Source organism: Salarias fasciatus, unplaced genomic scaffold (assembly GCF_902148845.1).
Source record: "Salarias fasciatus unplaced genomic scaffold, fSalaFa1.1, whole genome shotgun sequence".
Lineage (NCBI taxonomy): Eukaryota > Metazoa > Chordata > Actinopteri > Blenniiformes > Blenniidae > Salarias > Salarias fasciatus.
In genome coordinates this window covers 627,803-699,295 of record NW_021941382.1, presented here as the reverse complement: position 1 = coordinate 699,295, position 71,493 = coordinate 627,803, and the positions used below count along the sequence as shown (strand labels likewise).

Below are 71,493 nucleotides of genomic sequence, written 5' to 3'. Positions count from 1 at the left end.
AGTCTGTCGCTGTTTGCTTCATGTCTCCGTACTTCCCCGCACTCCCAGCACCGCCACACCATTTGTTCCTCTTAACTGGCTCCTTCTTTCCATTTATAACCCATCTATCTGTTCTCGGCTGTGATTTCTCCTCCTGTCTGAAGAACATCCATCTCCCACTCCTCCAACACATTTATTTTTTCCTCCCTCTGCCTCTGCCTCTGCCTCACCCACTCCACTTCATTTTCCAGGACTTTCTCGTCTTCCTCCCTCCTCCTCGTCACGCTCCGACACTCGTGGGAAATGTGGTATTCTGCCTGTGGTGAAGTGGCCTTGGCCTGGGGGGTCAGTTCTTGGGCCCGGAGGGGTGCTGGTCCTTTTGCCTCTGCAAAGTGGAAGTAGCGGAAAAGAGGGAGGGGGGAACAGCTGGAGGGTTGGAGGCCAGTGGGGGGCGGGGGGGCGGAGGAGGCCACGGAGGTCACAGCCATTGAAAACCGGGGCTCTCTGCTCAAAGGTAGTGGCTGAAAGAGGATCACGCTTTTGAGGGAGTAAAGGAGCTCTGGTTTCTCTGGGCTTCACAAAGGAAGCGGCTCTGCAGCCGGCCGAGCAGCGCCGGCCTCCTCTGGTCACCTGACTGCGTTTTCTGTTTCAATGCACAGCTACAGGAATTATTACATTTGTGTTGCGGCGTGGCGATAATATATGGTGTTTATTTTTAATAAACCAGCTGCGTCCGTACGCATATCTGCTGTGGAGCTAGTGATATATAATACTTGGCTGTGGAGTGTTCATCTTTCACATTTATGATGCTCATATTGGTAGGGGAAGAAGTCAATAACTTTCAGGGTCTAGCGCAGAGCCGCTAAGCCATTCCCGGGTCTGCCAGTATCGAGAAAGCAACTTTTTTTGATTAGTAAACAGTGGAGCATGCCCTTCAGGGTACTTCCCAGGACTGGGAGGGACGTAAAGGTTAATCTTCAGTTTATTGCCACCAGCAGTCAGACAGATAGTATCTTTTAAAATTCCTTGTCAGGGGCTATTGATCCACTGACGTCAGAAGCCCCCAGACATGACATTTCTTGTTTCCCATCTAGCCTAGACCATTACATGACTATCAATGGTCAAGCTGTTCACAAAGATCTGCTTCATTTTGTGGAACCTGGATAAATAGCCCACAACACTGCTGATAAAGTCGCCCGGTTCAGGTCTGAATGCTAATGTTGATGTCAGCTTAAATCCTCTGCTTGCATTTAACTTTGCCCGGCATAATTCACCTTCATAGGAAACAAAGGCAGCCGAGTCAGTGATGGAGGTGATAAGGCATCCTTTCCCCGCTGCAATGAGCCATCACTCTGCATTATTGGGCCTATTAATCTAAGTATGTATTTTATTTGAGGAAGACAATAGGGTGAGTGATCAGACTGGCCGATGCTCTGCCTCGCCTCCTCTGCTGCTCGGCTCTCTGTGTCTTCTTTAGATGCTGGTCTGTGATGGGAAATCTATATGGTGCGAGAGGCCAATTTAGGTGGCTCCAGCAGTGTGGGTTTGAGGAGCAGGCAGCCAGGGTAAACACGGTGAATAACGCCTCCACCCTCTAAATGAATTAGGGTGCAAGGAGATGTGAGGGGATGGTATTTTTCATCAGCCATTTTCTCAGGATGTGTGTGATGCAGGAGCCAGAAGAGCTCTCTGCTGTGTCCTGAAGCCTCTCCAGTGGATGGTGCACCTCCGCCTGAACGTCAGGCGGTGTGGAGGCCTTTGCATTCGGGATGCACGATATCGGATATGTGTTGATATCCCGCCTGCAGATCTTTTAAAAACAAAATATGCCCATCCCAAAGCCAGTACCAGAGGCGACAGACACGTCAGTGCATCAAACTAACATGACGGATTTATTAAGATGATGTAGCAGCAAAACATTCATTCTCTCTGTGAAACGCACCGTGGTGCATGATGGGAGCATTGTGCTGCATTTGGAGCTGTGTTGCATCGCCAAGGAGCTGCTCTCAGCTCATTTGCATAAAGTGGAATCCAGTCAACTCTATGCAAATGAGGCGCAGACAGCAGAAATCTGACTCATCAAGAACCTTTGGTTAAAGGTCTCAAGCAGCTGCTGTGGAACCAGAACCAGGACAGGTCCAGCACCTGCAGCTGCTTCCTCTCCTCACGTTTCCAGAAACACTCTTCACCAAACTGTTTTAGGAATAAAACAGAAAGTTGTGGAAGTTAGTGTAGCTCCAAATCATGCTACACGCTACATGCTACATGCGAAAGAGCATCAGGGCTCACACACCGGTGATGCTACATGCTAACCATGATGAAAGTCCAGCTGATCCTGTCATTAGCAGCGAGCTGCAGAGTGTGTCGGCTCACAGCCACCTGGGTTCCTGGATAGACGCTCCGTTCCGCCCTGTCCTGGAATAAAGTGTTGTGGTTGAAGGAAAGCCTCTTTTTATCTGCGCACCACCTAGTGGCAGGAAGTGACACAACCACCAGTCATGTGAAGAAATCGATAATTGGTAAATTTGTTCATACTTTTGGCAATATTGAGTTGTTTTTTTTTACTGTTTATCATTAGATGCTGATGTTGTGCTGATGTCGTGTAGCCTACATGTAACCTAAGTTCAGGGTTTGTCCAACATGTCAAACATCCCTAGATTGTTTGTTTTTGTTTACGACTGGAGCATAGCTCCCCTTTTAGAGCCTTTCTATTCCAGGCTGCAGCACTTATGAGCCTGCAGTTCATTCCTGTCGGAGATATGGTGTATCAGGCTTAGCCGGCTGCAATTAATTCACTGCCTCCAGGGCCTCTCTGGCTTTGTATGAGGGGTCAGACTGGGTCAGGGCAGATTTTTTTTCTGAGAGTAAGCAGCACTAGGTTTGTGTTGGATCAGATGAGACTGGGCTAATTCTCTCCAGCAGCTGGTCCTTTTCACTCACTGTTTACCCTCTAATGCAGAATCTGCTGCTTTGCTCTGTCTGCCCATAAAGAAATCTCTTTACACTTCAGCTGACCAAATTTAACAATCCTCTTAATTAAAAGCAGAGCCGAAGCCTTCTTTTTCCAGCGTGTATTGATTCAGTCGGGGCAGAAGCTGGAGATCAGACCGTTGTGGATGTAAATTGAGTCGTGTCATGTATCTTCGACCGCTCCGTTGCTTTGGAAGCCCATCATTTTCTCTGCTGTCCCTTGTTTCTGCCTCCCCTTCCAGCAGCTCCACTGGTTATTGGGTTACTTGCCTGGTGGGTCAGCCGGTTCTCTGGGCTCTCTGTGGCCTCCACCTCTGCATTTGGGAGTTGTTTGCTGAATGCTGTGTCATCAGAGCTTTGCTCTCTTGCCCCAAAGCGAGCTAAGTCTAAACACTGCACTTTGTGGCTGAAAGGCCATCTGTCATGGGGAGGGAATCCGGCTTCTCCTCCAAAAAGCATAAACAGGGGCGGGCTGTTAAGCCGTGGCGCAGCTCACTGTCATGGAAATGCCCCATCTGAGTGAGGCTCAGGCCCTAATCCCGCACCCTCCCAACCTCGCAGCTGCTTTTTAGGGCTCCTGGCCGCCTGTGCATACTTGCTGCTTGTTTAGCCAAGTGAGAGAAGCCTTCTGACTGGCTTTCAGTCAGATTGCTGGCTGATGGGTTACAGCATGTGAGTGGAAGCCATCAGCTCCCAGTGTGTCGTGTCCAGTGTGGTGTTCACAGGCAGCATCGCGGTCTTCACGCCGGAACACAAAGTAGTGCAGATTATTGGAAGTTGTGGGATTTCATGATGTTTTTTCTTTTGTTTGGTTTCTTGTTTTTCACTCCTGCTGCATTGGGCCAAGCAGGGAAGTTTCCGTCTTTGTCTTGACTTTGTCTGTGTGACCGGTCTTAATCGACAGACGAGTTTCCTGTTTTTCTGGATCGGATTTTGTAAATTTACTTTCTCTTGCGTCACCAACCACGGTGAGGCACATCTATAAACCAATCAGCAGCCGAGGAAGGAAGAGGGCCGCTTGACTGACAGCTTGAACGCCGCCAGTTAGCATTAGCATAAATCATAGTGATGATAATAGCAGCAACGCATTTTATTTATGGGCGTCTTTCAAAGTTCTTAAGGTCACCTTACATAAAAAACAATCCATCAAATCAACAAAGACAAGAGTGCAATCAAGATAAAATATGGTGAAATCTCACTGTGATGTATTCTGAGTGAGTGTGGACACTGTTTGGATGTGATCTGAAGGTGGCAGAGGAGTCTGGAGGTCGTGTGGAGGTCGTCTCGGTGTGATTTGGAGACGGCTTGCTGCCGGTTATGACCAGTCTGGAATATTAAACACAGAATATCCTGTTTGCACTGCAGGTGACAGAGCTTTCACTGTTTTGTGTGTCCGTTTGCATGATGACTGAAAACATTCCAATGCCATCGCTGTGTAAACGGGCGAAAACGGCACTTTCTGAAAACGCTTGGCTCTGTCTCTGAGTCGGTGACGAAATCACTGTTCCTGGTCCCGCAGCTCCCGGTTCCACATCCGCAGTGAACAGCAGCTCTGCACAAGCTCAGTCGACGGCAGTAAGAACTGTTCCAGAGTGTCGTGACTCCCAGTCCAGATTCTCCCGGTCCCGGTCCTGGTCCCGGTCCCAGTCCAGGATTCTTCTGAGAATTGGCACCAGCTGGTGGCCAACATGGAAACTACTCTGTTTTCAGTGTTTCTGCTATCTCCATGGAAACAGACATCGTGTTTGAAAGCTGCTGCGCTAACATGAAACTTTTCCGAAACAAAAACACAAACGTGTGTTTTGACAGGAAACATTGTAGAGCAGAAACCTTAATGGACGTATTAACTCTCTCTGAACCGAGAGGGCAGATCAAGAGGAAGGGAATAGAACTACAGACCAGCATGCCTCATGTCCCAAGAAAGGCTGGATGTCCAAAAACACTGTGATCGATATCAAAATGGAAAACAATAAGACTGCAGACATATTCATTCAATACTCCGATAGTTTTTTAGTTTACTATGAAATGTCCTGATGTCAAATGTATTTTTGTAGTTTGTCAGAATTCTACTTTTACACTTGCTGTTCCATGTCTCTGTGATCTGCTTTTCTCTCTTCCCATCCTCTAACCCCCATCCACAACTGAAGAAAGTCTCCTCTGGGTCTGGGTCTGCAGGAAGTCTCCTCTGGGTCTGGTTCTACAGGAAGTCTCCTCTGGGTCTGGTTCTGCAGGAAGTCTCCTCTGGGTCTGGTTCTACAGAAAGTATCCTCTGGGTCTGGTTCTGCAGGAAGTCTCCTCTGGGTCTGGTTCTACAGAAAGTCTCCTCTGGGTCTGGTTCTGCAGGAAGTCTCCTCTGGGTCTGGTTCTGCAGGAGGTCTCCTCTGGGTCTGGTTCTACAGGAAGTCTCCTCTGGGTCTGGTTCTGCAGGAAGTCTCCTCTGGGTCTGGTTCTACAGAAAGTCTCCTCTGGGTCTGGTTCTGCAGGAAGTCTCCTCTGGGTCTGGTTCTGCAGGAGGTCTCCTCTGGGTCTGGTTCTACAGGAAGTCTCCTCTGGGTCTGGTTCTGCAGGAAGTCTCCTCTGGGTCTGGTTCTACAGAAAGTCTCCTCTGGGTCTGGTTCTGCAGGAGGTCTCCTCTGGGTCTGGTTCTACAGGAAGTCTCCTCTGGGTCTGGTTCTACAGAAAGTCTCCTCTGGGTCTGGTTCTGCAGGAGGTCTCCTCTGGGTCTGGTTCTGCAGGAGGTCTCCTCTGGGTCTGGTTCTGCAGGAGGTCTCCTCTGGGTCTGGTTCTACAGGAAGTCTCCTCTGGGTCTGGTTCTGCAGGAAGTCTCCTCTGGGTCTGGTTCTGCAGGAGGTCTCCTCTGGGTCTGGTTCTACAGGAGGTCTCCTCTGGGTCTGGTTCTACAGGAAGTCTCCTCTGAGTCTGGTTCTGCAGGAGGTCTCCTCTGGGTCTGGGTCTCCAGGAAGTCTCCTCTGGGTCTGGGTCTGCAGGAGGTCTCCTCTGGGTCTGGGTCTCCAGGAAGTCTCCTCTGGGTCTGGGTCTGCAGGAGGTCTCCTCTGGGTCTGGGTCTCCAGGAAGTCTCCTCTGGGTCTGGTTCTACAGGAGGTCTCCTCTGGGTCTGGTTCTACAGGAAGTCTCCTCTGAGTCTGGTTCTGCAGGAGGTCTCCTCTGGGTCTGGGTCTCCAGGAAGTCTCCTCTGGGTCTGGGTCTGCAGGAGGTTCCTCTGGGTCTGGGTCTCCAGGAAGTCTCCTCCTCTATTGGTCCAGTATAGGAGCAGGAAGTGAGGAGGAACAGGAAATCCTGACATTTGGTTCTTGATTGCAGAGATTTACGTGGGGTAATTATTAGAGCTGTGTCTGCCAACCCAGAGAGGATCAATTCTTTCAATCAATTCCACTTTTTAGAGGATCGGCCAGATTAGCAGGGCTGAGGCCTGATGTGGACCAGGGACCCATAATGCCTCTAATAGGCCACTAAAACGTGTTTTCGACCCTCTGCTCGTCGTCACCGGAGGACTCCTGGGAGAGTCCACACTTTAGTCCTCCTGCTTCCTCTTCTTCGTCTGCCTCCTCTTCTTCCCCTTCGTTTCAAACCTCCATCTTTTCGGCGTCCGTCCCGCTCAGGGAAACACCCGCTGTGTGTGTCAGTGGAAGGTGAGGCTGACGACACTTCCAGCTATAAAACCCAAAGGAAAGACGATGAAAGCCTTCGGTGTGGCCGCTCTCCCTCCTCCGGAGCCTCTGTGGCGAGGAGGGAGTTTCCACTTCGCTGTGGACGGCGAACACAAACATTGCAATGTTTCGCTTGAATCTTCTGCAGTGAAACCAGCAGATGGACCAACAGACGGAGGAATCCATCTCCCCACTCAGTTCAGCCTGATTTCATCAGGAATCACTATTTCCTTATCAACACAGTAACCAGAGTGTGTGTGTGTGTGTGTGTGTGTGTGTGTGTGTGTGTGTGTGTGTGTGTGTGTGTGTGTGTGTGTGTGTCTTGCATCAGATAAGCGTGAGGAATGGTGACAGGGTGGACGCGGAGCGGCCTGAGCCCAGCCGGTGTTTATTTAGACGCAGCAGCAGTCTGGAAAGTCAACAGCAGGGAAACCCGAGCCGGAGCCCGGCCGGTGTCACGCCGCCCCGAGAGGCAGCCCGGGCCGCAGATCAGGTTTGTTTGCCTCCTCGCAGGATTGGAAATGATTACTGCTGCGAGGCCCCGGCCCCGCCCCGCCCCGCCCCGAGAACGCCAAGGTACACCATGAAGCGCGCTGGCAGCGCTGCAGCCGGTTTCATCGCTGCCGGCTGTTCATTTCAGCGTTTCCAGTGTTTGTGTGTAAACTCATTAAGCAGCACTGCTTTGAATGCAGAAAAGACTGACAGATAATTATGTGTGGGAAGTTTGCGTGAAACGCCAAACGAGCATTTCATTCATCTCACAACAGCGTTTCGTGCCTGTAGGCCGCCGCCGCGCCGCCGTACAATTAACCGGCCCAGGATTTAGTGCCGGGCCCGAGCGCTGCCCAGAGCACTTCCTCCAGCAGTGATTCTGCTCTCAGACACGTTAATCACAGATCCTGATGACTCCACCATACTTTTGGTAACGGACTTCAGGCTGCCGGCTGTAAATAGCTGGTGGAGGAATTCACTTGGTTTCCCTGGAAAGATCCAGCCGGGTCCAGACCCCCTCCCACCCTCATCCTGAACCGGTTCAACAGGCTTTTCCTTTTGTATTTTCCAGCTCGTTCATTCTGTGTTGGATGAGTGATGCCAGCCAGCTCTCAGTACATTCGATTCCTTATTTATTCCTTTTTATTTTTACCCCCTCTGCCACGCCGCCGTTACCGGCACATACCTCTGAGACTCCGGCGGAAAGGTTGGCATTAGCATGAGAAAGGGTTCATGCAGACAATGCTATGCATTATGTATTCACAGCATTTGTATGAAATGCAGCCGCTGTCATTCCTGCCAGGCCTGTAATCTAGCGGCAGTATTTCAGGCGGCGCGGCGAGAACAATCTGAAGAAGACACATCCGCCGCCGCTACATCCACCACGGCTTCCACCGCGCCCCGCGCCCCGGCGGAGATCAAATACCAGGAAGTGTCACATCTGTCAGAAGTGGCTGAGCCAACTGTCTGGCAGGGAGACTCCGAACCAAGTGGCCTGTGTTAATGAGGGGGGGTCGTTCCCGCTCCGCTGTAAACACCCCGCTGATCCTCCTCGCTTCTTGTCTGGTTGTCTTTTAGAAAAAAGAAAAAAAATCAGTCCTGCTTCTCTTTCAGCAGCATCCTCCAGATAATATCTCCACACACACACACACACACACACACACACACACACACACACACACACACACACACACACACACACACACACACAGACACACAGTGGAGACTTACGACAACATAACATCTACAACATTTAATACACCTTCATGTGGATCATTCAGTACAGAATCTTAAACATTTCCTACACCTTCATGTAGAACATGCTCTACACCATCAGCTGTAGCGTTAACTCCACCTTCATGTAAAACATTTACTTCATCATCTAAACCATTTCCTCCGCCTTCATCTATTTCCTCCGCCTTCGTCTGTGTGGAACCAAACTCTCATTAGTGGAGAAGTTACCTCGTCTTTTCTTATCGTGACGTTGCTGTTCCGTTCAAACGTTCCGTTCAAACGTTCCGTTTGGGGGTGGAGCTTCTTATGAGGTGGAGTTCTGTCAGGAACACCATCACTGCTCCTTCTTTTGGCCTCACTCCAGACCCAGGCCCAGGCCCAGGCCCAGGTCCAGGTCCAGGTCCAGGTCCAGGTCCAGGTCCAGGCCCAGACCCAGGCCCAGACCCAGGCCCGGTCTCTCACCCAGGCCCAGGCCCAGACCCAGGCCCGGTCTCTCACCCAGGTCCAGGTCCAGGTCCAGGTCCAGGTCCAGGCCCAGGCCCAGGCCCAGGCCCGGTCTCTCGCCCAGGTCCAGATCTAGACCCAGGCCCAGGTCCAGACCCAGACCCAGGCCCAGGTCCAGACCCAGGTCCAGACCCAGGCCCGGTCTCTCGCCCCCTCCCTCGCCCCTCTGACTGACGCTCGGCCGGTTTCTCTGTCCAGCAGCTGTAGCGCTCGGATAGACCCGTCAGCCCCGGCTTCACGTCTTCCATTGTGTCTTTCTTTCTTTGCCTTTTCAGTTTGGGGCTTTTTCTTGTGGGACGCGTGATGAACGGGTTTGCGCCCCTGGATTTGTGTGTCACAGCTAAATGTGTGTTTGCATGGCTATTAGTGAGGCCCACTGAGGGGGGGGGGCTGCTCCCCCCTGACCCCTGCACAGCCGGTGACAGGGCAGTTTCTCTCGTCACTGCTGAGCACTTAAAACCTTCCAGACCTTCCAACCACTCTGGCACTGACAGCTTTCCATTTTTGCATGCAGTTTGTTCTTAGAAACAGAGCAGGACTCCTGTTTTGCTCATAGTTCCGAGGCGGGAGGTGACTGTACTTGAAAAAGTGAGAAAGTTTGTGAAGTGCCAAACAAGAAGAGCACTAGTTTTATTGTGGATGCTTAGTGGACTGAACATGCATGCAAGACGCATGGCTTGTAGGTCTAATGTCTCTCCCAGGACACCCTTCCCCACCCTCATTACCAGAGAGCTGCTTAATGACAACGTCAATATTGATCACAGCTCAGCGAAGCGCTGGAGTACTCTGTGGTTAGTGGGGCTAGCAGGGGGAGGACGGCAATGATTTCCCTTTTTTTAAACTTCCCTTATTCATTCCATTTTGCATCCTGGAGAAAAGTTCCCACTCAGCAGTATCCGGGTCTTACCTTCCTGTGCTTCCATCTCTTTTACATCCCTTTCAATTTTTGTGCGATTGTTTCCGCGCTGCCGCCCCGCGCCGTCCTTCTGCCATATTTACTGCTGGAGATGGTTCACGCAGGGTGTGAACACGTCCTCTTCTGTCTGTCAGCCCGGGCCTGATGCAGCCTACAGTCAGCAGATAATTGCACAGTTATGTAGACTAAGCATGGGTTAGAGGAGTGAGGAGAGAGCAGGGCTCAATAAGTAATCTGTTGTCAGGGAAGTGTCCCTTATAGAAGCGAGTCCAATTGATCGCATCACCTTGGATGAGGCTCTGCAGTAAACAGCCTCCCTTCTTCAGCTAAGTCCACAAATATACTGGCCATCACACCAAAGATAATGCACCTGTGTGTTGATCAACAATTATTGATTATCTCTCTCGCTAATTGGGCCCAAGTTAATTACTAGCAATTAAAATCATGAATGATGCATTAGCCCAGATGCAGTAGGCACCGCAGCGTGGCGCCGAGGCACTCACATATGTAAACATGTATACATTCCAATAACACTTACACTACTCAGCTCATTAAAACATGCTCACACATCCAGAAATAATTACATTTTAAGTCCCTGACATGGCAACACTTAGCGGCGTGAAACCCCACAGCTCGTCGGATAATTTGATCTGCGTCACTTTTAGCATGAGCTGCTTCAGCTGAGGTTAACAGACAATGACAAAGAGAAGAAGAAGAAGAAGAAGAAGAAGAAGGGAACGGCAGCCTGGCCTCCTTCCAGCGCAGGCCTGGTTTTACCTGAAGCCTCCTGGTGCCTGGGATCGTCTCCTCCAAAGCCTGGCTGCTGTGTGGATAAGCTCTGCTGCTTCTCCAAACCCAGGTCGCATTCCTTTTGATCAGGCCTGAGGTTCAGCCGAGCGTGGCGTTCACCTTTTAGCCCCGCTGTCCTTAAGCTGGTTGGTGGCTACCTCTGCTCCCACACTGCAACAACAACAGGAAATGAAGGAAGTTTCGTCGACTGGCACCTTATCTGGTCAGGGTCAGCGCAGTGATCCTCGCAAATTAGCCCTGGTCCTGACTGGGTGTGTGTGTGTGTGTGTGTGTGTGTGTGTGTGTGTGTGTGTGTGTGTGTGTGTGTGTGTGTGTGTGTGTGTGTGTGTGTGTGCAGCCCTGCTGCTCCACAGCTTCTGACAGTTGACAAAACGCTCAGCAATTTGTGTTCAAACATCAAAGCTGTTGGATGAAGAGCGATTCCTTCTTTTTTCCCTCCATATGCTCGCTGTTGATCATATAACTGCATTTTCTGCAGAGGAAAAGTAGAAAAACGTTGAAGTTCATGAACTCAGCGGATTGTTGAGTCGGGTGGTTTCATGTGTCAGGCTCCAGGTTTACCTTTTGACAACACAGAGGATCGTTCTGACTGTTTACACCACAAGTCTCTGAAAAAAGCAGTTTTTAAGAAGAGATCCAGAGTGCAACATTTCCCAAACACATCCGCTCTCGCGTCATGCCAGACAGGAAAACACAAGTCTTCTGCTGCTGACTCTTCACAACATTCACCACATTATTATGACCATTTACTACACCATCATCTGCATATATGCAGACACTGACCAGAAGGACACCAGCTGACAGGTTTACTCTTCTCTGCATGCCTCCATACTTGGTTATTTTAAGAATAACAGACAGCAGCAACTCCTGACAGGCAAACTTCAGCAGATTTCAGCAGATTTCAGTATTTCCTCAGCCTGTGTACGACGATCGTTCTGAAAACGTTGCTGTCTGAACGACAGGCTTCTGAAAAGAAGATGCTGTTTCCAGTCATTCTGGTGTTGACAGAGCCTAAAGCTGAAACTTTGATGAGGATTTGAGGAATTGGTTGTGAACGCGACCAAATATTTGCTCTCAGTTTCCTGATTGCTTTTAAAAAATATTTATTGAGCTTTGTTCTGGCTGTTTGATCCGAGTGCTGAAAGCCGAGTGAAGACCTGTATTTTATTTCCTTACCGTGATCGTGTCTCTAATGCAGCAGTTTTTTATGTACAGTTTGGAAATGTTCCTCATTATCCGTCTGCTTTGATGGGTGATGTGTGAAGACGGCGGGATGACAGCAGAAGCCACCGCTCCCCTCTTTGTGGGGATTTCTCCTCTAATGAAAGATTCATGCAAAGCGATGTGGTAACTTTGACAGATCAGTTGCAGACGCTGTGTGTAACGCTGTAATGCCTCTCAAAGCTCCTCCCGCTGAGGATTTTCAAGCAGGTCCTTCAAAGAAGGGGCAGCGCCGACCCCAACAAACACAACCCAGTTAAGGATGATTGATGTGTCTCGAGAAAATCCATCCCATAATTTCACCTTTTCACCTTGAGGACGCTTCTTCCTAGGACCCATATTAAAGATTAATTCTGCCAATGAGAAGCAGGCGGTGTTTTAAAGAGAGGAACACATGTCTGAGAGGCCTGTTTCTCCTTATCTAGCAGCTTCAGTCTCGGCCTAAGATAGATGTCCACCATGCCAGCATGTTTATTTTCCTAGCCGATTAGCTTCGATTAAAAGCAGACCATGTTGTCTCTCTCCTCCTATTTGTACCTTTGTGTGTGTGTGTGTGTGTGTGTGTGTGTGTGTGTGTGTGTGTGTGTGTGTGTGTGTAAGCAGTCCTCCAAGCCTCCCTGTGTGGGTGTGCGGGTTTTCGTGTGAGAGTCTCCGTTATTTCATCTCCACTAGGCTGCACATGATAATTAAGCCGTGGGGGGCTGGGAGAGGGACGGTGGGCTACAGCTTTGAGTAATTCTGTGTGCCCCCCCTCCCACCTCTCTTCTTGACACCATTGCCTGCCCCCCAACCCTTCCTGTGTCTCCTGCCCCCCCTCCCCTCCACCTCAGCCTCAATCCCACCTCAGGCTGTGGGAATTTACTTTAGTCACACTCGGCTTGCCAGGTAAACAAGCCCGGATGGGAGACGCGAGCCGAGTCCGTGAGAGCAAACAGGACCGGGAGGATGTAAATGGATTCATCACAGAGTCCCTTCAGGGGCCGGCGACGCTCACACCACCCCCCTGAGGTGGGACACCCGCTCCACCCGCAGAACCGGCAGTTCCGAGCCGTGCGCTCCCGTCCACGTACCGTCTTCTGTCTGTCTCGCTGTCTCTAGAGGTAACGGTCCCAGACAGCTGTGTGGACTCCGTCTCCAGCAGACTGATAACAGCCGCTACCTGTAAACCCTTCAGCTCCACAAGACGTGCACTCCCTGCCCCATCCTCCCAAATGATCCGCCGCTAATCCAGATCAGAAAGTTAAAAAGCAGGTCAACCGTGAAAGACTGATGCTGAGTAATGAGAGAGAGCCAGTGTGTGTGTGTGTGTGTGTGTGTGTGTGTGTGTGTGTGTGTGTGTGTGTGGGAGCATATGCTGGATAGGATCCCACCAAAACCATCCGAGGCCTGGTTTTCAAAGGAGTCTTTCAATCCAAAGGCAGAGAGTCGACCTAAACCCAGACCACCATAAACAGGCTGTTTCATAACAAGCCTGTCTGCCAGAAACAGCTGCTGAGGTTTCTCTGAGCGCGTTGGGAGGAAATATGGAGGGAATACAGTGCATCGCACAAGAAGCAAAGAGACGGAGAACCAAATTTAATTCCTCCTGTTGACAGCATTCAGGTGTGTGCAAAAGCAGAAAATCTATGGGGATCGATCCGGAGGAGCAGGGCTGAGGCAGAGAGATTGGGTCGTCCACGGCCCCTGGTCCTCCGGGGAGCCTTGATCACACTTATAGCCCTCTGTGTTAATTAACGTGCTTTGACATTTCAGCATTAGCCCAGTCTCTCATCTTGGCACTCTGGCAAATTTTTTTCCAGACTCCTAAGAGATTGTGTTGAGCGGGATGAAAGGGTGTTATGGTGCAGTCGTCAGGAGGAGGGATGGGGTGGATGTGCAGACCCTGATGGCGCTCTGTACCGCTGGGAGTGTTTCATCCAGCCCTCTCCGGCTGATCCCGCTTGTACGTGTGCACCTCTGAAATGCACTGCGGCAGAGACTGCCACCAATCGATCTGTCTTTGGAGGCAGCATTATCCGTCCTAATCCCGGCCTGCCATTAACACCCGCGCTGTCATTTGTTATGCATCGATCTATTGACCGATTGATCGGATGGTGTACAAATGATAACAAACACATTGAAAAGTGCAGAATGAAAGTCAAGGACAGCTACAGGAATGAATGAGGTTTGACTTTTCCTTCCTTTCCCTCCCTGAAAATGTGTGTTCTTCCCTGAACTCCCCAGACCTGGAGTCCTGCTCTGGCTCAGCCCGGCCAAGCCCTGTGGAGGGGGGTCTGAAGCCCACTCCTCAGCACAGAGCTGGTGTTCGTTATGCTAAAGCTGCTCAGAGTGCCTGATGCATCAAGGCGCCGTGCAGCAGGGGGAAACACTGTTTCAGACGTAGCTGGGAGCTCTGGGTTCCTCTGCTTCACTGCTCCAAACAGCCACATGCAGGGTGAGGAGCTGAACCTCCAGACGTTTGGACTTAATCACGCTCTGAACGACTGGTCTCATTCAAGTTCTCGTTTTCTAACTTTCGTTCTTTATGAGGGCCTTCACAGCAGCCATGTTTGATCCAGACCTCAGTCCACCTCTGGGAAATTCTGTTTCGTTTGGTCACATGAAGGCCTTCCTGAACTCAGATCCAGACATAGATAGATAGATTAATGAATGCCTCAAGATAAAACCTTTTTTCACCTTAACATTTAAAAGATGAGACTGACTCTGTCATTTCATGATGCTGAGGTTTAAATTTGTGCTTTTGTTTTATCAAGATTAGATAATTGGAACGTCGTTTACTCAGGTTTGCCAGAGAACAGTCTTGGTGGTCTGCAGACTTTCCTGACCGCTGCAGCTGGTGTTCTGATCAGGTCCAGTAGACACGAGCTGATCAGTCCAAGGCTGCTGTTATTGTGCTGAGAGACATCTCCTCAGCTGGCTCCCCGGGACTTTCATATGTGGATTTTATCACCAGGTATTTTCTGTCTTGCTCCCCCTCTTAGACCCTGAATCTGTTACGCTGCTCTTTTCCCCTACAGCCTTGACATGTACTTTTATTTCTTCATTTCGTTTCTATTTTTGTTTCCTAATTCAAATCCAACACGACTTCTTCAGCTCCGGTGTGTCACATTTCATTCTGGTTGTGGGAGCTCCATCCAGTCGTTCAGTGGTGAACACGAGCCACAGTGCAGGACGATCCCGGTGTGAAAACTCCTGCCTCGTCAGCCATGCTGGTGCTGTTGGACACAAACTGAATGCATGATCTTTGCATGAGGTTTGGCAGGCTTCATAACGGATGTTAGTGGATCAGGCCCCATGTCCTGTCAGGACTCTGCTCTGTGTTCTCGACCTCACTAACCTTTCAAACCATGTAAATTCTGTAAATTAAAACTTGACTGGGCCTAAAGTGACTTTGTTTTAAAAATAAACAAGATGTAATCATTTATAGGGACAGAAAACAGACCAGTCAGGCTCTCTCGGTGGAGACGAAGGCCCCGGATCCGCAGCGAGTGTTTCCGACTTCTTAGAGCAAAATCTAATCTGACAGTCTGGGTTCTTGAAGATATTCAGTCAACAGTTATTCAAAAGGACCACAGAGGGTAATGGATGGGTGTCAGCTGCCATGTGGCGTCTGAGCGATGATCCTCATGCAGGAAACAGTCACTCAGAGATTAAACATCCACTTTTTCTTTAAAGGTTTGTGAGTTGTTTAGGAGAAATGACCCCACATGACCCCATGACTCCACTCTCCGTCTCAGAGCTCCTCCGGTCTGCTCCTGCCTCCCAGCCGCTTGACTTTGTCTTCATTGTTTTTGAGGTCGTCTCTGTGAATGAACATCTCGCGGCAGCGAGCGCAGCCTCATATGGAATAACTGACCTTCGTCCAAGCTCCGCCCCCCGTAGAGACTGTTGCTAACTGGGCCAAGCCGTCACAGCTGACTGCACGTTTACATGGTGTCAGTGTAGAAACCGGACTGGAACGGGACCTGGACGGCGCTTAGCGCTTAGCCACCTAGCTTACTGGATCAGCGAGTGCGCTCCAGGAACATGTTTAACCTTAAATGACTTAAATAAACCAGAAAACAGCAGAAGTGTGTCCAGCTCCAGCGCTTCACTACCAAGTTTTACACACTACAGTCCACTTCTCCCAGCAGTTGGCAGTTGAATTCTATTGGTTCGTTTGCATTTGGGGGCGGTGTGGACGGCGTGGAGTCTATGAAGCGCGGTTTAAGAGAAAACCCCGGCATGCGGAGCGGTTTACGGGCTGTCAGAGTGTCGGCGTCCTCCTGGTCGACCACAGCAGTGCCCCGCCTCGCCGCCGTCCCCGGTATCCTCAGCTGAACGGCGTTCAGGCCGCCTCAGGCACAACCCGCAATGAAATGATGGGAAAACATGGATCAGCTCGGCGCGTTGTAAATCTCTGGTGGGCTTTGGCCGGCAGTTCGGCGAGCTGGATGTTTGTTCCTGTGCGCCCCGCGGCGCTCCGGTGGAGCGGCGCTCCGTCGCTCCGGAGGTCGACCCAAGTGTTATGAGTTGACACAGGTGGAGGTCCGGCGCTGCAGTCCCACTTCCTGCACTGTCTAATATTTACGGCAGGTTGGACTCTGCAGCCGGTAAACCCAGGCCGGACATTTAGACGGTCCAAACGGCCTCCAGTCTGCTGTTTGCTTCCAGTTTGGCGGCGGCGTGAAAAACCGGTATGATCTTCATCTTCTGGTCAATTTGTGCAGAACGCCGGCTCTCTGTGAGGACTCCGGCTCAGACGCCGTCCTCCCTGCACTGGCATTGGAGCCCTGACGTGCATTCTCATGGTAATGACGGCTGTGTGTGCTCTTCACGTGGACGGCCGTCCTTCAAGGCTTCATTTAGAGCTGGCCGCCATTCAGCCTGAATGAGGGGGAGAGGGAGCGGCGGTGGCGGCCGCGGCGCTCGGCTTCCTCGTCAGCTCGGCGTGGCTGTTGGCCCGATAATTACACACATTATCAGTCATTAACGCGGCCTGTCACAGCGCTTCAGACGGGCTGGTGGCGGCGGGAGGCGGGTGACGGAGGGGGTGACGGAGGGGGTGACGGAGGGAGTAGGGGGGCGACACTGGAGTTAGGGACACATATGAAGACCCTGGCGTTGTCAGCAGTCATTAAAGCTGAAGTCCAGCCAGCTCGGTTGTGTCTCTACGGCTGCTTTCTGTTTTCGTCCGACCCTTTTTTGTTTCCCCCTCTCTTCGTTCCCGTTTGACGGCGCTGTCCCTTCGCCGTCCTCCTCCTGTTTTCCCCGGCTCTCTCTGTGTTGTCGGGCCTGTTTCTCTCCCCCCATCCCTCCCTGCCTCTCTCGCTCGCTCTCGCTCTCTGTATATCTTCTGGGCTTGCTGGAGATGCAAATGACACAAGAAAGTGATAAAAGTTGCATGTTGGCACCACCGTAATTAAATATTAAAGACTCTCATTTTTTCCCTTCTTTTTTTTTTCTTAACGAGAAGGGAAGCCCGTGGATATTGCTTTCACATTACAGCAGAAAGAGAGAGGGGGAGGGAGAGAGACATTTATGAAGGCCTTTATTTAGATCCCCAAGTCTCTATATTGTGGTTTTTCTCCTATATTGTTCCATGAGGAAGGATAACCCCGCCCCCGCCCCCCAGCTGGTGTTTTAACTGTAAAGAGCTGATAAAGTGGACGGGAGGAGCTGAATCACCTCTGGAAGCCACAGCAGGTCCAAGCTGAGCGCTGCCGCCTCTCTTTCCCCTGTTCAGCAGCGTGGGGCTGGGTTCGGGTGGGTTTGGGTTGTTGTGGGACTGTTACATCATCATTACAGGCGTTATTCTAATGTGACCCACTTTCCTCAGCTGTATTGTTCCCGGGCTTAGCCCCTCCAACCTGCTCTCTATTCTGTTTCCATTCAAAATGAGGAGAGAGAGAGAAAAAAAAAAGAAAAGAAATGATTGTGTGCGTGAGTGTGTTGGTCTCTCTCGCTGTGTCGTGCACGCCGTGTATTTATGTGTCATTGTGTGTTTGCGTCATCGGGGAGCCTGGTGTTGCTTCGCAGGGCCCCAGTAAGTGTGTGTCGTGGCTGCTTCACTCCATGGGGTGGAGGCCTTTCTGCTGTACCCACCAGGCTCGGCTAACAGAGGGATGAAGAGGAGGAGGAGGAGGAGGAGGAGGAGGAGGAGGAAGGGCTTGTTGCTTTTAATTGAATTGTAAATGCGAGTGGAGGGGGACGGGGCAGCTCCTGGCTGGGACAGACAACAGATGGAAGGCAGGGCCTGCCCTGCAGGGTGAGAGGGGTGAGAGGGGTGAGAGGGGAGATGGGTGGGTGGAGGGCAGAGAGATGGATGGATGGGGGAAGGGAAAGGCTGTGGAGGACCCGGTGCTTGGAAATGACCAGGGAAGTCTCAGATTGCTCTCCTGGTTCTCTCAGTCTCTCTGATTTTCCCTGGATTCCTTGTTTTTGCGTCCAGACGCCTCAGAACGTTTAGGATCCAGCTCCTGATCAGTAACGGCAGGACCACAGCCGTTCAGACGCTCAGAGCAGCAGATTTCACGACCAGATGAAGAAACGGCGTCCGCCTCACAGTGTCTGGGTGTTGAGGCGTTATATCTGAACCAGAAGCCTCAGCGGCAACATTAAAGAGCAACGACGGCTTTGATTGGAGGTGAAAATGCAGGTTTTCTCTGGATGTTGAAGAGAAGCTCAGATCCCTGCCCCCCCCCCCCCCCCCCCCCCCCCCCCCTCCTCAAAGGCAGTAAACTGACCCCAGCCTGCCCTCCTCAGGTGATCCTGTCGCAGCACGCTGCAGACGGCGGCCATCACTGGGTCAATGCAGGCTTTGCCCCCTTCTCTAGATTAAGGGTATTTGGGTTGTTTGTGCATTTGCCATGATAATAACTCCACATGGGGCGCTTCCTCATTTTACTGAAGCGATCGGCGCCGCCGGCTGGCTCACTTTGACGTCTCCACTCACCAATTTATGAGTTCCAGAAAAGATTAGAAAAGTGCAGTGTAACTTTTCTTCCAGAAGTAACATCACCATCCCACGCTCAGCTGGAAACGGTGATTTGCACGCCGCCGGATGCATTTGGAAGGAGGCGGCGTCCCGAACGACAACGTGTGTATTTAATATTAAGAAGCAGCCTCTGTTCAGACCTGTTATCTGCCTGCATATTTAATTCTGTGTATATCACGGTGAGGTATAATTCTGTTTTTGCACAGTGCGCCGGGTTCCGGCGGGCGCAGCCGGTGATGGATACTGCTCATAACTGTCTCTGCAGGCATGATGTCACCCGGCTGCCTCCGTTAATCTCTCTCCTCCCAGACAGCATATTCACAGCCTTGGGGCTAGACCCCGCTCCGACATCTATCTGAAGCCAGCACATGCACTGTTGCTCTCCAATAACTCCACTCAATTGCCCATCATTCCTCCTCCTCCTCCTCTGCAGCCCCCCACCCACACACACACACACACACACACACACACACCTCTCACAGCACCACAGTCCACTGCTGCATTTTTATTCCGTTATTAATCTGCAGACGCGTCTGCCAAATAATTAACCTGGCTGAGTTATTTATTCCCTGGCTGATATTTTCCTACCTGTGTTTGGGAGGACAATGCCATTGAAACGTCCTGCTGCAGCTGAAGGAGACTGGCGTGTGTGTGTGTGTGTGTGTGTGTGTGTGTGTGTGTGTGTGTGTGTGTGTGTGTGTGTGTGTGTGTGTGTGTGCGGAGAGTCTGCGGCCTTACCTCCACCACAGACGGCCGGGGTGGAGTCCACCGGTGGAGATATGACAAATGCAGCAGTAACCTTTCCAGTTAATGAAAAAGAGGAGGTGCTGAGAGAAGAAATGGAGAGAATAAACTGGAGAAGGACTCTTAAGAGGGCCCGAGTGTAATTCCCATTGAATTGGTAATTCTGCCGCTAATCACATTCAGCACACACACACACACACACACACACACACACACACACACACACCAACTGCCCACATGCCCAAACAAACGGGCAGATAGGGTGATGCATGCAGGGTGATAGGGCTCCTCGCTGGGTGTGATTACCTCCAGGAGGGGGGCCGATGTGCTGCTCCTGGGGAGGGGGGGGCGATGTGCTGCTCCTGGGGAGGGGGGGCGATGTGCTGCTCCTGGGGAGGGGGGGCGATGTGCTGCTCCTGGGGAGGGGGGGGCGGCGCTGCACCAGCCAGACATGAGTGCCTCGGCCTTGAATTTCGCCCGGGATTGCCTCCCCATCTCCCCGTGCCCATTCCTCACTGTGGGGGGGGGGGGGGGGGGGGGGGGGGGGGGGGGTGGGCGATGGCGAGTGCCTCCTCGCCCTGAACCCTCCTGGAACAGGCTGACTGGCCAGGGCCACACCTCCAGCAGCAGCTTCCAATCAGCTTCAGCACGGCGGGAAAGAGTCCGCTGAACAGGGACGGTTTAAACCTCTGAAACCTGCTCTGCAAAAACACACTTATCTTTATCATTTCAGCCCTTCAGCAAATATCAATTATTACAAATTCATAAAGATGAACAAATAAAAAAACTTTGAAGTTTTCTAGTGCTGTCAATTTTAATCGCGATTAATCCATTGAGGTCTGCCAATTGCGTCAAAGAAAAGAACTAGAGGATAATAGTGTTTCTTCCTGACATTGGGACTGATTTATGAGGATTAGAGTCTTCATTGCAATTAATCTCAACTTTAAAAAAGTTAATTGTTGACAGTTCTCCATGAATTAATCACGATGAATTGCGATCAATGCGATTAAAACTGACAGCACTAAAGTTTTCATTTCAAATCTTGTGAGCTTTTATTTACACTTTTGATTTTCTTTAACCAAATTATCGTATTTTATTATTTTTTCTTATAAACATTCTTAATTTATTTAATCACACATCTAATTCTGTTCTGAAAATGTATATTTTAATCAAATACTTCCAATCTGTCCTCAAAGACATCGTGTCTTCCACTGGCTCCTCAGGGTGCCGCTATGGTGTGTTATGAATTAGTGCTGTTGTGTGTCGTTTACTCCCACTGCAGCTAGCGGGTCGACCCGTGTTTTCTAACAACCGGCTTTAGACTCCTTTCCCACCGCCTGCAGACCCGGGTCTAGCCGCCTGCTGGCGAGCCGCGTCGCTGCGTTTTCCCACGCTGATGGTGTCCCACATTGATGACATCATCAACGCGACGGAGCAAAACGAAAGTAAACAATGCAGCAGAACACCATCCCCGTTTCCTGTAGACCAATCTCCTCTTCCCCACGGATCAGGGGAAGCTCTCTGGTCTCCTGTCCTGCAGTGCTGGGTCATGTTGACGAAGGAAATCTCACGCTGTGTCCAGAAACAGCAACTAGCGCGCTAACGTAGCCGCGCTGCGTCGACGTCATCATGTAAGTTACCGGATGTGTCCCTCCCACTAAAAGCCGGTAGAAAGCCGATTCGCTAAAAACCCGGGTTGATTGCAGAGTTTAAAGACCCGGGTCGAAATGCCGATTAAACCCTTTCCCATTGTTAGCGGGTTTAAACGGGTTCTCTGGTCGGTGGGAAAGGGGCTACAGTGTTACGTATCACTGTTGTGTTGTGTTTCAGTGTAGTGTTGTGTTTTGTGAGACTGTTGTGTTGTGTGGGGATCCATATCAACAGGTGTTTTGGACAGTGTGGGGAAAAAGATAAAAGCTGCGTACGCTCAGGGAGAACATGAAGCCGGGTTCATTCTCTTCTCACCATGCAGCCTCCTGCCGCTGTCTGGAAACAGACGTGAAAGAAAGACCCTCGCTGTTCTCACTCCCGGCCGTCCTGCATCCGAGTCGGTCCCAGCGGGTGGCGTCGCCCCTTCCTCTGGTCGGGTTTGTTTTCACGCTGAACTTTTGACCTCCTGGACAGCTGGGGGCGCTGTGAGGAGTTTTCACTCCTGGCCAAACCGCCGGCCTCAGCGAGCCTCAGCGCTCACTCTGGACACCAAATGATCACATGACAGCATGAAAAACACCGCCTGCTGTGTTTTCGAGGCGCTGCCGGCTCCAGACGGGAGGAGGAGCCGCGGCGCTCGCCGTCAGCTGCTGCAGCGCGTCGACCTTGGATGTCAGCCGAAGTGTAATTATTTTTCACGCATGCCACGCCGGCCAGATATACGCCACTCGTGCTCTATTTATCAGCGAGCGTCTTGAGCGCGCCTAGTCGCAGTGACCTGGAGGGGAGGGTGGAGGGAGGGGGGGTGACGGCGGCGAGCCGGCCCCTCCGTCAGGGAAGGTTCAGTCCGCCTCTGGTTTGGGTTTGAAGGAGATCGGTGATTGATTAATTGAGATATCCGTACAGGGAACAACTCCCATAATTCAGCTCAGAACTTGGTTAGCTGGGTGCCGTCGTGTTAGTGCCGCCGCCGCCGCCGCCGCCGCCGCCGTCAGTCTGCCTCTCAGACGTTTACTGTCTTCATGCCTGTCAGCCGCCGCTGTGCTTCTTACCCAGAGTGTCTAAACGCCGGCCCGGCGGACGGGAGCAATATTAAAACGAGCACAATTAAAATGGAAAGCAGCAGGTCATGTTGGGTAAGACCTTCACACGGCGCCTCCACCCTGAACGGGCGGGGGGGGGGGCTGACATTCAGCCGAGGACGCCGCGGCTAACACAAGTGGAATTAATGTGAGAGTTGAGGCGGGGGTCTGGGGGTCTGGGGGTCTGGGGGTCGGAGAGTGACTGACACAGTTTTTGATGAAGTGCAGACATGGCTGACTCACCCTCTGCTCCTCGTCCTCCTCCTCCTCCTCTCCCGCTATCTCTCTATCTTGTGCCTGCTCTCCAGGGTCGCCCCCCCCCCCCCCCCCCCCTCCTGGCGACCCCCCCGTCCTCCTCCCCTCCCTTCCTCTCTGGCCTTATTGTTTTACATCTCTTCATTGGGGCGTTTATGGCTGCTTCGTCCTCGCGCAGACCCATCTCCCCGCCGGATGATGGCTTCCTCCCCCGGTTATCGCCGCTATTTATTATCGCCGTCGATCCACATCACATTTCTCTGACTTTGGGAAGATGGTTTTCACATTGGACCGCTTTACTGACTCGCCATATAACAAATCCACACACACACACACACACACACACACACACACACACACACACACACACACACACACACTACATTACCCTGCAGAATTAGCGGCTGCTCGCAGCTCTCAGGCTCCTCCAGATTCTTCCTGAAGCAAAGGGGGATTTTTCACGTGGCGTTGGGGAGAGGGCTGCGGCGGCGTGGAGCCTCTCACTGCCGGCTGCTGATTATCGGAGTGTGTTGGAGGCTGAGCCCTGCTGAAGCTGCTGAGGCATGACTGTGTGGCTGCGGGAATCGTATTTCAGGCGCTGGATAAAGACGACTTCACAGGAAGTGGTGGAGCTGGAGGGATCCTGAGGTGAACGAGCTGTTCTCACCTGCACTCATTAACCGTTCGCTCAAACGCTGCTTCCTGCAGAGGCAGCCGGCGGAACCCGCTCGGGTTTTCCTTCCATTAGTCAGCGTTCAGCCTGCGGTGGGAGCGTCGCCTCCTCTCCGTTGCCCTCTGATGAACTCCTGAGCACAGCCCTGAAACCAGGAAATCTATTGGCTCTCCGGCTCTGCGAGCCCGGTCGGAGGGGGGAACATGTTTTAGCACTTAACCTCCACCGCCGGAGCAGCTGCGGGGCCCAGAGGGACGGTTTTCAGCAGGGAAGGCGGACTGGATGCCTAATTAACTAGGCTGGCCTGATGATACAATGGCATCTTTTGAAATGGCCAATCCATTTCTGGAGCACTGGCCAGGGCAGCGGGTCGGGGGGGGGGGGGGGGGGGGGCAGCTCGCCACGGCTCAAAATATGAACGTACACACATTCAGTTACCTGCATCAGCCAGTAGCTCATCCTCTGTGCAGACGGATCTTTAAAGGTCCCACATCACCCGGTTCATCAGAGGTCTCGTCTGTCTTCAACACTGAATTCAACCTGTTTTTCCACAAGTCAGCCTCGGTCCTGAATTCCAACCAGTTTAAAGAGTTCTACTGAGAACAGGCTGGTTCTGGTTCTGTACCTTTAAATGTTAATGAGCTGTGTCTGGCCACGCCTCCTCAGCACCATGGCTGTTTGTGAGGAGAAACATTTTGCCCGCTCATAAGTTTAGAAGGCAGAGCTCATCCTCCTATGGGGGGTGAAAGTCAGTATCCACCTCTGGAGGGAGGGGCTATCTCCAGGGGGAGGGGCTATCTCCAGGGGAGGGGCTATCTCCCCTCATGATGTCATGAAGGGAGCTTCTCTGAATCTCCTGTTTGAGCTCAGATTCAGGAGGAAGAGGATCCAGTGAGGGAGGAGAAGGAGTTTCTTCTCTTCCGGATCCTCATACAGGATGTGGAGACACTGATTACTGTTAGAAAACCAGTGGAAAGGGAATTTTGAATAATATTGAACCTTTAAATCATTTGCATTTATAAACTTGTAAGTAAGTGTTTCTAAAAGAGACAAATCAGTTTGACCATTTCCACATGGATTTTTTTCTTTTTTCTTTTTTAACCAGTGAGTTGTTGTAATCAGCGAGTGAAGCCACGTTGTGGGTTTAGCTGGATGTGAGGTTGCGGGGAGGAGACGGGCCCTGAGCGGACCCCCCGGTAGGGCTGCACTCATTCCAGATCGATCGGCCGTCTCCTGTGCCAGGTTCTCTGCAGGCCTGATTGAAGTGTTTTCACCCAGTCTTCATGAAAATATATATATAAATGAATAAAAAAAAAACCTCTCTGTGCCTACTATTGATTTTAAAATGTCAAAACCTGAAGCTTAAGAGGAGCAGAACACACTCCACAAAGCTTAAAGATGAGCTTAATGGCAGCAGCAGAGAAGCGGCTGGGAAAGTTTCTCCTCACTTTGGCCTTTGTCTGGCTCATCAGGATGGATTTTCCGAGGGGAGCGGTAGGTGAAGCATATCACCCCGCCATAACGAGGCAGAAACTGTCAGTTAGGCTGCCGTCCTGCCTGCTTCGCTGAGGATTAGGCCGGTCGGGGAATGTTGTGAATTAATCCCGAGCGTCAGACATCACACCGAAGCCTCTCGCTGGATTAGCATTAGCTTTTGTTTGATTCGTTGTGAATTAACCGACATAATCCACCTGGTGTCAGACACAATAAAAACACACCAACTGACACAGAAACAGGATTAGGCTTACAGCGAACAGCAGGCCGTCAGTCAGTTAACCTGGGAGACGCTTCCATCAAATCATCCTCATCATAAATGGAGTTTTATCATCTAATGAGAGCTGAAACCTCTGCTTCCTGCTGCCGGCTGCTTCCTGAACACTGCCTGGACTCTCCTGAGGCAGCCAGGGGTTTTACTCTGTCAGTGTATTAAAACACTTTCATTCACAGCGCGGCGCTCTACGGTTTTTAAAATGTGCTGCTCCCATTTAGTTAATGTTGGAGTCCTGTGGTAATCGATGGGGCTGGCATGGCGTGGGATGAGGACGAGCTCCTGCAGTGGAAACCTTCCGTGTTCCCTCCTCCTCCCTTCGGTTTGGCTTCGCTGCCTTCCCGCATCTCCGCTCTGTCCAATCACAGCAGCCGTGCAGCTGCTCGACCTCTCACAGCCCCGTGCCATTATTTACCCTTTAGGAAAAGGCCGGCGCTGCTGTGAGAACTGGATCCACCGTGTCTGTGTTGGGTTTCCATGTTCTCTCCAGAGACTCTGGTTTCGTCCTGCAGTCCAAAAAGGTGAATTAGTTGTCGTTGTTATTGTTAACTGGGATTTGCTTCACATTGCCCTGCAACACTGGACTGGGTCAAACAGCACAGGAGATTCACAGATTTCAACGATTTTCTTCAGTTTACTGAAAAATAAAGTTTGTCTTTGCTGTTTTGAAAAATGAGATGAGAGGTTTATTACAGCTACAATGGATTTAACTTCCTCAATGGACTGTAAGCAAGGCCGAATCTGCAATCCTGAACATCCAGAGTTGGCTGACAGTCTCTTATTTGTTGTTGTTGTTGTTGTTGTTGTTGTTGTTGTACATGATGCTGTATAAAACATTCCTCATCAGCTCTGACTCACAGGTTGTAATCAAACTAACAGAAATAAAAATATGCTTTGAATTTGTGGTTGAGAACATCATGGCTGCCATGTGCTTAAAACATGCCAGTTTGTCAATGAGGGAGACACCAAACGGTAAAGAAAACAATGTTTTAAGTTGTTTTTAATGTTCCCAAAGTGAAGGAATGATTAGAAAAACACTTAAGTTTCCCAACATGCTTTGTCTGATTTGAATTTCTGAGAAGAAATACCAGTGAAAAGATTTAAAGAGCAGGCTAGCAATAAAAGCTAGCTTAGTTGGGATGAACGTAGCAAACACAACAAGGAGACGTCAGACGCTGAACAACAGGACACGGTGTAGAACAGTTAGCATGGCAGACACAACGCTTAAAACAGAGGTTATCAGATCGAAAGCTTGAGTTTAGAGGGAGATGTTTCATGGAGGAGAGTTAGCAGCACAATAACGCTGAGGAGCAGCAGCTGGACTGCAGCTTTCTGCCTTCACTGAGAAACATACATGAGCATAGAAACCTGGTCTCAAAGTTTCAGGACCCTCAAAAGCTAAATCACCAAATATGAATGAAAGGTTTTGGATTAATTTAATTAGTAAATGTAATCACATTTCTATATTTGATATTTGGTTGTTAAGAAATTGAGAAATCAAAATGTGGATTACTTTCCTTCATATTTCCAGGTGTTTAATATCTGCTGAATTCAGAGTCGTCCCAACACAGTGTGCATCGATGGCTATGGCATTTAGCATTTTCAGACGATTGAAGAACATTCAGTGACGGTTTTTATTGAGGCTGATACAGTCTGAGTCAGCGGCTAACCTCTTTTCTTGAATGGAGTTTACAATCAGAGGTCTGGGTTTGAAGACGTTCCGTTCATTGTTCTGCTCTATCGGTCGTGCCCTACACTTCGTCCAGAGCCGAAGTCTTTTTGTTCACTGCTCATGAAAGTGATGAGACTGGATGGAAACAACTTTCTATCCTTAGTCCTCTTCTCTTCAGGAGCATCGTTACCCTGTGTGTGTTTTCTGCTTTCAGATACCTAAGCAGTGCAGATCTACAGATCCACCGGTTCTTACGTCTGCGTCTCTCTCAGATGCGTTCAGCAGACGGGGACTTGGACTCTGCTGCCGAGCGAGATGACTTCTAATTGTGGGGTTAAAGGCTGCAGCTGCAGTCTCCAGGCTGAGGCCAATCATTCAAAACTCGCAGCCCCGGGTCTCAGCAGGATGACGGATACTTATTGCTGGTTTCACCATCATCGTGTTTGGACAACCTCAATACATTATGCAGGGCCCCGTGTTGTGTGTGCGTGCAGCGCGGTCATACATGTTGTAGAGGGGAAGCAGAGGCATCCGTCACCAAGGGCACGTGAAGGATGACTGGCTGTCTGCACACATGTTCCGAACGGAGGGACTGTCATGAATTTCTCAATTGATTACACGTCCTCGCATCCAGCCGTAATTACGTAAGAGTCAAGGCAAGCAGTGTTTCTGACCGGATCAGTCGACCACCTCTCATCGGTTAAGAAGCATACATTCAGAGCCCGGCGTGCAGCGAGACGCTTCATCAAGTCTGAGACGCCGTCGTACTGAAACACTGACGACATTAATAACTGACGACTTCAGGGTGTTTTGGTTCAACCTCACTTCTTACCATCCAGGCATTGGAGATTTTCACCGTCTTGCAGTCTTGGTGTCTCTGATGGGAGTGAAGGCTGGCGCTTCGAGCTGCTGCTGCTGCTGCTTGGCCCTTACGTTGGTTTGATTTTCTCTGTTTAACGTTTCCCATCCTACCGATGCCACCATGTGGGTTTGTTTACGCCTGTCAGCCTCGTCACACCGGGTGGGGCGGGGGGTCTCATGATAATCCACCAGGAGAGCTGGGAGGTCTCGCCTGTCGCTGTGGCAGAGTGAACATCCGTTTGAGTCCATGACTGAGCAGATACCTGAGCCGCCTCCCACCGGCTACCATCCACCCAAACCGAGCCAGACCTCTATCTGTGAATTCTCCACCTCTCACTCACATCTGAGGCAGTCCTGCTGGGAGATCTGAACACTCACATGGATTAAAACATCACAGAAATTTCCCAACACACTCACAAGCTCACACTGCCCAGCAGCTGCTTGTCGTCTCATACCAGGATATTAAAAACATGAGCCTAGCAGCTCTAAAATCAGGCTGCGACATTATGAACTCTTCTCCCACCGATTAACTGGTGTCTCTTTACAGTAATGGTCTTCACAGCCTGCTGGACTCATGTGATCCGCTAATAACCACAACTGTCTCTTTCAGCCACGCTGCCCTCTGGTTTCATCTCATCTGCTCCTCAAGGCCCGAGGAATCCCGCTGGAAAGACTACGAGAAGAACTGGTCTCACAACTGGAAAGCAAATGTACCAGAACCACGTGCTGCTCGACAAGGACTTCCTATCGACAGCGCTAAATCGCACTATTATTCAGTAAAAATGGGAACACTTGGGCCGTATTCTCACTTGTTACGTTCATCCTGTCACCTCCACACTCCCACCCCACCACGCTGCAAATCCCTGAATGTTTTTAATCTTTTCATGAATACTTTTTATCTGTATTTTCGGATGTTCACTGTACAGTGACCTTGGCTGTCCTGAAAGGCGCCGACCAATAAAATGTGTTGTTACTGTTGTCAGGCCTCTTGAAGGTGGCCTCGTGTCGTCTTCCTCACGTCCATTATGTCGGACTGGCGACGCCTCTCTCAGTCCTCCACGCCACTCGATGTTAGAAGATGAAAGCAAATGAAATGTCTGCAAAATAGACGGTTGATACGGTTCCTGGTCTGCTCTGCTCTCACAGAGATCACACACTGTAAAAAACACAGTAAAAACTGTCAAATAGCAACAGCAAAGCACCGTCAATTAAAAAAGTATGTATCACCGTAGTAAATACACTGAATTTCAGTAAATCAAGAAACAGTGCACAACTGTAATTTTACGGGTGCAATACGTAAAAAAAAAAAAACACACAATTTTACTGTGATTTCTTCAAACAATTGTAAAATTTATGAGAAAATACCATAAAGACAAAAGTGGATTATAAGCTTAAAATCTGCAGTATTATTCAGTATAAATCACAGATTCCACTGGTGTGTTCAGGAGAAAACCATTAGTCACTCTGCATGATGTACACTGTCATTTCTACAGAAAAAACATGTTCAAAATATGGTCCACATATTGCTGATTTAAAGAAAACTGATATTTCACAATGACATAATATCAGCAAATGTTATTTAATATCAATGGACTGTTTGGAGCGCAAGGGGAGCGTGTACAATGCGTGAGCGTATCCTAAAACAGCTGGTTAAAATAGCAACAGGCTGCCTGGTAGCGCAGTGGTTAGCACTCCTGCCTCACAGCAAGAAGGTCCTGGGTTCAAATTCCGGTTGGGGCTTGTGGCCTTCCTGTGTGGAGTTTGTATGATCTCCCTGTGTGTGTGTTGGATACCGGTATTGTGGCTCCCATGTCCATAAACATTCATGCCAAGTTAATTGGCAATCCCCCAGTGAACGTCAGCCCAGTGGCAAACTGATGAACCCTGCCTTTGCCTGAAGTAGCTGGGATTGGCTCGTCCTGTGACCCTAAAAAGTGGCTTAGGAAATGAACGAATATTCATTCTTTAATTTTTGAAGTACCATAATATATCACACAGTTACTGTGTTTATTACTGAGACAGACTAATTTTTACAGGAGATTATTATAAATGTTATAAACAGTTTTCACTGTTAATTTTACAGCAAACTACTGTAAAAAAAAACAGTTCTGTACTGCAAAATTAACAGTTTTTTAAGGTCAGTTCAGCTGTGATTTCATTTCCTGTAAATCAATTTACATATTTTGTCTGTAAAGTCATCTACTGTGCCGTATATTTTACAGGAATTCTCTGGTAACCACAGCTGCCAGCGTTTTCCTGTAAAAGCAAAATGTTTTTTTTTTACAGTGCAGGAAGAGACGCGTGAAGGCACCAAATGAAAGCTTTACATCCAGCCGGATGGTGGCATGAATTCATGGAGCCATGTTGAGAGGCAGAGTTAGCAGACAGGTCAGTCAGTCAGAATGAGCGAAACAGAACGAGTCAGAGTGAGGCAGGCTGCCAGACGTCTTCGGAGTTGACAGAAGATAAAGTCTCTCTGGTCGTGGTTTATTCCAACACCTCCCTTCCCATCGGCACGCAGAGGCTGCGATTAGCATACGACTGAGATCTGGCCCGGCTTCCATTCATTGTAACAGAGCAGCCAGAGACATGTCATTATTTCCTCTGTGGCCTCCCTGAGATCAAAGCCCGAGCAGGAGTGATTACAGAGCGTCAGGTTGTGTTTGAAGACGCTCTCTGGTTCCCCGGCTCTCCGAGCCGACTGTATAAACACCGGCCTCCTCTCAGCAGGCTCACACTTGCAGGACGGCAGGTGTGTCTCCGCTCTCTGGCTTCCAGTCCACCGCTGCGAGGAAGACGAGGCAGCAGCAGGCGCCGCTGCCTGAACCCTGCCTGAGAAACAGCCCAGCGGGATCTGTTTTGGGTTTTCTGGGGTTAGACATGGAAGGAAGGGGAGATGCGCTGATTGCATTGTTTAGAGAAGGCGGCTGAGGTATAAGGAGAGATTGAGCGAGGAGCCATGCGGAGGGTATACTCTCTTGAGTATCATCAGAACCATGCTGGAGATTACTTTTTAATTTGGCTGTCCAAACATCACCGTTTGCCCAGAGCTTTGACTTTTTCCAGCTGTGTATTTACAGTAAATGGCTGACTGAATTACAGCGAGTGCTGCTCTCTCTCTCTCTCTCTCTCTCTCTCTCTCTCTCTCTCTCCACCAGCCTGTTATTTTTAGGTGGAGAGTAAACTGTTTTCTCCTCTGAAAGGGAACACCATCCCACCGAGCTTTTCCAGGACTGTATAAGCCGTCCAGCTGTGAGAGCTCTCGTGTAGCAACAATAAGACGGGGCGAGCAACGTCTTTATGGCTCTGGATTTACATCTGTTTACCACGGATCTCACCGAGGCCAACACCTTTCTGCTAATTATCAAGAAAAACTGCGTCTGCTCTCACTGCTCTGTCTATTAGCTGGTGTGGTTGTTGATTGCGCCGTACACAGATGCGGTACGGGAAGGCATCAGGAAAACAGCAGTTTGAGTCCGTCACGGATCTCTGCCAGGCTTCAGATCCCGACGTTTACCACAGTGTTGACAGTTACATTGCAAATTTGCAGTTTCCAAAAGAATGACCGCAGTGAATGGAGCGTGTGTTTGACGTCGTCGTGGACTGTTATCCCTCCACTGATTATGTAAAGAAAGAAGCAGCATGATGTTGGTGGTGGGATCAACCTGAGGTCTGCAGCTCCGAGTCGGTCACTGAACTCAGCAGCCGTCCGGAAGCCTTCAGTCAGCTCAGGACCGTCGGACCGTCGACCGGCTGCTCAGAGTTCAGACCAGCTCCACCTCCACCCATCAGCAGAGCAGGAGGTCCTCCTGTCAGAGGAGCGCTGTGCTGACCATTACAGCCTCACGGCGGTCGGACGGACCACACGGCGCCTCGGTCATCAAGGACAAAGACACCAACGAGGAAGAAGGAGGGAGAAACAGAAAAGTGAGGGAGGAAGTTGGATATCTGCTTTCAGACGCTCTAGCGAGGCTCTTACCTCGCAGGACGCCATCCGGCCGTCACACTCGTACCTTCAGCAGCCCCCCCCCCCCCCCCCCCCCCCCCGCTGGGTTATTTAGGTCGCGGTGACGTGACACAGTCATTGCTTCGTACACATCACCCCTGTATTTGACAACTGGCCCCATTTACGGTGTGAGCACTTCAGTCCGCCGCCTTATAAATCTTTCACTGGCTTGATTAATTGTCTCAAAAGTGCTCCTCTGCCAGGTAAATAAATAATGAGCCAAGCCATGATTTCTATTGTTGTCCAGTCAGCAGGTTGACCTGAGAGGTCGAGCGTGAACAAGACTTCTCAGGGGGCAGAAAATAGAATATTCAAATGATTATTAACTGAAGCTCTTCCTGTTGTGGAGGGGGAGGAGGAAACAGCAGGAGGAATCAACTGAAAAACTGGGTTATTATCAAGGCTGCAGGACCACTGATCCATATTCACAGAAGAATAAAGGCGTACTGTTTAACCCACTGATTGGAATATTTGGAAATGAATGAAATGAAAGGTTTTTGAATCACACTTTAAATGTGCACTATCAGATATTTCTAAAAGGTACCACTTTATGCAGGTTTTCAACAATTTCACAGAGGTGTCAGAGTCCTTGTGAGTTCTACTGAAACAGGTTGGTTAAAATGCTAATGAGCTGTGTCTGGCCACACCTCCTGAATATTTCAGCCAATAACAGAGCAGCTGAAATGCTTTTCTCAAACCTTTTGTGACATGTCTGTTTTCTAAATGTGTTTGAGCTCCACCTCCAGAGGGAGGGGCTATCTCCTGAGGGAGGAGTTATCATTACAGGGAGGGGCTATCTCCAGGGGGAGGGGTTATCCCTCTCATGATGTCATGAAGGGAGTTTCTCTGAAAGAGGATCCAGTGAGGCTGAAGACAGATGTTCGTCACTTCTGGAGCCTCATTCAGCCATGAGGAAAAACAAGACTGTTAAAAAAATGATCAGAAAATCAAGTTTTCGTAATCTACACATTTGACTATTATGGGAGCTTTAAACTGAATTCCTTTTCCCAGGTTTACCCAGGATGCAGTTAGGCTGCTTCTCCAGAGTTCAGGACACCACAGCCCTGAAGTTCATCAGTTCCATGAACTGCTTCATGGAACTGATGGACTCTCACGTCCTGAGGAGCTCCGAGTTCACCTTCCCTGTTCTGTGTGAAGACAAAGCTTTTAATTCACAGCTTTGTGAGTCTGTCAGGTGGAGGTGATGAGAATCTGCCCCGTGGCGTGTCCGACCAGCAGGGGGCAGAGGTGAGCGAACAGGAAGCCTCTTCCTCTCCGGTATTACGGCTCAATATGAGCTGCTCTGTTTGGCCTGGCTGCGTTTTAATAAAACCTGACAAGGATTTATCACCTGTTCATGGCTGTGTGTGCTGCCGCTCCGTCAGAGGGAGGGTGGAGGAGGACGGGGGGGGGGGGGGGGGGGGGGGGGGGGGGGGGCTCTGGCATGCAGCAGTCATACTCAGCTCATATTAATGTGTTTGCAGGAGCAGTGGAGTCGCCTGGAGGAAGCAGCGAGGAGGCCGGCTGATGAAGTGAATATATTAAGGAGCAGCCGTCACTTTCTCCCACAGACGGCTGTTTCTTTTGAGCACGTCCGTCACCGGCGATCCCTGATGGAGGCACGTCGACTGTCATCACGCCGCGGCTCCTCGCCGTGTGACGGCCGGGGAAACGCAAAGTTTATTAAAACAATAAGTAACGCGTGGAGGTGAGGACCTGTGGATGTCTCTGTGGCTGAGGCACGGCCACGCCTCCTCTGGAGAGGCTTCACTACCCCACCCACCCCCACCCACTGCCACCCCCACCCCTGCCCCTACCCCCACCCACCGCCCCGCCCCCACCCCACTCTTTACCTCGTCCTCATTTTGCTGTGTGCCTCTCACCAGGCGTCCCCATTGAGGACTTTCTGGCAGCGTTGCTAGGAGATGGTGAGTGGAGGACGGAGGGGGTCTGTGTGTGTGTGCGTGTGTGTGTGTGTGTGTGTGTGTGTGTGTGTGTGTGTGTGTGTGTGTCTGCAGTCATCACTAATTGACAGCTGCCGGCCCTCAGGGCTGTATTGTAACCCCTGGCCCGGTGTAATGGGAGGACGGGGCTCTGCCGCCCCCCTTAGGAGGGCCTGAAGGGCCAGGAGGGGGCAGCGGGACCCGTGTTGGACCAACACAGAGCAGGACCTGTTTGGAGAAGGGGGGGGGGACACCAGGAGGGCGGCAGGGGGTGGAAATGGGAAGACGGGTAGAGAGAGAAAGAAGAAGGACAGTGTAAGGGCAGCGAGGAGGGGAGGGGGTGTGGCATCCACTCCGAGTGTGTGTGTGTGTGTGTGTGTGTGTGTGTGTGTGTGTGTGTGTGTGTGTGTGTGTGTGTGTGTGCGTTTTTTGTTTTTTTTTTTGGGGGGGGGGCAGCTTCTCCTCATTGCCAGTTTGCCAGCTCAACACCATCTGGGACTTTTCTCAAACAGCAGCCAACTCTCCCCACTCCAACGACGTCGGTCTGATTTACCCCCCAACACACACACACACACACACACACACACACACACACACACACACACACACACACACACACACACTCCACCCTGCCATATCAGTCAAATTAAAGTGAGATTATTGTGATCGGGGCTCTGACTGACGCACACTCCCAGTGTTTGCTAACGCCGCTCTCCGGTTTGCTTTAGCCTGAACGGCTCTCAGATGTTTGCTCATGGGCGCCTTGAGTCAGAAACTCAAAAGAACCGTCACAGCGATCACAGAAACCTCAAGCCGCTCTAATAAGAAATCATCAATGATCGTTAAACAAAGACTTCATAAGTTGGTCTTTAGCACTGATTCAGCGGCGTTCTAATCGCTCCGTTATCGTCAGCGCTTTGAAAACCCGGGAAAATAAAACCCGCTTTTCATCACGGCCGTTAGAAAGCGGCAACAGATGTGTGTGTGCAGCAGAATTTTAAATAGTTTTCATTTCCTTTCAAAGAGAAGCAATTAAAAAAGGGCCCTTGTCAAATACGAGCGGCTCTTGAACGAACGGCGCGATGCGGAGACTGCAGAACGCCGCCGCCGATCCGGCGTCAGTAAAAAGCTTCTGAGGCATGGATTCCTCTCACAGGCTTCAGAACGGCGCTCGGCGCCGCTCGAACGTCATTAATGCGAGTCAAAGTCACTTCTGCGGCGTTTGTTCTGGTGAAACGTGAGGGACTCTCATTTCAAACCCGAGCCTGTTGTGTTGGAAGAACAAAACACGATTCGGAGTGTCGCCGCCGCCGAGCGCTCCCTCAATCAGGACTGTTTTCACAGGAAGCATGGACTGATTATCGTACAGGACGTGTTTGTGTCATGATGAAGCGGCGCCGCCTCCACCGCCATTATCCTCATATCACTGTAATTATTTGAAAGTGTGTGAAAGGGACGCTTCCCTTCCCCTCCGGCGGCGGCGCTGGCCTCTGCTCGTCGGCCGCCGTCTGTCACGCCGGCCTGCCTCCACGTCTTCATGCAGACTTTGACATTGTCGGGCAATCAATAGATCCTCGGCACAGAAATGCATCTAGGCCTGATTATAATGAAGATAGCCGGTCATTTAAAATGCTAATGGCCAATTCCACCTAATAAGAGACATTCAGCCCCGCAGTTCATTAAAATTTAGAGGTGGAAAAGTCTATTCCAATTAGGCCCCAGCCTTCCCCCCCAGCGCCGCAGCCATTAGGATTTTAAGAAATGTCGAAATGTCCCATCTCACAGTCTCAACACCGGCAGACGAAGTGTGCTTCACGCTGGAGCGAGGGAGGGGGCGCCGCCGAGCGGGGGCTGCGCTCAGGAACATTAAGGCTCTCTGACCTCATTCAAGTCGTCGTGCATAAAGCAGCCTCACTGCTTCTCCATCTTTTATATCTTACCCTTTAAGAAGCTGCACATGTCCGGTCTGCAGGATCAGCCGGGCAACGCTGCAAACGTCCAACGATCAGAAGCTCCGTCAGCTGTTCCCCCCGTTTTTAAATGTTTTTTTTCCTGTAAATCTACACAGTCATGTTTGTTGTTGCATTAAATTAAATTTATTCACTTCAGAAAGAAGAAACTGTAAATAAAGCTTCATTTAAAAAACTTCAACACAACACAGTCTGACACCAAGCCAACAATTCACCATAGGAGACTCAAAGAGGAGAACCCTGCAGAACCAGAACCCTGCAGAACCAGACCCAGAGGAGGAGAACCCTGCAGAACCAGACCCAGAGGAGGAGGAGACCCTGCAGAACCAGACCCAGAGGAGGAGAACCCTGCAGAACCAGACCCAGAAGAGGAGAACCCTGCAGAACCAGACCCAGAGGAGGAGAACCCTGCAGAACCAGACCCAGAGGAGGAGAACCCTGCAGAACCAGAACCCTGTAGAACCAGACCCAGAGGAGGAGGAGACCCTGCAGAACCAGACCCAGAGGAAGAGAAGAACCCTGCAGAACCAGACCCAGAGGAGGAGAACCCTGTAGAACAGACCCAGAGGAGGAGAACCCTCCAGAACCAGACCCAGAGGAGGAGAACCCTGTAGAACCAGACCCAGAGGAGGAGGAGACCCTGCAGAACCAGACCCAGAGGAAGAGAAGAACCCTGCAGAACAGACCCAGAGGAGGAGAAGAACCCTGCAGAACCAGACCCAGAGGAGGAGAACCCTGTAGAACAGACCCAGAGGAGGAGAACCCTCCAGAACCAGACCCAGAGGAGGAGAACCCTGTAGAACCAGACCCAGAGGAGGAGGAGACCCTGCAGAACCAGACCCAGAGGAGGAGAAGAACCCTGCAGAACCAGACCCAGAGGAGGAGAACCCTGTAGAACAGACCCAGAGGAGGAGAACCCTCCAGAACCAGACCCAGAGGAGGAGAACCCTGCAGAACCAGACCCAGAGGAGGAGAACCCTCCAGAACCAGACCCAGAGGAGGAGACCCTGCAGAACCAGTCCTGGTTGGAGTTGGGTAAATGGACTCAGACTGCAGGGACAGATACAAACCCTGAACTTTCCCATCCCTAAAACATCAGGACTGATTTTGAAGGACCTGTATCCTGCTTTTTTAGTCAGTCCAAACCCTATTATTGGCATTAACATGGTAATAGTTTATTTTTGGCGCTAAGGAAAAGTAATTTTGTGTTAAATAAAATATTTTCTTGGGCTAATTCTGATCCCGGAAGAGAAAACGCTCTGTTTCACTGAAACCCCGCCTCTCCCCCTGTGGACTTTGACTGACAGCGAACTTCAACCAATCAGCGCTTCAAAACAAATACGTCATGCGTTAGCTTCTCTAAGGGTTAGCTTTAGCTCTTTAGCTCTAGCTTCTCTACATGCAAAGACACGTGAAAACGTCTTTTCCTGTTAGAAACTCACCGAGCGCAGACCCTTTAGACCCTCCAGACCCTTCAGACCCTTCAGACCCTCCAGACCCTCCAGACCCTTCAGACCCTCCAGACCCTCCAGACCCTTCAGACCCTCCAGACCCTCCAGACCCTTCAGACCCTCCAGACCCTCCAGACCCTCCAGACCCTCCAGACCCTTCAGACCCTTCAGACTCTTCAGACTCTTGCTCTTGCTTGATTGTTGCTTTCAGACGATGGTTAAAGTTTATCTCCGTAATCGGAGATACAAAGAGCAGCAACGCTGATTGCCAAGGGCCTGCCGGGGGGGGGGGGGGGGGGGGGGGGGGGGGGGGGGGGGGGGGTGGTGGGAGGAGTTCAACTTTGTGACGTACTTAGGTTTGAAGAGTTTCAAACGAGCTGTTTTCTACCTGAAGGGAGGGGCTGCTGTAGAGAGCAGCAGACTGAAAGAGATTACTCAGACATGCTGGATGAAGGCAAATAACATTTTGGGCTGGTTTTAAAGGGAAATCAACTTTGTGGCTTTGTGGTGAAAAACCTCAAAAAAGTGGATTTTTGCATGATATAGGTCCTTTAAATCTGTTTCAGTCACACCTTTCTGAAAGTCATTCACCTGGATAATACTTTGTTTGATTCCCAATTCTACCGTATTGGCCCACACATAAGACAATTTTTTTTTTTTTCAAGAAATGGTATTGTCAGAAATAGGGAGGTGCTCTAATGGAGGACTGGATGGAGCCAGAGTCCCGGGGAGCTGTACTGCCTCTGCTCCATGCAGTGGCTCCGCCCCCCGTTAGGGGGAGCTAGTGAGCTGGACAGAGTGTCAGCCTGCAGCAGTGAGAGAAGAAGACTGAGCAGTGTGGCTGCTGGTGGTTTTTCTGAGCTTCATTTCAAACAGCATCGAAAATATCTGCCTGTAAGTACTCGAGTATACTTAGTTGATGTTCAGGATGGAGGTGGAACTGATACTTGTGAGTTTGTCAGTTTGTTTTGAAGTTTCAACGCAGATGCTAATTCCGTTAGCATGTTAATGGCGTTTCCATTAAGCTAGCGGCTTTCATTTTAAATACTGACTTGTTTTGTTTCTAGACAGTGATGTATGTTGTGATCCATCTTGTGTATTGAGCTTTGGAACCGACATCACCGCGCAATGCATTATGGGACGACGGCGCCATTTTGAAGGGGTAGAGAAATCAAAACAAACTATGACAACACTTGAAAATGCAAAAGAAAAGAGATTCTACCGCGACCGATTGCGTCCGGATGCACAATTAGGCAGAGGTGGGAGTTTGGAGACTGATCAAGTCATCTCCATGCCATGTTTTTGCCCTCACCATGTACCACAGACAAGCTGAGGAGCAGGGCTGATTAGATTCACCTGGTGTGATACATGGTCAGAGCAAAAACATGGCATGGAGATGACTTGATCAGTCTCCAAACTCCCACCTCTGCAATTAGGATACCTCGTTCTTACGACATCTCGGGACAGGTCTGACATCGTGGAGCAAGTTTGACTCAGTGTGGATTTACGGTGTAGTGCAGAAAAAAACCTGGCGGAGCGTGAAAACAATTATAAAGCACATCTCAAACACGGCGTAAAGCAGAAGCAGGACATCATCAGTGCAGATTAAAAAGTGAAAGAATAAAAAATAAAATAATGTCCTTACAGAATATCTAGTAATATCCCCTCTTGTGGTATTAATGAAGGATTTTTAACTTTCAATAACTCCGCTGGTCCATCCTGCCACAGAGAGGAGCTGTTTTAACAGAGCGCAAAGACGCACAGCTGCTGCGGTGGAGCAGCTTCAGACCAGCGGGGGGCGCTGCTGTTCAGCCCCGAAAAGATGGGACTTTATTTTGGCAGTTCTAAACAATATTGCACTGCGTGATAAAGTCACTTTTGATGCTCCTGCGCCACGAGAGGAGCCGACATGGAAACAGAGCCTGGACTGTCTGGACCGAGGAGACAGGACCCGAAGAACCGCTATGAAATGTAAATAAACTCTAAAGTGTAGCAAATTATTAAGTTACTCAGTGGTGTGAAGCCAGCAGCCCAGAAAATAACATATCAGCTAAAGGGAGATTAAATACAGACAGAGGACGTTCAGTCAAACATTTTATTAAGACTTCTATTCTTTAATTTAAGCTGCACCGACAGCGGGTGGCACGCGCCGCCCTCGGTGGCCTGAGTCCCGGATCCTGTTTGGTCCCGTGTCCTGCTCGGTCCGGGGTCCTGCTCGGTCCGGGGTCCTGCTCGGCACCGGTCCGGTGCTGGGTGTGTCTCGGTGGGACCGTCCCGCTGTGGGGAGGAGACCGGGCCGCGGTGCTGCTGTCTGGCTCTGAGACATAATTAAACGAAACAATAAAACTCTGAGCTGTGTAACGTGAGTCAGCGTCTTTATTTGTAACATCAGGGTTAAATTAACGGATCTATAATCTGTTCAGACCTCAGCCGGGTCCGTTCGTCCAGACGACGCTGTTCATCGCTGCTGCAGCTTCCTCCAGACAGCGTTTCCCTATTCTCCTTTAATTCCCGTTTTTATTCTTCCAAAGAGCTCCTCCTGATTTACCTCCACCTGAAAGGTGATGCTAAGATTATGAAAAACTCACTAAAATGTCAGTCCAACTGCAGGATGGGGAGTGGCAGCAGGAGGGCTTTATGTCCACACGTCTAACAGCAGCGATCCAGGCAAGCCGCTGCCTTTTAGTAACAAGCAAGTAACAACCAAGCAGGAAAACCAAAAACAGACAGCCCATTATCTATTTTTTTGCCCTTCCGGTCAGGCCAGTGAGCCTTACAACCAGCAACACAGCAGTTTCAAACCATTTTTGTCATTACTTTTCCAACTTCTAATGGGTTTGCACTGCAGTGCGTTTGTAGTACCCCTTCAAAATGGCGGATAAACATTAAAAATGGCTCCGCCCCTTTTTTGTGACATCACGCTCCAAAGCTCAATTTGTTCACTTCTATGTATATCTGGTTTGTTTCAGTTTTGCAGCCTTCAGGAGAAAGTAATAAAAGCTCAGAGCAGCTGAAATCTCCTGCTTTCTCTCTGAAGAACTGTTCTCTACAGGCCAGACTGAACCCAACATTCAGGAGGGCTGAATTATTAATGTTCATGAAGCTGAACAGAACTTGAATTTGATGGTTATAAAGTTATTTACATCATTAATGCAGTTATTGAACCTTTGAGGCTCTTAATTGTTGCTTATTGCTGCTTATTTTGTGTTTTTTATTTAATAGTGCAATTTTTTTTTTTTACCTTAAAGGAGTCATATTATGCAAAATTCACTTTAAAAAGGTGTCTTTACAGTCATATTACCTCCAGCGCCTCTGTATGATCCCCCAGAAGTGAAAAATTCAGTCACCTCCCTCAATTGCGAACTCCACCTTTAAGGAAAGATACACTCAAACACTCGGCTCTGAAATCTTACTTTTGTCAATCAAATTAGAAAATTGTCTTTTTCCTCCTTGTCTGGCTACACCACATTTTTGAAAATGAAACTGAAACTTAAGCTGAAACTGTCAAGGGAATGTGCCTCTGAGTGGGCGTGGCCAGATGCGTTCAAGTGCATCCCAGAAAGTAGGCTGTGAAAATCAGGCTTTTCGGAGGAGGGCTCCTCAGAGCCACTTTTTAGACCCTCAAACTCCGACCATAAGATGAATTTGGGGCAAACAAACTTATATCCTATGTTTTTGGGCTTCTGTAACCGATATGACGTGACTGGAAAATAGCATAATGGGTCCGCTTTAAATCACGTGAAATGTTATCTCTGTTGTGAGTTTTTGGGTTTAGAATAATTGTACAATAAAAATTTCTTTTATGAGCAACCTTATTGTCTTCAACATATTTTTGTTTTCACAAAATGATATTTGAAAAATGGGGGTCGTCTTGTAATCAGAGTTGTACTATATTCGGGCCGATACGGTAATTAGTTAATTAAAGCACATTTAAGTCACGATTTAATGATGATGTTTATTTGGGTTTGGCTCCCTTCATGATAAAGTCTCTGAAATTCACATTTCTGCAAATCTGCCAAACGTACCGACCCACTGAAACAAGTCCTCAGGGAGATGGAGCTGATTGTGCTGGTGGAGTCACGTGAAGCTCGCCGCCGTCCGGGAGTGTCTCATCAGGTCTGTTGCTTCAGCAGTGATTCAGCAGGAGCCTCTGTGGGTCTGAGGCCCGCTGGAGAAGTTCAGCTCAGGGTCCTCCTGCCGCTCAGCCACTTTCAGACGTCTTGCTTTTCCAGCTGAACGTGCACATTCAGCCCCGGACTGGCTCGATTATCGTTACGTAACATCTAATCGGGGGCGTGGCCTGCTGGAGACGCCACCAACGCCGTCTCGTCTCCCGCACCGCCTCGTATTTATAATTCTCTCTTCTCCCCAGGAACGACAAACAGAAGGAATCAGGAGAGGAAGGTTCACCAGGAGGAACCCAGAAACCCGAGAGAGAGAGAGAGAGAGAGAGAGAGAGAGAGGGAGAGGGAGGCTCTGTGAGTGTGGGATGAAAGGTAAACCCTCGTGTTCAGTAAAATGCTTCCATCTGCGAGGCGGCAGCGGTGAGCGGCTTGTTGTGGAGCGCAGATCAGATAGCAGCTCAAAGCCGGAGTATAAACACCGGATGTGAGCGAGCGAGCGAGCGAGCGAGCCGCCGGCGCTCAGAGTTTCTCCACAGCTTGCTCCCACTGCTGTGAAAGTGAGCGGTGAAGCAGCCGTGGCACTGCCAGCGGAGATCTCATCAAGCGCTGTCCTGAGGAGAAGCTCTGATGGCGCCTCATGCTGCAGCGTGAGCGGCGTGAACGCCACAGTCCTGTTCCTGTGTTCCACTCACAGGCGGCGTTCTGTCCTGCAGCTGGTTCTCATCTGGTTCACTGGGAGGACTGGTCCCGCAGAACAGGTGTCTTCAGGTTAAACTCCCTGTGGCCCACATGAGCAAGCCTGCACAGGTCCAGGTGACGGGCTGCAGCTGGGGGAAAGAAGGAGCAGATCCTGAGGAGAACATATGTTTATTTCCGCATTTCTGTTTCGCTCCATGAGTATCAGGTCCTGGTCTCTCTGATCTGGATCTGTTCAGCAGATCAGCACACGGCGTGTTTTCCATCCGTCGGTGATTTACTCCCTGAGCATGTTCTGTCTGGAGTCTTCTTCTCAGCTAAATGACGGAGTTCGGAGCGTGAAAGTGTTAAATTAGGGAGCGGAGGAACGACCAGGAGGAAAACCTGAGAAATGGCTCCTCAGAAAGGATGGAGCAAAAACATAAAAGCTCCATTTACTCCTTTATTTACTGAGAGCATCATAAAAACTACTTTCTGCCGCCATTTTTGTGTCAATTAAAACACGAGAGGAGCCGAGGCAGAGCGAGCGTCTTCACTTTACCCGCTTGTGTGTGTGTGTGTGTGTGTGTCGCTGCTCAGTGTGCGATCTGTATTAGCATAGTGAATCAAACAAAACAAAGGCTGCCAGTGATGTAAACTCGGGGAATTGAACCTCCTGCAGTTCACTGCTCGGTCATCCTGCGCTCGCCTCACCGTCTCTCCGTGTGGAGCCGGGGAGCGCGATGGCTTACAGCAGGGACCGGAGACCGGCTTCAAAGTGGATCCAAACTGGGAAAAGAAAGCGGTTCTCACTTCCTTAACAAGAACACAAATATGCACATAATCCAGCAGCAATGCCTGCTGGGATGTCATTATCCATGCAAGATTTGTTCTTCTCAAAACTCTTTTTTCCCGTCTTGCAGAAGTTGTTTGCTGACCTCTGCGGTCCGAACGGGACCGGTTCCCCGCCCTCTCAGCCGGAGCGCCGTCGGCAGGCCGTGGTGGAAGCGAGACCGGCCGGGCCTCCGGCGCCCTGCTGACGGTCTCCCGGCGCCCAGACCAATCAGGACGGAGCTGACGAGGCTGCAGGAGGTCCAGCAGGTCCTCACACCCTGCCACACAGGAGGACAGCAGAGGACCTCTACAGGGGGACAGCAGAGGACCTCTACGGGGGGACAGCAGAGGACCTCTACAGGGGGACAGCAGAGGACCTCTACAGGAGGACAGCAGAGGACCTCTACAGGGGGACAGCAGAGGACCTCTTCAGGGGGACAGCAGAGGACCTCTACAGGAGGACAGCAGAGGACCTCTACGGGGGGACAGCAGAGGACCTCTACAGGGGGACAGCAGAGGACCTCTACAGGAGGACAACAGAGGACCTCTACGGGGGACAGCAGAGGACCTCTACGGGGGGACAGCAGAGGATCTCTACGGGGGGACAGTAGAGGACCTCTACAGGGGGACAGCAGAGGACCTCTACAGGAGGACAGCAGAGGACCTCTACAGGGGGACAGCAGAGGACCTCTACAGGGGGACAGCAGAGGACCTCCAGCCGTGACGCTGAGGGCAGGTCCTCGTCTCCCGCTCCTCGCCCTCAGCGTCATTAATAAATGTTTTTTGAATAAACGAGCGGTGTTTTGTTAGCGTCGCGGTCAGAGCAGATTAATGACCTCCGTCCGGAGCGTGATTTGTTGCCGTTCGACACCCGGCCGCCCGCACTCCGTCTTCCTGATATGACGGAGCGTGGAAAGCCGCGCCGTCCATCAGGCGAGTGCCATCTCAAGGTCACTCCTCCCGTCTGCGCCGGACCGTCAGTGAAGGCAGCACGTCGCTCCGGGGTCAAAGGTGGAACGGCCAGAGCATGATCGCACAGAGAAGAATGTCCAAACATCTGTCAGGCTGCTCTGATCCGTCACCGTCAGCGCGTCCCCGGGAGAACGCCGCATCGTTCCCATCAAACTTAAAGACAATCGATTTTGCAGTGTTTCCTGCATTGTGTAGTGTTTCTGCTTTTGTTGTAGAGTTGCGTACTTCCAGGCCACCGTAGTGTTGTCATGGAGCTGTCACTCATTCACGTGTACAGTTTTACTGTGCCGGACTGGACTCTGGACTGGACTCTGGACTGGATTCTGGACTGGACTCTGGACTGGATTCTGGACTGGACTCTGGACTGGACCCTGGACTGGACTCTGGACTGGATTCTGGACTGGACTCTGGACTGGACTCTGGACTGGACTCGGGACTGGACTCTGGACTGGTTTCTGGACTGGACTCTGGACTGGACTCTGGACTGGACTCGGGACTGGACTCTGGACTGGTTTCTGGACTGGACTCTGGACTGGATTCTGGACTGGATTCTGGACTGGACTCTGGACTGGACTCTGGACTGGACTCGGGACTGGACTCTGGACTGGTTTCTGGACTGGACTCTGGACTGGATTCTGGACTGGATTCTGGACTGGACTCTGGACTGGATTCTGGACTGGATTCTGGACTGGTTTCTGGACTGGACTCTGGACTGGACTCTGGACTGGTTTCTGGACTGGACTCTGGACTGGACTCGGGACTGGACTCTGGACTGGACTCTGGACTGGTTTCTGGACTGGACTCTGGACTGGACTCGGGACTGGACTCTGGACTGGATTCTGGACTGGATTCTGGACTGGACTCTGGACTGGTTTCTGGACTGGACTCTGGACTGGTTTCTGGACTGGACTCTGGACTGGACTCGGGACTGGACTCTGGACTGGTTTCTGGACTGGACTCTGGACTGGACTCTGGACTGGACTCGGGACTGGACTCTGGACTGCTTTCTGGACTGGACTCTGGACTGGATTCTGGACTGGATTCTGGACTGGACTCGGGACTGGACTCGGGACTGGACTCTGGACTGGAACCTGGACTGGAACCTGGACTGGATTCTGAACTGGACTCTGGACTGGATTCTGGACTGGATTCTGGACTGGACTCTGGACTGGTTTCTGGACTGGACTCTGGACTGGAACCTGGACTGGATTCTGGACTGGACTCTGGACTGGATTCTGGACTGGATTCTGGACTGGACTCGGGACTGGACTCGGGACTGGACTCTGGACTGGACTCTGGACTGGAACCTGGACTGGATTCTGGACTGGACTCTGGACTGGAACCTGGACTGGATTCTGGACTGGACTCTGGACTGGACTCTGGACTGGATTCTGGACTGGACTCTGGACTGGAACCTGGACTGGTTTCTGGACTGGACTCTGGACTGGACTCTGGACTGGATTCTGGACTGGACTCTGGACTGGACTCTGGACTGGACTCTGGACTGGATTCTGGACTGGATTCTGGACTGGACTCTGTTGACGGCTGAAGCTATGAAGCCGTCGTGTGAGCACGTCCTGCGTCGACCCGCTCGCCGCTCACCTCCCTGAAAATGCATTAGTTCCCCCTAAATTTCCATTTCAGGGCCGAGGTGCCGCTGCAGTGCAGCGCGTCTTTGATCACATGAGTGAGGAGTGTCGAACAAGCCATTTGATTTGCATACACACTTGTCTAAAGTTTGCATTTATCCCGTACCTGTGCAGCACACACTAATGAGGCAATTACCGAGGCAGCCGGTCTGAGCGGTGCCGGGGAGACGCCGCCGAGTTCACAGCTGTGGGATTAACGTGGCGAGCCGGACTTCAGAGAGGCGCTGGCAGACGGAGGGGATTTCACACTATCTAATGAAGGAGACTTTTCACATTTCATGGCAAATAATGAATTCTGAAACAAATTTGCTGCAAAAAAGAAATGAGCTCGGTCAGAGTGACGGGATGCATTTTAAACACCGCCGAGGATCCTCAGGATCTGCTGCTTCCAACGCCTCAGCCGAGCTGCAGCGAGCTCTCTGGCTGCCATCGCTCTGATCGATCTGGAACAAATTCTCACTCCAATATTTAACTGATGATCTTGGACAAAAGAACATGTGAGACGTGACTGTCAGGTTTGGTTATCAGAGTTCTGCTTTAAAACCATGTGACCAGACGCAGATTTGATCTGCGTCGTCTTCCTGCCAGTGCTCAGGACGAAGGGCCGTGAAGTTCTAGATGTTCTTGCAGATCCCTTTTTTTTTTCCCCCTTGTCCTGTTCAGCAGCTGGGGCGTGCAATATTGTATGATTGTAGCCTTTTACTATCTGAACAGATTTTAATGTTAGCAGCAGGACGAGACTGAGTCTCCTCCTGCTGCTGCCTTTATTTAAAGCTGGCATGGCTGAGGACAGGACCGGGACGGAGACTCTCAGAGAGCGAGAGACAGAAAGAGAGAAAGATAAAGAGAGGGGGAACGGGGGGGGGGGGGGGGGGGGGGGGGGGGGGCACAACCTATGTACAAAGTCACAATACAAAACAGTGTTGTCGACGCACCACACGCAACCAAGAACAATCCCAAACCCCCAAATCTAGACAACACCAAAACAGAGTCGACAACCAACACAGAAAATTACAGAACCACACATACATTTTTTTTTTTTTTTGAACCATATTAGTGAACAGACCAGGCCACCAAAATAAAAGGAGGTGTAGGGGAGGAAGGAAATGCAAGGACACCACAAACCCTTTTTTTTTTTTTTTTTTTTTTTTTTTTTTTGAATATAGCTAGTCGTAACTAGTAGTAAACTCGGGGCGTGCATCAAGAGAGGTCTGCTACAGATCACCATTAGTCTAACCACCACAAGAAGACAAGGTAACCCAGTATGTGAAGAGTGATTAAAGATCAACGTGATCATGTGAATATGATGGTGACAGTGATGGTGATAGTGATCATGCATATATGACCTCTGACCTCTGAGAAGGCCAGAAGCAGGCCAGAGAGGCCCTCAGAGCCCAGACAGCCGGCGGTCATCACAGAGCCCGGATCCAAGCCGCCCCCCCAGGCAGACGCCCACGCTCCAGTCCAGAAACGGGGCAGAGGAAAGCCCCGGCCGGGGACCCCGGCGGTCCCGGGGCCCGGGCCCCGCGGAGCCACGACCGGCAAGAGCCCGGGGCGGGCAGGGCCGAGAGCCCAAGGCCCAAGAGCCCAGGAGCCAAGCCCCCACCCAGGCGGAGGCAGATTTGATGTGCGTCGTCTTCCTGCCAGTGCTCAGGACGAAGGGCCGTGAAGTTCTAGATGTTCTTGCAGGTCCTGATCTTGCTGGAGTTTCCTCGGCAGGCTCAGAGCTGCAGCACGTCTCGGGGTTTGTTTTCTGCAGACTGCTCACGGTGACTAATGAGGAGCAGGGGAAGATTCGGGCCGATCAATATGAAAAACAGACATTTTCCTAAAGCCTGACTAATTATAGCGAGGACTTCGATTTTAGTCTGGAGCAAAGACCAAACCAGCTGAAACAATCAAAGCGCGGCAGCTGGTTTCTCCAGCGGCGCTGGGTTCACCTGTTCCTGCAGCCGCCGCCGGGCCGGGCTAACGTTACGCATTAATATCCACTGATGACCTCCGGGACGAGCCGCAGCATTCGTCTTGTGCGTTCTGACCTGTCCTGCTGGACACAGAGTAATGTGGTGGCTGACCGGCGGGCTGACCCACGAAGGCATTAGAATGTGGACCACATGTCCGGACCGGGTCTTCCGCTGCTGCCGCCACCGCCACCACCACCGCCACCACCACCGCTGCCGCCGCCACCACCGCCACACGCCACAAAGTCCAAGACAAACACCGGCGAATGTGCTGCATGAAGGCTTATCTGCGCTCTGCACGCTGCTGATGGAACGGCTGTATCTGCCCGGATCGGATCGGCTGAGCGGGCGTGGGCGTAAGAGCATAAACACGTGTAAACACACACACACACACACACACACACACACACACACACACAAACACACATAATCAGAACAACACCTCAACTGCAGAAATTCCTCAACCTTCAAATATCATTGAACTCTTGATATTCTGCATATGTGTGTGTGTGTGTGTGTGTGTGTGTTCTCCAACAACAGTGACAAAAGCTTGATTGACAAGTTCAAGTAACTGGAAACATTAGCATCTTAATTCCAAAGACTGTCACATTTGGTTAGCATCTCCTCTTCAAGGATGCGACTAATAACGGAGCGGTATTCATGTTCCTGAACAAGCCCTCCTTTATAACCTAATTGCTTTTGGTTCAATAGCTTAAAAAGTCATTAATTACAGGGCCAGCTTGTAATGGAGGTTAAGGTGGCTTTTTCACCAAGGTAATGAGCTGGTGTGTGCAGCGGCCGGGCGGGTTTTGATGCGATAATAGGAGGGCTGAATACCATTTTTCCATCTTTGCTCAATGACGGCGGCGGTGGAGAGAGGAGATGGGCCTTTTCACGGCGCGCCAATAAGAAGAAATCTAAAAAGGCAACAGATAATTGAATTCCAAACAGTGCTATTTGTGTAGCTGGCAGCACATTAACGTGAGGTGCAAATGGCCTTAGCCAAATGTGGATGACATCAAAATGATATGTATTGTGGTGGCTCGGAACGTAATGTGTTTGTATGTGCAAATATGCATGTCCGCTGTGAGGCCTTTCATTACACCCTCCGCGGTGACGGCTGGATGGCTCTCTGTTTGTTTGCTGCTCGCCTCCCGCTTTGTTTTCCAGCATCACAAGACATGCTATTTACCACTCTCTTCTTGGCATGGTATTGATTACCTGCTGAGGATTTCAGACGGGAAAATACACAATCTGCAATTGTTGTTTCACCAATGTTGAGTGGCACGCTAATCTCCCGCCAGATATACATGCATGAAATCTATAAGCAGCACAAAGCAACACGTGTTAAAGACGTCCAACCTCGGGATCAGTGATTTTCTTGAAGACGGCCTCGTTTCTTTACTCCTGCGAACCATCGATCAGAGCCAGGCACAACAGTCTGCTTCCCCTTTCAGAGCGCATTCAGCGGAACCTATGACCTCTAACCCCCCAGAGATCTGATGGCATTTCATTGATGACCTCCTCAGCGTGAGGCAAGTGAAAATAGAGGGACGGTGAGATGGAGGGGGAAGGGCCGCTCAGTGACTTTGGAGGAGATTAGACGATTGAGTTCACCTTTAATGACGGTGGAGATAGTCTTTCAGTCGGGGGAAATGCCAGAGCTCAGCAGTTTGTTTTGTGTAGCTTTAAGAGCTTCCTGTGTCAGGTTCAGGTTGCCTGTCTCGCTCCCCGGCAGCGGCTCATTGTCTCCCGGCCACAAAAGGCAGCACGGTGCCGGGCGATCGACACAGCGGCTCAGCCCGACCGCTCTGCCACGGCAAGCCGAACCTCCACAGGGAATCTCCCGCCGGCCTGCAAGGAGTCTCGTGACAAAGCATCCGCTGCAGAGCGACTCCGTGAACACGGGAATCATCTGCTGCCCATTCACACTTTTCAAAGACATGTCCCACTCTGGTGAATCTGATTATACCAGCTGCGAGCTGAGCCGTCCGTCAGTCTGGAGGAACCTGGTTTTCTCAATCCGTGTGTTTGTTTGGAAATTATGTTTCATGATGCAACAAAAATGTTGTGTTAAGACGGACATGCTGCATAATGTGACTCTCTGAGCTGTGTTTTCCTGTTTTTGCAGTGCCTGAATGTTTTGAGCATGAATGTAAAACCTGAACCCTCTGAAGCTGAATCATGTCTTAGACTTTTTTTGAGGACAAGTTAGCCTATCACCCCAATATATCAGCTGCAGCAGTGTCACTGGGAGGCTGAAATACTACAGCTCACTCTGAAGAGAAACGGAAAAATGAATCGGAAATTGAATCAGACAGATGTTATATATCTGTGTGTGTGTGTGTGTGTGTGTGTGTGTGTGTGTGTGTGTGTGTGTGTGTGTGTGTGTGTGTGTGCTTCCGGCTCATCCAGACGGGACAAAGACACCTGACAGTCTCTCTGCAGCTCGTCTGGAGGTAGACGTAGTCCTGCCTTTTTCCAGCTGATGTGAAAAAGCAGAACTGTTGAAAGGCGGCTACATTCCTCCCTGCCTGCGACTGACAACTGAATATTCCATTCATGAACGACAGCAGTCCTGTCATGATACACCTCCTCTCTGGAAGCTGGAGACGGAGGGAAGAACAGTCGGACCACTCCTCCCATTCTGCTGAAAATGTCTGAAAACCAGGGAGAATTCACTTGTAGTGGATCTTTCCATCCTCAGACCCACTGCCCACTTCTTCCTCCACTCTTCATCTCTGAAAAACCTTCAAAATAGAAACCGTGTTATGAAATATATGAGTTAAAAAGTCTCATTTGGACGAGCAGCCAGTAGAACAGCAGCTGTAATCATAACCAGCTAATGCTAGCTGGCTAGCATTTCACTGCTGGACATAAATATAGTACAATAACTTTATTTTCACTAAATTCAAACTGACGGTGTTCATTCACCTGTGAAAAGTGATCCTGGAGCCCTGCTTTCAGCAGTCCACCAGTTCCGCTCTGGATCTGGACTTCTCTGCTGCTTTAGTTTGTGTTTTCAAATCTGGCGAGCCGACCAAGATGGCGGCCGGATTCCCTGCACCAGAGCAGCCTATGAGGCGTAATGTCTATGAAGACGGCGGCGCCACGACTTGTCAGCTCCAATAGGTAGCCGTGGTCAATGTGGCGTCTGCTCTTTCTATGTCTCTCTTCCGCGATACACAACCAAAGCAGTAATTCGCTACGAATGGAACACACTCCAGGTGTCTACACCGTGAGCTGTGGACCAACAGAGCTGCTCACTATCTGGAGGAGACTGGCTTACTTCCAGCATCTCTCTGCTTTGGTCTGTTTTACCATCGTGTTCATTTGAGGAAAAATGGTAAAACATTGAGAAATCACTCCCTGTAACGAGCCGGTCGGTTAAAGGGTTACACACACAAAACACACAGCTGCAACCCTCCATAACACATAACATGAAGAACACACATGAATGTCATAAACTGGGCATCAGCCTTTATTGTCCACAAGGCTGTGATTAAATCAACACGTCTTAAGAGAAATGACAGACGATGCAGAAAAAACAAAAAGTCTGCTTTTCCTTTTGATTAAGCTTTAAGTTCATCAATAAAAGAAAAAAAAAACTCTTGATGTGTTTTTACAAAATGATCTATCAACATTTATATTTTCAAAATTGAAGATTTTACAGCTCGGAACATTTTTCCCCCTGTGTCTGTGTGTGAATCTCTGAAAGGCAGAGTGTGGGGTCAATGTCAGTCTAGCAGTGCTGAGCTCCTGTGTCAGCATCCGACGCATGAGGAGGTGAGACTGTCTACACACACACACACACACACACACACACACACACACACACACACACACACACACACACACATGCGCGCCAGCTCCGGTCCGTGTTGCAGGAAGTGGGCTGTCTGTATGAAATCCCACTCCGGGCGTCCTGTGTGAATCTGGGAAAGTTGTCAATAAAAGGTAAACTTGTTGTTGGTGCTTCAAACAGTGAAGGACGTCCACCTGTGTCGCAGGACTTCAGGATCTGTCTCATCGTCCTGTCAGCGCATGCTGGGATAGGCGGTTTAGTGGGGAGAGGAATCGGATGTACCTTTTTTCATTGAAAAAAATTAAAAGGCACACTACCCTCCAAAAATTGAAAGTCCAGGTCTGTAGCCCAGCGGTTTTCAAAGTGTGAGGCGTGCCTCCCCTGGGGTTTCTGGGGAGGCACGGTGTGACAGACAGCTGACAGCAGACACACCAGACTGTGAGTGACGTCGCTGCAGAGCTGGACCAGACAGGGGCATCCAGTGTGAGGCGGTGTCATCTGGTTCTGAGCTTTCCAGCCTGGCGTCAGGAAGAAGCTCCAGAGTTCGGCTGGATTTCACACCAAAAGATGAAACTGGGGCGACTGCAGCTTGCAAAGTTTTCATGACATGGATATTTTTTTCTTCTGTCCAGGATGAAGACATTAAACAGTAAACATCCCATTTGTACTGTTTAATTTCTCAGTCAATGAGAATCGATAAGAGAATTGTCAAGGAATTGTAACAATAAGCAGTATTGATAATGGAATTGGAACCGCTACATTCTCAATAATTCCCATCCCTACCCCCCGCTAGAAGTGAGCACCGCTTCTTGTGTTTTGTTTGTTTGTGAAATGTTGCTCTGTTTAAATAGTTCAAGCAAGTTTAATGACCGATGTTCTCACTGTTAGCATGTCAGTGTGTTTTCCCATTGCAGTTAGCAATAAGCTAGCTGATTTTTTTTCACAATGTAAGTTGTTTATTTACTGTTGTTCATCACATCAGTGCAGACAGCATGATTCAGCCTCCATGTATCATGGGGGCAGCAGTCTCAGCAGGGATACCCAGACTTCCTGTCCCCAGACTCATCTGACATCAGACTCACACTCAGCTGCGAACCGCCCCAGTGCATGATGGTCCAGGTTCTATGAAGCCAACAGGACAACATCGTCTGCAAAAAGCAGAGATGAAATCCTGTGGTTACCAGACCAGACCCCCTCCAGCTCCTGGCTGCACCTAGAAATTCTGCCCATAAAAATGATGAACAGAACCGGTGACAAAGTTCAGCCCCGCCGGAGTCCAACATGCAGCGGAACAGCTCCGACTTACTGCCGGCAATGTGAACCACAGTCTGCTTTTGGGTAATACGGAGACCAGACAGCCAGACAAGGGGCCCCGGATTCTGTTTTCCCGGAGCATCCCCACAAGACACCATGAGGGACGCGATCGGACGCCTTCTCCAAGTCCACAAAACACACGTGAACTGGCCTGGCGAATTCCCACGAGCCCCCAAGCATCCCCTGGAGGGTCTAGAGCTGGTCCAGTGTTCCATGACCAGGACGAAAACCGCATTGTTCCTCCTGACTCCGAGGTTCAGCTATTGGTCGGATCCTCCTCTCCAGTACCCTGGAATAGACTTTCCCAGGGAGGCTGAGGAGTGTGATCCCCCTATAGTTGGAGCACATCCTCCGGCCCCTCTTTTTAGAAAGAGGAACCACCACCCCAGTCTGCCAATCCAGAGGCACCGTCCCCGACCGCCATGCCATGTTGCAGAGACGTGTCAACCAAGACAGTCTCTGCACATCCAGAGACTGAAGGTACTCAGGGCGAATCTCGTCCACCCCGGTGCCTGGCCACCTCGGTGACTTCAGCTTGGGTGATGGACGAGTCCATCTTTATATGACAATAATGGAGAATTTTGACATTTTGATCTGATTGAAGCTTTCCTATTGATTTGTTTCTTATGTGAATATCAGATTGGAGTTTTTAATCAGACCTTACAGTGTTGAAACATGCTTGACTCGTACTCTGAGTGTGAAATCTTCCATTTTTGATGTTGCTGTGTCTTTGTTGCTGAGTCCCTGGCTGGTCCCGTCACGCTGTAAGTGAGACCCAGTCCTCTTCTCTCCCCGGTTCTTCTCCCGGTTCTGGTCCTGGCGCTCCTGCTGGCCCGGCCTCTTTGAAGTGGCTTGTTGGAGCGGCTCCCATTACAGGGCCGGCCGGCCAGAGGCCATCTGTCTGTCTGAGGAGAATGCTCTGGCTCAGGGGCTCATCAGCAGAGGCAGCACACTGCCCACTCTGTCCTCACACACACACACACACACACACACACACACAGTCTCGTATTTCTATCCTTGTGGGGACCGTCCATTGACTCCCATTCATGTCTAGCCCCTAACCCTGACCCTTACCCTAACCCTAACCCACACCACAACAAAGCCTAACCCTAAAGAAATGTTTTTGCACTTTTACTTTTTTCAGTAACAACAACATGGTCAAGAAAACACTGTTTCTCCTACTTAGGACCGGAAAAAGGTCCCACAAGGCACGTCGTTCCACGTTTTGCTATCCTTGTGGGGACATTTGGCCCCGACAAGGATAGAAATACAAGAACACACACACACACACACACACACACACACACACACACACACACACACACACACACACACACACAGCAGTGTGAACACTGCCAGCACAGCTGTAACCAGAGCAGTCTGATCTGGAGGTTGAGGAAGAGCCACAGAGCAAGATCTTTGAAGTCGACGGGCAGCCGCCGGGATTCAGACGTTCAGAAACGGACTCGGGGTGGTGTGGTGTGGAGTGACAGAGTGACGCTGACAGGAAGCTGAGTGCTTTAACCCAGCGAGCTCAGGCTGTGAGCATCAGTAGATCTGCTTTAACAAACACATCATGCTCATTAAAGTCCTGAGCTCTGAGGGAAGTGAGCAGCGTCTGTGTTCAGAGCCATGTGAACGCTGCAGCAGCCTGAGGAAACAGGCTTTCTGAACATACATTAACTCTTTATTATGAAATAATGAAATCATTAGCTGGGTGCATTTAGCGTGGCCATCATGCATGTTCATATTGAGATTGCTTCTATCTTGACTTAATGCATCAGTGGTGTTATTGTGAGGGAGTTATTCCACAAAATAATCAGTCGGCAATAAACCCAGATAAAGAGCAGCAAACAGCAACTCCACCGTCAAATCAGAAAGGTGTAAATTAACAATTTTCTTTCCTTCTAAGAACCTCATTATGGAGTCAAGTGCATCATTACCATAATAAAAGTGAAGACACACCGAAATCAATATGCAGAGTCTGGTCCAACAGTAAATTTCAGCACTTCATCAAAGTGCTTCGGTTCCTGATCATGTAGAGAGGACAGCAGGCCTCTTCAGACACATCGTCTTAACGACGTCTGAGGAGGGATTCACATTTCTGCAGCATTGAAGGGAGTAGCTAATATCACATTAAAAACCTCTGATACGATCACCACTTTTCCTTTTTCCCTCCGAGAAGCTGTAAAACAATCCATTAAAAAAAACAATTTAAATCTCTTGACTTGAGAAGGCCGTTCAGGCCCGACTCTCCTCAGATTCAGGGTGAATATACGGATCCCGGACAAGCCGGCTCTGTACAATCCACTTATCTCCCCTGCAGCATCTGGGCATGGATATGATGGAGTGGATGTTATCCAACATGGCACCATGACAGAGTCAACAGTACAGCGAGCGCCGCACAAGGACGGCGGCTCGATCGGCTGCCGCTCGCGTTCCACTCTGTCCATTAACTGAGTGCAGCAGCGATTCAGAGGCCACAGTAAACACACAACGACAACCTGGGAGCACACAGCCATCCGGCGCAATCCCAGGCAGAAGGAAACCCGCTCTGCACGCCGCCGCTTCATTTCTCAGTCATTCTTCTTCTCTCTCAGAGATGAGCGTTAACGGGGAGAAAGCCAGACGGTCTTGAACGTTTGCAGAAGCAGAAGACAGAATGAGACCGTGTGGAAACAACAGAGCAGTTTAATAAACGGTGAGCAGGTGTTGATGGCGTTCCTGATTTCCAGCAGTCGTCTTGTTCCTGGCGGCCTTTCCAGACTCGACCCCAGGTGACGATAAATGTCCCAGCATGCTTCGCTCTCCGGTCGCTCAGTGCAGTGTGTGTCACGCCCAGAGATGGATTTAGTTCTCGGTGTTTGGCGGCGGCGGATCTCCACGGCTCCTGATCCCCGGAGAACGTCTTCATCGGCCCCTTTTGTTTATCAGGATGTTTGAATATTAACGGCTGTTTTTTCCAGAAATAACGAAGCGATGCTGCATATCCACACATCTGCACATTTCCATGCTGCTTGGTAATTCTGCCTCTCGTCTTAATTTCCTGCTGTATGCACGCCATCAGAGCGTCATTTGCATATGTGTAAAGGTCTGGAGTCTGGGGAAGCCCCCCCTCTTCCTGTCTTCACATATTTGGTTTGTTTACTCTTCATTTGCATGGTGTGGAGAGCAGCATCACCGCGACGGTCTGTCGCCGTCTCACTGCCTCCGATTTACATGTGTTGCATGACAAAGACCCCGAGACAAAGATGCTAATCGTTCCGCGCTAATCGCCGTTCCTTTTCGTCGGCCCCGACCGCCGCCGCCGCCGGTACCTTCACGGCCTCGCCGCCGCATCCACCCAGTCCCCAACAGGTGTTTATATTCCAGATCCCTCCAGCACTAAACTTTAATATTCATGTCGGCCGATAAAGGGAATTACTCCTTGATTGCTCGGAGGAACACTGATACATCTGGCAGATAGAGCAAGTCGAGTTTCAGGATTCACATCATGTTTTCCCTTTTTTTTTTTTTTTTTTCTTTTTGGCTGGGCTGAACTTTCTCTGGGAGCAAAGTCTATTAGCAGCAGTCATTTCTTATCTCACTTGGCACACATTTGTTCCTCTGCGAGCTCCGATGTGTCTTACAATACACATGACCTGTGGAGGGTTCAGGAATCAAGGCTCATCCAGGAAAACAGACTGTGGCAGCATTTCCAGCAGCTTGTGTTAAAAGAGGAGCTGTTTAAGACAGACAGCTTTCAGTTCACAGCTCTCTGATTCAGTTAGCATGAATTAGCACTGGGCAATATGGGCGAAAATTTCTACTGTAATAGAAAGCATGTGTGGTGCTGATAAATACTGTGATGTGTTATTTTCTGGACAAACTCACAGCTGATACACTGTCAGAACTTTTATTGTGCAAAATGTCTTGAAAACAACACAAGACTTTTCAAGTCATTTTCAGGATGTGAAACAGATGGCATCTGTGATACCAATCGACCGCTGATTCTTTTTGCCTCCAGAACATGTTGAGTGTCAGTCTGCTGGTGTGTAAAGGCCTCAGTATGCTCCCCCGTCGCCGCCACGGCGTTCCTACGCCGGCAACCCTACGCCGCTACTGAACATATCTTGCTTCTGCGTCAAGGGAACGCCCTCCTCTGCCAAGCCGCCAGCAGTCACAACAACAATGCGGCTTCCGTAGCTCCGGCTTTACCTAGACATAGATATCTAGACATAGATCTATAGACACGCTGCACTTACCGAACATATATCTGCATATATGACATATCTGGTGACACCGGGCTGTGGTGGAGGAGAGGCTGAGCAGACCGTGATGAAATATTGGTGAAACTAATGAGCTTTTGGACGATTAAAGCCATTTTAGGAGCGGCTCTACACATAGCCCGGTCTGCTGACAGTGCTAACACTGCTAACAGTATAGGGATGTGCGCCGCTGCTCAATTTTAGATCTAAATTTCTCCTGAAGCACTGTTCAGATCAGAAAAGCATTCCATGTGAGTTCTACTTTATTCTATAAACAACACGAAAGCGGAGCAATCACAGCCCTCGACGTTCACGTCACCACGCGTCGCCTCGACGCGAAGTCACTTTTTTTGGGAGGCGCACGTCATGCCCCGGCGTAGCCCTACGACGGGCTACGGCGTAGACGTCGTAGGAACACCATCACGGCGATGGGGAAGCATACTGAGGCCTTAAAGGTGCATTAAGGAGTTTTACAACCTTAAAAATACTTATTTTCCACCATAAACATGTTACACATTTTTAATGCTGTGTACAATGAGCCCTGACATATTCATTACCAGAACCTCTAACAGCGCTAAACTGTCACTTGAAAGTCACAGTGCCGGTCCGGCTCCAGAGTTTTTTTGGGGAGAATTTGAAAGGAATGACGTAATGCACGCTCCGGCTGGTGAGGTTTCGTTTTGTCCGCCATTACTCCGCCAGATGCTTAGTGAGCAACAACTGAGCAGGAGCTTCCAGAAAGTCAGAACAGACTGGCTTCTAGCACTGCCACAGCTCCACACAGACTCCACCAGGGAAAAGAAACTTACATTTTACTCGAGAGCTACTAAACAAGCGAGGAAGGAGTTCCCCTCTTCTGTGCACGTGAGCCACAGGCACGAGTTTTTCACTAAGCTGCATTATGCCCAAGGCCTGCAGGGGGCGCTGTTTCGCATAAAACGTGCAAATTCCTTAAGGCACCTTTAAAGCTGCCTTTTCCTTTCCACTGGACTGACGGCGTCGGTGTACGGTGCAGTTTTTGGGCTTTCTTTATATTCCAAAAAGTGCTGCGCTTTGAGTTGATGAAAGTCTTGTATTAAAGTCTTGTCACTTACTGTATTTTTTCGGGTCCATGTTGCTAACAGTCTTTTCTCCGAACACCTCCTCCTCTCAGAGAAGCTCCGTGCCTCCAGCGACAGACGCAGCTTGATGACATCATCACCATGCGCTGCCACGCTCTGTTGCTGTTGTTAAAGGTTCAATCAGGAATATTATCACATCACGTACCCCCCCGCCCCCTCTATAGGGTTGCCAACTCCCAGCAATTGAAATAAGGGACACCTCTCACGGGCAGCTGAAAAGAATAGGGTTTTTGGGGAGGGTCAAAAATGCATATATAACAGCATTTTGGCACAGTTATACCGACGACAGACGACAAAAACACATCAGGATACTGAATTACACTTACAGTAACAACATTGCAATAATTCATGATCAATTTGATCAGTTTGTATTTGAGGCCTACAGTGAGACAGTTATCATTGAAGTATCATCATCATCCTGGACAGCAGCTCTCAGCCACTGACCGGACGGTGGAGCAGCTCAGCAGCTCCTTCAGAGGAGACTGAGACCCTCAGAGTAGGAAGGAGCTACCACAGGCCTCTCATCCCCACCGCTGTCAGACTGTACAGTTCTACTGTGTAGAATATGAGCAATAATCCTGGACATTATAGTATCCTGCACCCCCCCCCCTCTAAGAAATTCAGCGACACTTTATCATCCATTCACTCTGCTAAAACATATTGTATATATTACAGTATATATCATACTGTATAGTTATACAGTATATTGCATCGTACATTGCATATTGTATTGTATATATTGTATATATTATATATTTCCTGTTACATTTTTAAGATTCATGTTGTACATACAGTTAGATCTTCATTGTCTTTAGCTTCTGTTATCAATCCTGGTATGATTTGCACTGTTGCTTGTTAATTATTGCACCATTCATTACTTTTGCACCCCGCTGTGGGTTCTATGAGCCTATACACCTGCAAATGTCTCCACTGTGAGATTAATAGTCTTCTATTCTATGCTATTCTATTCTATTCTATTCTATATTTATTGCTAAATGTGCAAAATAACTTTAAACAACTCTGTCTCTTCTGGATTTTAATATTTTCTTTTTATTTTCAACTAAAAAAGTGCAAAATCAAAACTGAAAAACCTTCTGAACAAAAAAACCAACAAGGTGCCGTTTCTAAACTGAAAACACACCACGGTCTGCAGCAGCAGACACACATCAATGAAATAAATATAATATATCCAATATGGAAACGGCACAAATTTACACGTCTATGGACGCACACACAAGTGGCAGATCAACAGACAAAAATAGAAACTTGAACTTGAACGAACAGACAGACACCGGATCAAAGGCTGTGCTGGAAACCTCATACTTACCTAGTACTCATTCTGACTTATTGAGTATGCAGTGTGTTTACACTGGCAGTATGCGATTTTGAGTGTGCGAGAAGTTCCCAGATGCATACTGCATTCTCCAGAAATGTTGAGTAGACATCATGGGTTCACCGCTCATACTGAAATTACCCAAGATGCAACGCGACGGACGTGACAGATGGTTATAGATATAATTTTCCCTCCAATTTTTGTGCCAGTAGGGATGTTATGTTAGAGATTTCTGATTGGATTTATATTGATTAAAAGTTGTTAAAAAAAAAGCCAAAAAAAAAACACTTACATCTGACAACAAGTCCATGCTGAAAGCGACCATGATGTACCGAAGACGGCGAGCCGATCTTCGTTGAAGAGCCGAAAAAACTCTCCGTCGGTAAGGCGTCGTAACTGGTCCAATTCCGTTAACGGGACGACGGTCCAAACGGCGATGTTAAGCTAGCTATACTGCTGACAGGTTGGCTTCTTGTTTTCAAAGTAAAAGCACAGATTTATCACTGAGGTGTTTTTGCATGAGAAAGGGGAAGAGGTGGTTTATTTTTGTGATAATAACCTGAAGTGCGTTGCTCACTGTGTCTGACTTAAATTTCCCCGAATTCGTACGAACAAAATCCTAAACGGTTGATATTCAGACAAATAAAGGACACACTCGGCTCTAAACCACCACTCTGTCGCCTAATTTACAAAAAAATCTCGATAAAGTTCTACATTTGAAGAGTTTAGAGCTAAAGTGAAATCAGCTTTAGCCGGTTGATTTGGGCTCGGGGAGGAGTGCAATGCATTGTGGGTTATTATGTAGTATGTTGTAGTGTACGGTGCAGTTTTTGGGCTTTCTTTATATTTTTGCCTACTGTCTGATGGACTGAGTATGCAGTATGCAGTATGGAGTTCGTGAAACTCAAATACGGGACGTCCCAGCTGATACAGGACAGTTGGCAACCCCCCCTCCGGAGAGCGCCGTGCAGGTTGTCAGTTTTCTTACATATTGCCTTTAAAATCTCTTCCCGGGGCCAAATCTATACCATTTCCACTGTAAAGCGTTTAAACGTCCCACCCCGAGCATGAATGTTGAGTGAAAGCTCGCATTCTGTTTTCCTTTGAGACATGCGGTGATGATCTTTGCGTTTCCGTGCAGTTTGACATGCAGCGGCGTTCTGAGGCTGCCTGACCTGGACCTGCAGGGCCTTGCTTCCTGACACGGGCGTCTCCCGGTAAAGGATGACCCTCATTTCTGTGGACACGGCACTGTGTCCGCTCCCCCGGATCCCGGCGCCCATTCCATTTCATGCTGCATCGCCCCTGCACGTGATTATGCCGCGCTTTCAGGTGCAAAGGAGGAAATGTTTCGTGAAACTGATGTCCCTGTCAGCGATGTGCGGCTCTCCCTTCTTCTGCAGAGTCTGTCAGCTCGCTGATTGGTGAATCGCCATCCCGGCGTGGGCGGCGGCCCCGCCCCGGCGCCCTGCTCGGTGGGGCTGGGAGCGTCTGCGTTGTGAAAGCGACGCTCTCCCGGACTCGTTTACACTGGCTGAATGGAAACCAAATGGTTTCATGCTGAGCCACAGCGAGTAGACAGTGTCAACACACCACCGTCTACAGAAATGCCATGCTCAAAGGCTGAGAAGAAGAGGAAATATTTGCTGGCACATAAATACAAGAAGTAAAAGTCAGACATTTGTTTTCCATTGAAAGCAAAAAAGTCCCATCATCCTGTTTCTGTGAATGTGCTTCTTCTGAATCTGCAAACAAAAACATTGAATGGCGGCCAAAGCGAGGGGGAGCAGATGATTTGATGGGATGTGTGCAGTAATTAATTAGTCATTAGCTGATTCTTTGGGCAGCTGAGACGACAAAATGAAATCTTCTGATCAGTTCTGAGGAATGAACTCTGGCTCGAACACTCCCTCAGCCGCCCGTCCGGCGCTCCACAGTCCCAGCAGCCGTCATTACCAGTCAGGGCTTTAACGGCAGTCGATCGACGACTGGGAACTGTTCTGGATATGTAATGAGAAGTGTTTTATTTTAATGATTCAGAGCAAACCAGACAGTGAAATCACAGAATCACAGGAGGCAGTTTGAGTTTTATTTTATAATTTTATTGAATGTAGGTTTTTTTTTTCTTTGTGGGTGTCCTATCTGCTTGCTTTTTTGTTTTTTAACTTAAAGGATGAGTTTTACTGATTTACTCCCTGTGTCATAATATTGCTTCTTTATCTTTTAAATATCTTCTTCCTTAATTCCCTCTCTATTTATATTTCATACGTGTGCCCCTTTAAATCTGTATTTTCTATTTCTACGCTATCTACTCATCCAGTGTATCTCAGCTCTGATCCTCAGGCCCCCTGTCCCGCCTTCTCTGTGGCTCGCAGTCAGTGTTGGATTTTCTTGTCTTTTGTTGGGGCCTGTTTCATGGTTGAATTACAAACCGCGGTTCTTGGTCCTCCTCTCCACCAGTTGGCAGTGCTTCTCAGGGACTCGTGTTGCTCTGAGGTCCTTCAGCTTCTTCTCTTTGAGGTCCTGGATTTGCTTCTGCTTCAGCTGGGCCTTCTCCTGCTGCCGGTCGGTCTCCTTGAGGAGCTCTCTTCGTTTCTCTGCAGCCGACAGCTTCTCCTCCTGCATCTGCTGCTGGACGGCCTGCAGGTGGCGACGAGCGTCCTGCTGCTTCCTCTCCTGCTGCTCCTGGTCCTTCGCTACCCTTTGTCTCAGAACCCTCAGATCCCTGTCAAACTGGGCCTTTTGCCGCCCGACCTCTTTGGACATGCTGAGCCCTTTGTCCTGAATCTGTTTCAGGCGGGACTTTTCCATCACGGCTCTGTCTTCAACCTTCTTGACGGCCCGCTGGACTTCAGCTCTTCTCCACTCTCTGTCCTTCGCTTCCTTGATCCTCCGAGTGTGGAGCTCTTCCTGCTTTGCTTTCTGATCTGCTGCTCTCTTCTGCTGAGCCCCGAGTCGCTTGATTTCTGCCTCTCTCTCCTTCTTGATTCTTCTCTGCTCAGCTTCGTGTTCGGCCTCCTGCTGCATTTTCTTCTTGTTGTATTCCGCCTCTGTCCGATCGGCCAGCTTCTCCTGCTGCTTCCTCTGCTTTTTGGCATCTATGGACTCAGCGTTGATGCGCTTGATCTCGTCCTGCAGAAGCTTTGTCTCCTCTCTCTTCTTCTCCAGGGCCCTCAGGTCTTCCAGGTCCATTTGCTCCTGTTGTTCTCTGAGCTGCTTTCCCTCTTCCTTTTTCACTTCTTTCTCCGCTTGCTTCTTCACCAGGTTCTGCTGGATCTGCTCCTGAATTTCATTCCTTCCCCTGATCCTCTGCTGCTTGCGCTTCTCATCCATCTTGTCCGCAGCATCCAGAGCCTTTTGGCGTTCCACCTTCAGCATTTCGTGGACACGGCGCTCTCCCTCAGCCTGCTCCTTCTGGAGGCGTCTGTGTTCCTGTAACTGGACATCACGAGCAGCTTGACAGTGAGCTTCTCCAATCAGCTGGTTCAGCTGCTTGATCTCGTCCTCTTCCTCCATCTTTAACGCAGCGGCCCTCTCCACCACACGCTTGTCTCGTTCTTGCTTCTTGAGCTCCAGCCGAGTCAGGACTGGGTTCTTCCTATGATCGATCTTGGACATCCGAGTCTTCCTTTCCTCTGACGCTTTAATCTCCTCTTCTTTTTTCTTCTGGAAAGCCTTTTGCATGGCATTCCTCTCCTCTTTGCCGGGAATCGGGAGGCAGACGTCATCTTTTTAAACTCAGACACTGGCAGAACGGTGGACTTTGCTGGAGCAGGCCTCTGTGATCCTTTGGCTGGAGGATTCCTCCGCGGTTCACAGACTTTCTGAATCGGGTCCTTGTTGGGGGCTTGAAGTGGCTTCTGGGATCGCTCGTTCTTCCTCACGCTGGGGCTTCCCCGTGACACTGGCACAGCTTTCTTCCTGAAGTCGGACATTGTTAAACGCTCTCTAGCTGCTTCACTAACGCTAAACGTGCTCGGTCTTTGACAGACAGAAGCCACTTCCCTCCAGCTGCACAGTAGCAGGAGGCAGGGGGCTTTCATTTCTTATGTGCTTTGATCTTGTTGCCGTGGTGACGGATGATGTCGCCGGTGCCATTGAGACGAGGTGTCTGGAGTCACCTCGTCTCCATGGCAACACACACACATCTGCTGTGCAGCCTGGAATTTTCTATTACTGCTGGATTTCCGTTGATAATCTGATCCTCTCAGTGACGCTGATGCCGTTTCGCCCTCAGAGGTTCTTGCTCTGGTCGTCTGCTGCTCTTCTCGCAGGTCACCGGCTGGGCGGAGCTTGTAATCATCAAAGCAGCTCCACCTGGGAAGATCAGCTGGCCGGCTGAGCCAGGTCTCTCTCTGCCTCACTGCTGCTCTCTCCACACCTCCAGCCAGCCATGCGGTCCTTAGTGGTATTTTATTTTGACACTGGAAACACACACTGCACATTTTCCACTACCGCCACAGACCCTCACACACTACTGATCCTAATAACACACGCCATCGGTACAATTTTTATGACTAAAGAACCTTTTGAATGCACACATGTCCGTCAAACTCAGCGTTCCTTTTGTGCTTGTTGCATGCAGTTAGTAACAAAACCACATGGATGAATCGGAATTCTGACATTGACAACAAAACAAAATAAAAATCCTTTATCTGAGTAGTTTTGAGAAGAGTGCTTTTACCTGAATGTCAGCAGTGTCACAGTCCTTGTTCTGACTAGTTTTCAGTACTCTTTCCAAACCTGTATGTTCTTGACAGTTACAGATCTTTCATTACTAATTCTTTTGTGGATTGTGTGAACATGATAATTTCATGGTTTTTCCAGTTCATGTTCTGATTGTGGCATAACTTCAGTGATAACATGTTTCAACAAAACTAATCAGTTTCACCATCCACATCTTGTTTTTGGAAGTGAATAAAAAAATCAAAGTGACCCCCCTGAAGTTGTCTGGTTCCCCCTCGAGACCCCCGCCCTGTACTGGAGGTCAGGGATAAAGCCAAGGTGTGCTGATGGAGCAGCACTCAGAGCTTTACAAGGAAATGAAGGAAAGACATTAAAGTAGTTGATGAAGAATCAGAATCTGAAAACATTGAGATTCTGAAAAACACCAGAAACAACAAAAGACAGAAATGTTTTAAAGCAGAATTGATGAGGGAAAGGCTTGATGACCATATAGGTAATAAGACACGTGAAATCTGTTGTTTTTTGGAAACTGTTTATTGTCCTGCACAAACAACCGTGACCTCGGGCCTGAGAAGTGTGTGTCAGTGTGTCTGCAGTTTCCATGTGAAGGGACATTGTTTTTCAAACACTGAAACTTTTCTGGAACCAAAATGCTGAAGTAATGCCTCAGGCTCTCGTCCCGATGTTGTCCTGTTGGCTCCTTCCACATCATTTGGGACTTTGTGGTGCAGCTGAGGCCTTCATGCGGTTCCATGAATGGTACCTTCATTCAGTACTTGTGGGTCCCGGTTGATCCGTTGTGTTTGGACCTGGCGGGTCCTGAATGGAGACACTGGCTCAGTCGACTGGAATCCTCCCGGACGCTGGGGAGATCTGATTCCCTCTCACTCTGAGCGCGGAACTAAACACTGCTGCATTATTCATGCCTGTATCACTTTATTGCTGTGCAAGGTTTTCACTCAAAGTTTCTGCCGCACCATTCAGTCCCGATGCCCTCGCCGTTAACTGCCGAACCCTCCTCTCCCCCTCTGCCGTCCCGGTTCTCCCATCCCCAGGTCTGACCTGACGGCTGGAACGGTCTGAATGGTTCCCAACAGGTTATTAGATCGCAGTCAGCACATCGGCCAACTTTACCCTCATGAAGACTCATTCAGAGTTTCAGCACTCATTCAAAACATGAACGGAGTGTTGAGACTGCAGCTGCAGGAAAACATCTCCGTCTCACATTTTCTTCAACCCGAAAATATAAATCGCTTAATTACCTCAAGATTCTGAAATAGAAGACGACCCAGCACACAAAATCTATTAAAAACTGGAACACTGAGGATTTCAGACAGAGTTTACTGGAGCCGTCAGGTTTTCACGCTGTAACACACACGACTGCCTGCACTGGCCGACATGATGACAAACCTCTGGAGAAACGTGTCTTCTCAAAAAACCTGACTGCTAACAGAAATGGAAATGAAAACAGGCATAAAATTACTCTAAATGTATGGAGTGGATATTGAGGGATCCAGTGGTTGCTGCTGGACACTGATCTCAGATCCCAGAGAAGATGATCCTGATCACACCTCAGGATCTTCGATCTTGAATAACCAAATAATCAGCAGGCTGGATCCAGATATCTGTGACGTCCGGGCCACAGAAAAACAGAGAACGCGGGGAAAGTGGCAGTTATTTATTACCTGTGAAAAAGCAATAACTGGGAAATGGCTGAGCAAAGAGTCCCCAGCAATCCCCACAGAGATAAACACAGTTCAAGAAATTCCTATTAGAGTGAGACGCTCTCTGTTTCTGCGACGAGCAGCTGAAACTCAGAAAAACACTGGAAAAACCAAATCAGCAACGATTTGCAATATCCACCTCGAATGCCAGCGCACTCCCAGGACAGCACGGCGTGAGTGTGTGTGTGTGTGTGTGTGTGTGTGTGCCCTGCTCTTTGTTTCACACAGGCTCAGAATTCTGTAGTTTTTTCCTCCTAACAGATAATTATTTTGCTTCTGAGTAAAGTGTTTAGTGAAGTGAAAGTTTTGGGTTTGGTTCCGTCCTCACACCGAGAATCTAAGCGGTGGAAGCATGAAGGCCTCAGCTGCACCACCAAAGTCCCAAATGATATTTTCTCCACACTTTCATGTAATTTAACTTTATTGTCTAAAAGTCTGGAGAAGAAACTCAGTAATCATGTTTAAAGTGAGCATGGCTCTTCTTTCAGTGTTTTACTTCCTTTTGTTTCTAAAAAGAAAAGTAGTTTTAATGTTTTAGCTGTTTTCTTGTATTTACGTATTTAAACTAGCTTCGTGGAGTATTTTGATCATGTCATTGACAAGAACGTGCAGCTGGATGAAGTCAATCTGTTCTCGTGAATAAAATGTGGAATGATGTTTCACTAGCTGTCAGAACGAGCCAGTGCTACCCAGCATGCAATGAGCTGAATGAGGCGGTGATGAGAGGAAGTGGCTGTTCTCCGTCAGTGGTGATGGGCGGACGCAGGTCAGGCTGCACGCTGCGATCAGGCGGGTTCATGTGAGAGGACCAGAGACGGTTCCAGACCAGATCCCTGGATCGGCTCTCGGGGTCCCCCTGGTGCAGCACAGTGTCGGGGAGATAGTGACGTCCGGGCAGCAGAGGAAGAACAGAGCTGGCTGGATATCGGGGCTGTTTCCGTGGAGCGCTGTTAAAGATAATTCGGGATGACATGCCGTTTTGATCTGGACTGCTTTAGCGCGCCACTGTGATCCGTACGGGGAGAAAACGCACATCGCTGCTAATTACCGGTGTGAGTTTGACACACTGCCAGAGTCAGCAGCGATCAGAACGTTAAGCTCTGCCAGCAAACCTCCACACCTTCTGACCTGCAGTACCAGGGCCAGCAGCTCCCCGCCTGACCGGCGCTCTGCATGGCGCTCTGCATGGCGCTCTGCATGGCGCTCTGCATGGCGCTCTGCATGATGCTCTGCATGGCGCTCTGCAGGGCGCTCTGCATGGTGCTCTGTATGGCGCTCTGCATGGCGCTCTGCAGGGCGCTCTGCATGGCGCTCTCCATGGCGCTCTGCATGGTGCTCTGCATGGCGCTCTGCCCGGCGCTCTATTTGGTGCTCTGGCCAGCGCTCTCCATGGCGCTCTGCATGGCGCTCTGCAGGGCGCTCTGCAGGGCGCTCTGCAGGGCGCTCTGCAGGGCGCTCTGCCCGGCGCTCTGCAGGGCGCTCTGCATGGCGCTCTGCCCGGCGCTCTGCAGGGCGCTCTGCAGGGCGCTCTGCATGGCGCTCTGCAGGGCGCTCTGCAGGGCGCTCTGCAGGGCGCTCTGCATGGCGCTCTGCAGGGCGCTCTGCAGGCGCTCTGCAGAGCGCCCTGCAGGGCGCTCTGCATGGCGCTCTGCAGGGCGCTCTGCAGGGCGCTCTGCATGGCGCTCTGCAGGGTGCTCTGCAGGGCGCTCTGCATGGCGCTCTGCAGGGCGCTCTGCAGGGCGCTCTGCAGGGCGCTCTGCCCGGCGCTCTGCAGGGCGCTCTGCATGGCGCTCTGCCCGGCGCTCTGCAGGGCGCTCTGCAGGGCGCTCTGCAGGGCGCTCTGCATGGCGCTCTGCAGGGCGCTCTGCAGGGCGCTCTGCAGGGCGCTCTGCAGGGCGCTCTGCATGGCGCTCTGCATGGCGCTCTGCAGGGCGCTCTGCAGGGCGCTCTGCATGGCGCTCTGCAGGGTGCTCTGCAGGGCGCTCTGCATGGCGCTCTGCAGGGCGCTCTGCAGGGCGCTCTGCAGGGCGCTCTGCATGGTGCTCTCCATGGCGCTCTGCAGGGCGCTCTCCATGGCGCTCTGCATGGCGCTCTGCAGGGCGCTCTGCATGGTGCTCTCCATGGCGCTCTGCATGGCGCTCTCCATGGCGCTCTGCATGGCGCTCTGCATGGTGCTCTGCATGGCGCTCTGCATGGTACTCTGCAGGGCGCTCTGCGCTCTCCATGGCGCTCTGCATGGCGCTCTGCATGGCGCTCTGCAGGGTGCTCTGCAGGGCGCTCTGCAGGGCACTCTGCATGGCGCTCTCCATGGCGCTCTGCATGGCGCTCTGCATGGCGCTCTGCCCGGCGCTCTATTGGTGCTCTGCCTGGCGCTCCCTCACCGTGTCGTTGCTCCATGACGTGTTTGGCAGCAGTTGCTCTTTGATTCGGCAGCAGTCATTGGGTCCTTGCTGGTTAGCCTCCGTGCCTGGTTGTGTCCCCGCGGTCCTCACACCATTTGCTTTCATTTGGATCCGGGCGGGAGAAGGAGGGAAGGGGGAGTCCCACCGGGGACGCTCCAGTCATCCGAGCCCTGAGAAGGATCGCTGTACATGGCTGGCAAGCTAATTGGACCCTGAGCAAGCCTCCGAGGCTCCGTCCACACCGTGCCTCAGATTAACCAGTGACACGGTTTAAAACACCAGCGCAAAAATAAAAAAATAAAGGAGAAAAGAAACCTGGGACACTGCTGAGGCCACCTTCTGAGGAGCGCAGTGTGAGTGGTGGAAATGACCAGTGATAAATCTAACGAACAGGCTGCGTGCGGACCGGCTCGCTGTCTGCTGAGTGTGAAGGCCACAGCTCAAATTGCCTCAGTCAAGGCATCTGTGCTCTTTGTGTGCAACAATAGATGCTGACAAAACAGAAAGGACAGCTTTTCTAAAATGTCAGACGGTCGGGGTCCTGCTGAAATATCTCCCTCTCTCTCTCTCTCTCTCTCTCTCTCTCTCTCTCTCTCTCTCTCTCTCTCTCTTTCTATCTTGATCGATAAAGCTCCCTTTGACAATGCTCCGTGTTGTCACCATGACATTTGGTCACCCTTCTTTCTTCCCTCACCTGGCTCGCTCCTGAATAGGAATATAACAATGAGATTTAATACGGGATCAATAGCTGCACTCCAATGATACATTCTCTGGCATAATGAATACTGATGGATGAAAACAAATACCTGCATGGGGAATTTGTATTCTGGACGGCGTGCCTGTAATAGTGCTGCCTATGATGTTTCATTACGGTTTTTCCGCTTGTGTGTTTTTTCTCTCTGCCCGTACAATCAAGAAAAGGATACAGGCATGATTTAATCAAGTCTATGGCGGTAACGACAAGCCGGCCTCTTGTGTATTTATGAAGAGTGCTGCATGTGTTCTCACATCCATGTGATCTCATGCCCATGAATACCGTGCCATTGTTTGCATTTCATTCAACAGATATAGGCTTAGCGCAATACGTATAATAAATACTGCAAATGAATTGATCCTTACCACATGTCCGCAGCCGCATATTGAGTTATGTTCCTGGAGTGTGCGTTCGCGGTGTTTGCACTGCGAGCGAAGATTTGTGCCTGGAATATACATGTGTGGATATACATCTGCGTTTTTGTGGAGTTTATATACATGAATTGTTTACTGTACACGTTGAGTGCACCGAATCGCTTTGTTTATAGCATGCAGACCAGTCTGAAGGCATGCTGGCATGCTGGGATGCATTTCCCTGTGTGTGTGTGTGTGTGTGTGTGTGTGTGTGTGTGTGTGTGTGAACACTTTCTGCTCCTCTGAACTTCTATTAATTAGATAGTCTGGGTGCAGAACTTTGCACACATCGGCCCAGAACCTGCAGCCTGCGGCCGCCTGATGGTCGCCGGCGTCTGCTGCGGCGCCTCGAACAGCCTCTGTTCAAACACCCCTCCACGTGTTTCCCTTCTGATCAGCGTCTGCCATTCTTACTGATTTTCCAAATCACTGATGCTTGTCAGAGAATTAATTACCTGGATCGTTGCTCTGCTGACTCCAGCAGCAGCTGCGGGGTTCACCGCAGAGACCTCGCCGCTCTCCCAGCATTCCCGCCTAATCACCCACAATCCATTTCAAAGTCAGCCCGACTGGCCCGCTACCGTGTGGAGTCAGGCTGCATCCTGACATTAACACGTCCATATTTGCATACAGTGTACGGCAGATCGGCTCGGCGGAGCCCGGCGGCGGGGGGCGGGCGGCGGCGGCAGCGCCGGCGCTAATGGCGGTCGCCTCCTATAGTTTATTAGATAAGTAATGGTGTAAAGCATTGTGCTAAGTGCACATCTTCACGGCGTTATTAGCCGATGTGTGACGTTATGTTCATTAAGCGTGAGATATGAACATTCCTGCATGCAGACCTTTCCAGGAGGGGAATGAGAGAATGATTTAGCTGAAGTGATGGCAGGAGCTCATGTGCGCCGCTCCGGAGCGCTCGCTCTCGCTCACCCCGCTCGCCGGGGACTTCAGGGAGGATCCGGCCGACAGGCTCGCATATGCGGAAAAGCTATAAATACACGGCGCGTGCGCGGCGTGCACGGCGCACCCGCTGGTGTGTCTGCGGGGTTGCGGCGTCGTGACGTCAGCCGAGCCGGGAGCACTCGCCGACCTCTGTCACGGGGCGAGACGGGCCCGCCGTGCAGATGGAGACGGAGACGGAGAGCAGGATGGACGAGCAGGCCGGAGCACACACACACACACCGGCTGCACCCGGCCGGAGCACACACACACACACCGGCTGCACCCGGCCGGAGCTCACACACACCGGCTGGCAGCCTGGAGACAGGAGACAGGGAGATCAGGGGTGTAAACTCGCCAGCGTGTGCTGGAGCAAGTTTGAAAACGTCCATGAAAACACCTGATTCTGAATGAAAATGAACAAATTAAACTTAATCTGGAGTAAGGACGGGTTTATTCTGATTTTAAAGCTGAATCATAGAATTCCTCCATCATTAAATCCAGTCGTTCTGCTCCTTCTCTTGTCCTGTCAGCATGAAGCACATATTCCAAGATGGCCGCCCGAAGCAGGAGAAAAATGAAGATGATGAACAGAGTTGATGGAAGGGAGGAGAACGATGCAGACCTTTTGAAAGCTGCAGCGTAAAAGTTAATCAGGGGAGAAAGGAGAGAAGCAGGAAGTGGAGTTTGTTTACTTCCTGTAGTCATAAATGCGTTGCTTCCTCCGTCTGTCCAGTCAGAACCTTCACAGCCCTCAGATCGCCGTCCGTCCTCCAGACGAGTGGAGCTGATGGGAGACGCCCGTCCACAGGCGCAGGAGGACGTTTGACCTCCGGGACGGAGGGACGTTTCAGATGTTAGTCTCGCCCTGCAGCTGAGTGAGGGTTGAAGCTTCAGCGTTTTATTCTGTGTCTCCGGCGAGAGATTTTCATTTTCTGAGATACTTTCTAAAAAACAGACGAAGACATGTTTTAAACCCATGCAGTAGAAAATGACTCTACCTGCAGGACAACATCTGGACTGAACATCTGGATCGATGTTGGATCTTCAAAATCTTTTCAGCTTTACATTTTTCTGAAACTGTTTCCACTAATTTCAGCAGCAAGTCATTGACTCTGATGGCTTTTCATCCTGAATGCTCTTCTTCCAGCCAGTCATGTCTTCTACAGCTCCTCAGTGTCTCCAGCCTCTCGTTTCCTCCTTCAGGACTTCCTCCGGAGGCGTGGCGTTGCTCACAATGAGTTCTTACTTCACATAAAACACTAAAATCAGTTGGTATACTTTATTGTTGCTTATTGGAATGATTATGAAGATTAATTAAGTTTGCAGAAGGTCAGTTTTAGGGTCCATTTGAAGCATTTCATATTTTTTAAAATCAGTTCTGAGAGAAAACAGGATCTTGTCAAAGTGGTGCAGCCTAAAAGTCTTGTCTGGATTTTCGGTTCCTGAGGGAGGAATATTCCTCTAAGCTGTCGACAATTGTATGAATGCGACGGGGTGAAAACATATTTGGCGTGGGCATTGCAGACCTCGTCTCCAGTCAGAGATAGGGTATAACACCTCTGGATCCGTGAAGAAGCACCTTGCACTGAAGTGAGAAATTGGCTACGAGTCATTATGCACAAACACCTAATGCCCCGGCATTTCCCGTCCCTGCCAAACAATCATCCTCCTCTCCTCTGTCTATTTGCAATTAATG

At 50.1% G+C, this 71,493-nt stretch overlaps 1 protein-coding gene across 1 annotated transcript; it reads right to left on the bottom strand.

Annotated features, from left to right (window-relative positions):
• Positions 1-42,391: 42,391 nt before the first annotated feature.
• LOC115385375 (cilia- and flagella-associated protein 45-like) lies at positions 42,392-66,632 on the bottom strand. Its single transcript, XM_030087356.1, has 4 exons — positions 66,410-66,632; positions 61,312-62,577; positions 42,582-42,755; positions 42,392-42,432 (listed from the first exon to the last, which is right to left on the bottom strand). The coding sequence occupies exons 1-4, from the start codon at positions 66,630-66,632 to the stop codon at positions 42,392-42,394; spliced, it is 1,704 nt and encodes a 567-aa protein (XP_029943216.1).
• Between the last annotated feature and the right edge of the window lie 4,861 nt (positions 66,633-71,493).

Bases quoted from the DNA above. Each gene is read 5' to 3' on its own strand.
- LOC115385375 (XM_030087356.1), bottom strand. From the start codon at position 66,632: ATGCAGAGCACCATGCAGAGCGCCATGGAGAGCGCCATGCAGAGCGCC. The intron at 62,578-66,409 runs GTGTGGAGGTTT...TTCCCGGCAAAG, and splicing joins CTGGTACTGCAGGTCAGAAG to AGGAGAGGAATGCCATGCAA. The intron at 42,433-42,581 runs GTCAGCAAACAA...TTCTTTTCCCAG, and splicing joins GTCCCGTTCGGACCGCAGAG to TTTGGATCCACTTTGAAGCC.